This window comes from Chionomys nivalis, chromosome X, assembly GCF_950005125.1.
Source record: "Chionomys nivalis chromosome X, mChiNiv1.1, whole genome shotgun sequence".
NCBI classification, from domain to species: Eukaryota; Metazoa; Chordata; class Mammalia; order Rodentia; family Cricetidae; genus Chionomys; species Chionomys nivalis.
Window position 1 is genome coordinate 108043504 of NC_080112.1, and position 71807 is coordinate 108115310.

The window sequence follows — 71807 nt, forward strand, 5'->3', positions numbered from 1 at the left end:
CCTGGTCAGAAATGCTGCCTTATCTACCTAGCCATCTACACACCTGGCTTGGAAGGGACTCTTTTAGGGGTAAGTTCTTTCTATTGCCACAAAGTCTTGATGCTGGTCTTTGTACTTTGAGGGACTTTTAAATGTAAACACAGCGAGTGAGTGGCCACCATTGCTTGGTTGGTTAGAGTACCCATTCAGAGGCAGGACTAAGCTGCCTAGTTACAAATCTGTGTTATGTATGTTCTGGGCCTTGGTACCCTTCTTACAACCCAATATATGGCAGACATTGCAAACATTTATGCAAATAAGCACAGAGCCCTGCTGCTTTCAAAAATAAATGATGGAGCCCATATCAGCAGAGTGTCTTGGCAGGATTTGGAAGGGCCCTGCCTTCCCTTTGCTAGTTCTCTTGAACATTTCAGCAAGAAGCAGTGTCCTCTAACCCCCTTGTTTCCCCAACACCTCCAAAACTACAAGTAGCCACAAACCACATGGCCCACAAGCAACTGAGATTTGTGGCCTTTGGAACTTCCCAGGGCAGGGGTCAGTCAGAAGGTCAAAGGGGGTGTGGGCATCACACAGTCCAGAGTCATTACTCTAATGCCCTTTGGGAGAGTTTCCAATCAATGGGCCTATTTGTCCTCCCTTTGGGGAAGACTGGGGGTAGGGCAGTGGGGGTCTATTATCAAGCCCACCCCCACAACACTGCCTCCCAGAAGCTCACCCAGGGGCCTGGCATCCTGCAAACCTCACTACTACCCAGAAGACAGAAACCAGAAGTGGGATGATTTCTCTGAACCTTGGCAGGTAGAATGTCTTCTTTCCTTTCGAGGTTAGGTATGTAGGAGTCTGGACTTTCATTAGAGGATCTGTGACATTTAAAGAGATAGCCAGATCACTTTGCTCCCTGTGCCCTCCTCCATGGAATGCATTTTAAATGACCAGTTCCCAGAAAATGCCCCAACTTACAATGTTCCGTCTAGAAGAGTTTTAGAATCATTTCATGTAAGAAATAGATTGGATACTATAATGGTTAAACACCTGGAGCAGGGCATTGGCTGGACCTGGATTCCAAACTCAGCTTTGCCATTAGCCAACCATGCAACCTCTTTAAATTGCCTTCTCTGAGCCATGGTTTCTTTATCTGCCAAAGAGGGATAATAGTAGTACCTACCATATGAAACTGTTGTTTGATTTAATATAATATGTGCTATACACTTGGCACTTTGGAAGAGCTCAAAAAATAGTAGCCGTGGTGACCGTTTTTATTAGTTTTTGTTGCAAACAAGTACTATTCTATTTGGTACACATCTGGCCTGGGGCACTTCACAAGTCAAGTCATTTCCCCCAAGATTCTGGAGAGATGGAATTCCTTCTGACACTCCTCCCACACAGCATTTGGGTTATTCGATATGGGATTGGCCAGCGCTATGCCCCAATGCAGAGTAAGTGTGGCTGTGGCTACAGGCAATATCCCCTGAGGGGACTTAGCTTTATTGACTAAAATAGCATTAAGTGGCCAGCTGTGTGTGTCTCAGATAAATAGTCCCCACCATAGTATCTAAGATGCTCACTACTGGTATGTAGTGCCTGGTAAGCACCCTGGTAGTAGCCTCTAAGCTAAGAGCTTACATTTGCAGAGAAGCAGCTGTGGAAATGTTATTGCCTGACTCACTTGATCTTCAATAGCCTTTCTTTGAAATTTACCCATCTGCATAATGGGGACTCACTTTTGATTCCAAATTGCGGTAGTGGGTTCAAGTGATGTTGCTAGTGATAGCATGAAGAAGGCTACCTCAGAAAATGCTGGGCATAATGTCAGGGTGGCAGAACATCTTGGTTCTGCCAAGACATCACCAATACATAGATCCAGCTCTGTTTTTACAAGGCATTTCATCTCAGTTGTTTATTATTATTATTATTATTATTATTATTATTATTATTATTATATACAGGGTCTTGTTATGTAGCTCAGCATGGCCTGGAACTCTCTATCTGCCTGTCTTAGCCTCCAGAGATCTGGGATTACAGGAATGGGGTATTCAGTCACCTCACTTTTGAGTTCATCCTTACTCAGTTAGGACTGCCAAGTGGAGACAGTATGTATCTCCCATCAGACTCAGGGCTCCTGAGGCTGGAGATATTGTCGCATACCCCTCCCCAAGACTCCCCACCCAGGACTGAGAGCTTTCTGAAACTGGATCCCGAGTCTCCTCCCTCAAGCTGGATATTTTTCCAGCCTGAGGAACCAAGTGAGCTGCTCTCAGGAGCGTCTCCCGGACCAGTGCCCTATGCATTCTTTGGTATTCGAAGCACCCGGAGACTTGGCACCCAAAGCAGAGCAATTGGCGCGAACCGAGCCAGAAAGGTTGCCAGAGGGGCTGAACTTCTGTCCTCTGGCTGGAAAGGAGAATGAGAGGGCTGCCCGTTATGAGGAGGGAGGGCCCACGTGGTGGGTTGCTGTAAAGGGGTGCTCCGGAGTCGGTGCAGGCTCTTTCATCTGTCCCCTGCGCATAAGCCCTCTCCCCAAAGGGGGCTGGCTGCCTAGGGAGGGCCCGCGGGGGAGGGGAAAGGAGAGGGCGAGAGCACTATGGGGGCTGGTGGAGGCTGGAGAGGTGGAGGGCCGAAGATCAAGCAGCTAGGAGCCTCCGGGAGAACGCACGGAGGAAAAAAGCGGAGGAAGGAAACCCATCCTGCCTCCGACACCCGACTATCTCCTGTTACCAGCCGAAAGGTGCTGCCTCAGGAAGAGATGATAGGAACCTTGAGAGCAGGCGGTCACGTGAAGAGAGAGAGAGAGAGAGAGAGAGAGAGAGAGAGAGAGAGAGAGAGAGAGAGGAAGGAGGAGGAGGAGGAGGAGGAGGAGGAGGAGGAGGAGGAGGAGAAAAGCGGACAGACAGACCAACAAAGAGCCCAAGAGTGCAGAAGGAGGCCGGCATGGAGGCATGGACCAGAGGTGAAAGGAGGGGCTCCACGCCGCGGGCCTTCTCCCTCTTTTCCCTTCTTCCTCACCTCGACTCTCTGGTCTCACACTTAGGGGGCCCAGTGACCAAATGGGGACTGCAGGGTCTGTTCGCCCACCTAAGAAGCCCTTTCTTCCTCTCGATCACACTGTCTACTGGACTAGGTTTGACACGTCCCACTCCCAGAACAACAAAATGGTCTGTAATTGGGGCCGGTAAATACCACTCCGTTTTAGCTTGTAAAATTCGAGCAATTCTCTGTTATCTGTGCCGCGCGCGCCCGGGAAGGGGGCGGTCCTCCGGGTCCTTGGAGTCTGGAATCCCCCTGACCTTAGAGTACCCCTCAAGTCCACTGAGACGAGATCCAGGGTTCATTGAGCAACAACAAGCGAGGGTTTGGATAGGAGTCTAACGGTGCTAGGCAGAGTGCTAAGTGTAAGGGACTTGATGAAATGGACAAAACATGCAGCCTGTTTTTATTGTGAAAAGAGACAGGTCACAGCCAGGTAGAAAAAGCTGACTGTGAAAGAGGCTATACCAAGTGCCAGAGAGGACATGGAGAACAGAGAAGTAACAGAGAATGGGAAGGTTTTTAGTAGGCGGTAGCATGTGAACTTTTGGGCTTAAGTAGAGTTCTGGTGTCCAGAGGCTAGAAGGAAATGAAGAATTGTTCTGAGCAGAAGGACCAGAGCAAAGACCCACTACTTCTAGCTGAACCTTCGTTGTACCACAGTTATAAAGGGAAATCTGTCATTTCAAAACAAATTGAACTGTAAACATTGCTCGTTTTCTTTATCTAATTGCAGACCCCACTGCTGGCCCCTCATTGGTGCTGATTACTGGGAATTGGCTATAATTTTCCAAAGTGCTACCAATTCAATGAAAACGTTGCTCAGTCTGCTTTTTCCATTGAGGAAGTGAGGGCCAGGAGGAAATGAAGTCAATATCCTGTCTGTCCCCAGTACCCCTGCCCCACAAGGATAGGAGGTGACCACCCACTCAGTGAGTATGGCCCAAAGGCACTAAAATCTCTGCCCTGGCATTGCCCTCCTCTCACGTCACACACATGGCCTTAACATTTCTTGCTGGAATTGAACAACCAGACAAAGTCTCTAAATTTAGACTCTAGGTCCTTATGAACAGGCCAAGATATTCCTTGGGTGTCTTACTCCTCTCTTGTTGACATCCTAATCATATGAATTACTTTATCTGATGGCTCTCTTAGTTTGCAAAACTATGTTCTACTCTCTATTTATCCACAGGGGTTTTACTAAGGTCCCCGAGAATCCTTACAGCCTTTCTTCTAGCCAACCCCCAACTGCCCTAGAAGTTGGGGTCTTATAAACATTTGTATATTTCATTGCAGGGGAGGGCATGACAGCTATCAGCTTTAGGTCTTGACTTATAAAATATCATCCTCAAGGCCAGTCGGTGGTGGCGCATGCCTTTAATCCCAGCACTTGGGAGGCAGAGGCAGGCGGATCTCTGGGAGTTCGAGGCCAGCCTGGTCTACAAGAGCTAGTTCCAGGACAGGCTCCAAAACCACAGAGAAACCCTGTCTCGAAAAACCAAATATATATATATATATATATATATATATATATATATATATATATCATCCTCAAGACTAGAGATGTCGGTTTTTTTTTTTTTTTTGAGAAGTGGCTGGCTGGATTTCTCAGGGCAATGGAACCAAATTCCAAACTAAGCTGCAGTCCCAATGGCATCGTTTCCCACGTTCTAGTGGAGAGGCGGCCCCTCACCACAATCAAACATTTGTGGTTGTTACTCACTGTTTTTTATTCTTCACACTGTTCATCAGTGAGCATCCCTTTGTACTCAGGACTGGGCATAGATTCCTTTCCCACCAAGAATTTCTGCTACACTAAGAAAGACATTGAGGCAGGCAATGGTGGGGCATTCCTTTAATCCCAGCACTTGGTGGGGAAGAGGGTGGGGCAGGATGAACTTTGAGTTTGAGGCCATCCTGATCTACAGAGCAAGGTCCTGGACAGCCAGGGCTACACTGAGAAATCCCATCTTGGAAACCCCCCCCCCCCAAAAAAAAAATAGAAAGAGAGAGAGAGAAAGAGAAAAAAGAAAAGAAAGACAGACATTGAAACCTGGTATATGGCAGCACAGGCCTTTAAATCTCAAGAGGCAGAGGCAGGCAGATATCTGTGAGTCAAGGTCAGCCTAGTCTACAGAGCAAGTTATAGGCCAGCAGGACTACTCAGTGAGACCCTGTCTCAAAAGTAGTTTGTTGTTGTTGTTGTTTGAGGCAGGATTTCTCTGTATAGCTTTGGAGCTTGTCCTGGAACTAGAACTATAGACCAGGCTGGCCTCAAACTCATAGAGATCCACCTGCCTCCCAAGTGCTGGGGTTAAAGACATGCACCACCATGTTGACCTGGAACTCATACAGTCTAGGCTGGCCTCGAATTAATGGCAATAACCCTGCCTCAGCCTCCAAAAGGCTGAAATAGAGGCATAAGCCATCACATTCAGTGTGGATTTTAGTTAGGGAGCCTCAGTTTTCTTATATGTAAAGTAGAAATACTAAAGACACATGTAGGGTCCTTATGCACAGATGCATTGATAATTTATACCAAAAAAGCCAAACACAGAACCTAGTTCTCCTGCTTTTCTGTGAGTATGTTATTACATAGCCACTGTTCAGAGACAATCAACTGCTATTAACGTTTTAGTGAACTTTCTTCCAGTTTTTGTTTTGTTTCATTTTATTTTTGAGTCCTAATATGTAGCCCAGGCTATCCCCCAAACTCTCCATTTCTCTTGTGCTAGCCTCCCTAGTTCTGAGATTATTGGTGTGCACCACTACGTACAGTCTTTTTCCTTTTAAGAGAGGTGTGGGGGGGGGGCAGAGTCTCATATAGGACAGTGTGGTCTGGAATTCACTGATGGAGAAGGGTCATCTGTCTGTTGGTTAAGGTCATTTGTCTATCTGCTGCTTTCATTGGTTAATTAATAAAAAAACTGCCTAGGCCCATTTGATAGGCCAACCCTTAGGTGGGTGGAGTAGACAGAACAGAATGCTGGGAGAAAGAAGCCGAGTCAGTGAGTCACCATGATTCTCTCACTCCAGACAGACGCAGGTTAAGATCTTTCCTGGTAAGCCAGCTCGTGGTGCTACACAAAATATTAGAAATGGGTTAGATCAAAATGTAAGAGCTAGCCAATAAGAGGCTGGAACTAATGGGCCAGGCAGTGTTTAAAAGAATACAGTTTCTGTGTAATTATTTCGGGTAAAGCTAGCCGGGTGGCCAGACGCAGCCCGCAGCTCACTTCAACAGTTCACTATGTAGCCAAGGATGACCTTTAACTTCTGATCCTCCTGCCTCTATCTTCTCACTACTAGAATCACAGCTATCATTACATCACTCTCTTTTAAAATACAGTGCTGGGGATTGAACTCAGGGCTTCATGCATTCTGGGCAAACACTTTACCAACTGAGCTACATCCCTGGCCCCCCAGTGATTTTTTTTAAAAAATTGCCTATTTTCCTCAGTTACATAGTTTGTGATTAAACTTAATACATAATTTCGTGCCAGGAGGTGGTGAAGTAAGCCTTTAATCCCAGCACTAGGGAGGCAGAGGAACGTGGATCTCTGTGAGTTCGAGGCCAGCCTGGTCTACAAGAACTAGTTCCAGGACAGGCTCCAAAGCTACAGAGAAACCTTGTCTTGAACTCCCCCCACCCCCCAAAAAAACTTAATACATAATTTTATGCCTTACTTTTTAACATAAAATTGCAATAGTAACTTCCTTGGTATTTGAAAACATTATCTTGGTGAACACATAATTATTCATTGTATAGATTCCTGTTGCTTTTTCAAAGCTCCAAGGCCTACCGTTTCCTTTGTTCTTTACCCATGACCACCTCAGCAATGCCCTTAATGACAGAAGTCCTTGCCAAAGACAATTACAGAACCACCTGTTTCCCATCCTTCACATTCAAACCCAATTATTTCCCAAGACATTGATTGGGATCTCTCCTTTTACTTAGGCATTTCCACAGATGTCTGTCCTTACACTTTGAAAAGTTAATTTTTAACCTAGCATACAAAGTAATAAAAATACCAAATGCCTCACAAATTTGCTTGTTATTCTTGCACAGTGGTCACGCTAATTTCCATATTCCAATTTTTGGGACATGTGCTGCTGAACATTGTCCTTACACTTAATGAAAACTCAGGCACACTCAGATCTTTGGGTGCCTGATAACTTTAGCCTCAGAGGATCATCGCCTCTTTCAGTTCAAGCTTCCTGTTCCCAGGCTCTAACCTACCTTCGGAGCCCATGCTCAACTGGAAGCTTCCTTAAGAAGTCCTTGGGGGCCGGGCAATGGTGGCGCACGCCTTTAATCCCAGCACTTGGGAGGCAGAGGCAGGCGGATCTCTGTGAGTTCGAGACCAGCCTGGTCTATGGAGTTAGTTCCAGGACAGGCTCCAAAGCCACAGAGAAACCCTGTCTCGAAAAACCAAAAAAAAAAAAAAAAAAAAAAAAAGAAGTCCTTGGGGGCTAGTTATGTTTCTCCTCTACCAGTCAGAGATAACACCTCCATTGCTGGGGCAACACTTACGTGTTTGTTCTTGAGATAGCTCTCATGAATCTCACATTGGCCAGATCTCTCTATATGTAATCAGAGATCTCGCTGATAGTCTGATCTTCCTGCCTCTTCCTTTCTTCCAAGTTCTAGGGCTACAGGTGTGCACCACCGTGCCTTCTTTCAGATGATGCTAGAGATGGAACCCACGGCTCCATTCATGCCAGGCAAGTACCCTACCAGCTGGCCTGCAACTCCAGCCTGTAAACTCAGTTTTTGGTGTGTAGGTGAGGGAAGGTTCAGCATCTTTCCATTTACTCCAAGCTGTCCTGGAACTCGAGATCCTCCTGTCTCTATCTTCAGAATGACAGAGAGGTAACTGTGTGCCACTCGGTTTTTCTCTCGCCGAAACAGTAGGCCAGGAGGTAAGTAAGCACTATAGTTGCTGTCAGGGCTTCGGGGGCCAGGTCAGGAGGAAGGATACCAAATGCTGACAAGTGTAAGAAATAGGAGCCAGTGAGGGGATGGAGAAGAAAGCAAGGGCTTTCCTTGGGCCGTTTCTTTCTTCTTTAGGTAAACAAAAGTTTCTCCAATCTGAGACAAGAACCACCAAGTAGATGGTTTTCTCTAGGGGGCATGAAGCTCAGCAGGCCTGTTCTGGATGGCAGCCCTCTTGCTTCAGGATGAAGGAGACTGTAGCTAGTACTTAGCCAGAAGCTTTGGTCTGGAGCAGGCAGGTCTGGGCTCCAGTACAGGAGAGAAGAAGAACGATCCACTGGAGTTCTAGGAGGAACTGGGTCAAAGGGACAATCCTAGGAGTGAGAGTTAATTTTAAGGGGAAATTTCACCCATTTGAAATCAGTGGAGAAGAATGTATTATTTAATGAATGGTTTGGGGATATGTGAATATTTGAGAAAAACAAGTTAGCACCTCATGCCATCAACAAATAAAAGCAGAAAGTGGCATAATGATAGCCAGTTAGTGATTTGTTCCAGGGACTGAGCCTAAGGCAGAACACAGACTAATCGTGCGCTCTACCGCTGAGCTCGTCAAGCTCTTGGTTGCTACAGCAGCTAAGCCTCATGGAAGTATACAAGGTTTCTGCTGAAAGCTATCTGGGATCTCATTGGGACTGAAACTGTGAAGAATCAGGGCCGAGAAATACTCAGTTAGTAGAGTACTCCCCTAATATGTATCAAGTCCTGTGTTCTATCACCATCTCCAAAGAAAACTGGGCGTGGCGGCGCACACCTCTAATTCCAGCAAGAACTGGAGGCAGGACAATAGGAAGTTCAAGGTTGTCTTCCTCTACAAAGCAAGTTTGAGGTCAGTCTAAGTTGCCTGAGATCCTGTCTCAAAAACAAAACCAACTAACCAACCACCCAAACAAACAAAAGCCTTATAGATTCAACCTCAGCAAAAGGGATTAGGAAACAGTCAGGTCCATGTCACATGCCTACCTTGCTTAGGATGCCATGACATTAGTGTTCCCGCCAGAGACTTGCTGCTATTCTGTACACCTGGACACAGATACCTCCAGGATTCATTGCTCTTCTCCCCTGAAGCACGGTAATGCTAAAGTTCCAAAGTCCAGAGGGAGCTCTCCCATCGAGCTATGCAAGGTCTGGGTGAGATGTTCCTAACCTAGCTGTCAGTGGGTTTACTTTTGTTGTTGTTTTTTGTTTTTGTTTTTCAAGGCAGGGTTTCTCTGTAGCTTTAGAGGCTGTTCTGGAACTAGCTCTTGTAGACCAGGCTGGTCTCGAACTCACAGAGATCCACCTACCTCTACCTCCCAAGTGCTCGGATTAAAGGCGTGCACCACCACCTCCCGGCGTCAGTGGGTTTAATTTACCAGGCTGTTGGGATACTGAACAATCAAAACCAGGAATGTCAGTGCTGGAGATATGGCTCAGTGGTTAAGGGCACAAACAGCTCTTGCACATGACCTGAGTTTGGTTCCCAGCATCCACATTAGGTGGCTCACAACTAAATGTAACTCCTGTTCCAGTGAAATCTAAGGCCACTTATGAGGGCACTTCATGTACACATATCACCCCGCAACAACACCCCAATATACTTTCTTTTTTCCTTTTTTAAATTGATATTTATTGAGCTCTACATTTTTCTCTGCTCCCCTCCTTGCCTCTCCCCTCCCTCCTCAATCCTCCTCCAAGGTTCCCATGCTCCCAATTTACTCAGGAGATTTTGTCCTTTTCTACTTTCTACTTCCCATGTAGATTAGATCTATGTAAGTCTCTCTTAGGGTCCTCATTGTTGTCTAAGTTCTCTGGGCTTGCTTTCTTTGCTTTTTTTTAAAAAACCACCTATGAGTGACTACATGTGATAACTGTCTTTCTGTGTCTGGGTTACCTCACTCAAAATAATGTTTTCTAGCTCCATCCATTTTCCTGCAAAATTCAAGATGTCATCATTTTTTTCTGCTGTGTAGTACTCCATTGTGTAAATGTACCACATTTTCCTTATCCATTCTTTGGTCGAGGGGCATTTAGGTTGTTTCCAGGTTCTGGCTATGATACACAATGCTGCTATGAACATAGTTGAGCACATGTCCTTGTGGCACAATTGAGCATCCTTTGGATATATACCCAAAAGTAGTATTACTGGGTCTTGAGGAAGGTTGTTTCCTAATTTTCTGAGAAATCGCCACACTGACATCCAGAGGGGCTGTACCAGTTTGCATTCCCACCAGCAATGCAGAAGTGTTCCCTTTTCCTCACAACCTCTCCAGCATAAGTTGTCATCAGTGTTTTTGATCTTGGCTATTCTTACAGGTATAAGATGGAATCTCAGAGTTGTTTTGATTTGCATTTCTCTGATGACTAGGAATGTTGAGCATTTCCTTAAGTGTCTTTCAGCCATTTTAGATTCCTCTGTTTAGAGTTCTCTGTTTAGGTCTGTACTCCATTATTTTAACTGCATTATGTGATCTTTTGATGACCAATTTCTTGAGTTCTTTGTATATTTTGGAGATCAGACCTCTGTCTGATGTGGAGTTAGTGAATATCTTTTCCCATTCTGTAAGCTGTTGTTTTGTCTTGTTGACCGTGTCCTTTGCTTTACAGAAGCTTTTCAGTTTCAGGAGGTCCCATTTATTAATTGTTTCTCTCAGTGTCTGTGCTGCTGGGGTTATATTTAGGAAGTGGTTCCCTGTGCCAATGCATTCAAGTGTACTTCTCACTTTCTCTTCTATAAGGTTCAGTATGGCTGGCTTTATGTTGAGGTCTTTGATCCATTTGGACTTGAGTTTTGTGCATGGTGATAGATATGGGTCTATTTTCATTCTTCTACATGTTGATATCCAGGTATGCCAGCACCACTTGTTAAATATGCTTTCTTTTTTCCATTTGATATTTTTTGCTTCTTTATCAAAGATCAGGTGTTCGAATATGTGTGGATTGATATCCGGGTCTTCTATTTGGTTCCATTGGTCCTCCTGTCTGTTCTTATGCCAATGTTTTCTTTTGGAGACAGGGTTTCTCTGTGTAATCCTGGCTGTCGAACTCGATTTGTAGACCAGGCCAGCCTTGAACTCAGAGAGATCCACTTGCCTCTGCTTCTAGGCTGGGATTAAAGGTATGAATTACCAAACCTAGTTTACACATACACACAATTAATTAATTAATCAATCAAAAATAATACAAATAGGCTGGGCGGTGGTGGCTCACGCCTTTAATCCCAGCACTTGGGAGGCAGAGGCAGGTTAATCTCTGTGAGTTCGAGACCAGCCTGGTATACAAGAGCTAGTTCCAGGACAGGCTCCAAAGCCACAGAGAAACCCTGTCTCGAAAAACAAAAAAAAAAAAAAAAAATTTAAAAAACCCTCAAACTGTTAAATATGGCTGCTGACATTTTTGTTTTATTTTTTTGAAACAAAATTTCACTATGTAGCCCTGACTGTCCTGGAACTTACTATGTAGACCAGGCTGGCCTCAAACTTAAACTCACAGAGGTCTGCCTGCCTCTCAAGTGCTAAGATTAAAGGTGTGTGCCACCGTGCCAGAGCCACTTGCTGCCTTTTCATTTTTATTTTTAAAGACAAAGGAGCTGGCCTTGAACTAACTCTAGACTGTCTTGCCTCAGTCTTCTCAGTGGTCAGATCACAGACACAGCAACCCAACCAGGTCCAGCTTGTTGATGTTTCCTGAACACTAAGTACGTCTGAGGGATGTGGCTGGCTACTCTACTTCATCATTTAAATTTAGTAATTAAAACATTGCTGTAAGCTGGGCGGTGGTGGCGCACGCCTTTAATCCCAGCACTTGGGAGGCAGAGGCAGGTGGATCTCTGTGAGCTCGAGGCCAACTTGGGCTACAAGAGCTAGTTCCAGGACAGGCTCCAAAGCTACAGAGAAACCCTGTCTCGAAAAAGTTAATAAAAAACAAAACAAAACAAAAAAAGCCCAAATCTATAGGTTGGAAACTATTAGTATCTTTTTTTGTTGCTTTGTTTTTATTTATTTATTTTTTGAGACAAGGTTTCTTAATCGGGGGGTGTGAGTTTGAGACAAGGTCTCATGTATAGCTCAGGCTGCTGTGAAAACACTATGGGGCTGAGAATGTCTCGAGAAACTGATCCTTACTGGGCAGCGGGGTGGTGCGTGTCTTTAATTGTAGCATTAGAAGGGAAAGGCTGGTAAATTTCTGAGTGCAAGGCCATCCTGGTCTACAGAGTAAGTTCCAGGATGGCCAGGGCTGTTTGCGTGTAAAAATCCTGTCTTGAAAAATAAAACAAAATAAAATAACAAAAAAAAGAAGAAACGAGAAATAAAAAGTTGTCTTTTGACTCTGCCTCCCCAGTGTTGGAGTCAGGTCTGTACCACTGTGCTCAGCTCATATCTCCCCATTAAAATGACATTTATTTATTTATTTGCATATGGAGGTGTACCAGGGCACACATGTGGAGACCAAAGGACACCTTTTGTGAGTCAGTTTTCTCTTGCCACATGAGTCCCTAGAATTGAACTCAGATCAGGCTTGGTAGCAAGTACCTTTATACCTTCAGAGCTATCTCACAGGCCTTGATATCTCCATTTTCTAGACAAAGCTGAGGATTCCTTTGATCACACAGCTAGTAAATAAGTAAAGGATGAAGCTGAGACTTGGTTCCAGCTTCTTCTGATTTTAAAGGCTGTTCTTGGACTGGAGATGTAACTCAGTCTGGAGTGTTTGCTTATCATTGCCAAGTCTTAAGTTTGATCCCTAACACCCCATAAACCAGATACAGTGGGGGCATGCCTGTAATCCCCTCACTTAGGAGGTGGAGACAGGAAGATCAGATGTTCAAGGTCATCCTTATCTGCCTGCTGAATTCAAATACCACCTGAGCTATTTGTGACCCTGTCTCAAAAAAAAAAAAAAAAAAGCTTATGCTTGTTGTTGTCAACTATGTCCTAAAGTGATCAAGATCTCACGAGGTGGATCTCTGAGATCAAGGCCAGCCTGGTCTATAGACTGAGTTCTAGGACCGCCAAAGTTACCCAGAGAAACCCTGCATTGAAAACCAAAAAAAGGGGGGGCCTCAAATAAGGCCATAGACAAACTAGTACATAGATGAATAAGCTTCTTATCTGATCTCAGAAGTAGGGAAAGTTGTTTCAGGCCTAAAGGTAAAATGAAAGAACAATGAAGGCCAACATGGATTTGGCTATGTAAAAACATAAAACTTTCTTAATTTTTAAATCATGTGTATGATGCATGTGTGGGCATGTACACATGAATATGAGTCTGTGAAGGTCAGAGACATCATATCTGCCTGGAGCTGGAGTTCATACAGGTGGACGGTTGTGTGCCACCTGTTTTGGGTGGTGGGAACCAGACTCAGGACCTCTTCAAAGACTGTATGTACTCTCACTCACTGAACATCTTTCTTGCTCTAAAGCATCTTTTCTTAAAACGTATTTGTGTATGTTTGTATGTCCCCACAGGAGTCAAAAGGAGGGTATTGGATATTGGATAGAGCTGGAGTCATGCACAGTTATGAGTCACTTGACATGGGTGCTAGAAACTGAACTCAGATTCTCTTAGAAGAGCTCTTTATCCTTTGAACCATCTCTCTGGCCCAGAATGTCTTAATTTAAAAAAAAAAATAGAAAGTCTTACAAGTTCACAAGGAAAAGAAAACCAGTCAAAGGACACCAATTGGCCATTTTTTTAAAATATTTTTATGGTTTATTTAATTTTATGTGCATTGGTGTGAAGTGTCAGATCCCCTGGAACTGATCTTCAGACAGTTGTGAGCTGCCATATGGGTGCTGGGAATTGAACCCAGGTCCTCTGGAAGAGCAGTCAGTGCTCTTAACCACTGAGCTATCTCTCCAGCCCCACCAATTGGCCATTTATAATAAGATTTTTAAAAGTTTTTGGTTTTTCGAGATGGTTCAGTTCTGGCTGTCCTGGAACTCACTTGGTAGACCATGCTGGTTTCAGACTCACAGAGATCCATCTGCCTCTGCCTCCCGAGTGCTGAAAGTAAAGTTGCGTTGCATGCCACCATGCCTGACATATAATAAATTCTAATAGCCAATGGACTGGGAGTGGCGGCACATGTCTGTAATCCCGACATTAGAAATGCTGAAGCAGGAGGATTATCTTGAATTCAAGGACGACCTGGGCTACACAGAGAATTTGAAACCAGCGTTAGGTGTGTGGCAAGACCCTGTCTCCAAAAAAAAAAAAAAAAAAAAAAAATCAAAAGGAGTCCAGTGAGGTGACTCAGAAAGTAAGAACATTTCATTTGAAAGCCTAATGACCCAAGTTCAATCCTTGGAACCCATGTAAAGGTAGAAGAAGAAACCCTGACTCCACAAAGTTGTTCTTTGACCTCCATACACATATATACACATATATTCTAGTGCACACACACAATCACATGATAATGATAAAGTTGAAAAAATTAAACAAAAACAAATGGATAATAAACTAGAAAAAAAAAAAACCTCAACACGACTACAGAAATCTATCCTCTGTTCGTCCTTCCCTTCCTTTCTCTTTTGGCCTTTTGGGATAGGCTGTCCTGTAGTCCATACTGATCTTACATTTGCTGTGTACAAACGATGATCTTGAACTCTTGATCTGCCTGCCTCTGCCTCTCAAGTGCTGGGGTTGCAAGCATGGAATACCATCCCCAGTTTACAGTGTTAGGGACAGAATCCAGAGCTTCATCCATGCCAGGGCATGACTCTATCAACTGAGCTGCACTCCCAGCCCAAGAATTGCAATTTTAAATACTGAGCTATACATTTTAATATTTATTTGTTTCACTTATACTCAGTATCAGAGAGTTTAGGAAAACCTTTTTCCCTTCTCTCTCTCTCTCTCTCTCTCTCTCTCTCTCTCTCTCTCTCTCTCTCTCTCTCTCTTCTCTCTTTCTTCCTTTCTTTCTCTTTTTCTTTTCATTTTTCAGGAAAAAATGTCAGAATATCCTGGCAGTGGTGACACATGCCTTTAATCCTAGCACTCAGGAGACAGAGGCAGGCAGATCTCTGTGAATTCAAGGCCAGCCTGGTCTACAGAGTGAGTTCCAGGACAGGCTCCAAAGTTTCAGAGAAAGCCTGTTTCAAAAACCAAACAAGGGCTGGAGAGATGGCTCAGCGGTTAAGAGCATTGCCTGCTCTTCCAAAGGTCCTGAGTTCAATTCCCAGTAACCACATGGTGGCTCACAACCCTCTGTAATGAGGTCTGGTGCCCTCTTCTGGCCTTTAGGCAAGCACGCAGAAAGAATATTGTATACATAATAAATAAATAAATATTAAAAAAACCAAACAAAACACAAACACTAGAAAAAAGTAGTTATGTACATCATTATTTCATTTTTCATTAAAAATACAGTAAATTGGATGTGGTAGTTTACACCTAAAAGCCTAGTACTTGGGAGGGTGAGACAGGAGGATTGCGAAGTTGAGGCCAGCTTGAGATAAAGCATAGCAAGATTCTGTGTTAAGGAATAAAACATAGAGCCAGCAAGATGGCTGGGTGGGTAAAAGTACTTGCTACCAAGTCTAAGAACCTGAGTTCCATTCTGATCCCTGGAACCTACATGGTAGGAGGAAAACATCGACTCCAGCAACTTGCACCCTGACCTCTGCAAGTGTGCCATGGTGCACACACTCAAACATACACAATCACTCACTCACTAACTCACTCCTCAATCAATCAATCAATCAATCAATCAAATAAGAGTTGTTGGAAGTGGAGAGAGAGCTCAGGAGTTAAGGTTAAGAGCACTGGCTGCTCTTCCAGAGGACCTGAGTTCAATTCCCAGCACCCATATGGCAGCTCACAACTACAGTTACAAGGCCTCCAACACCCTCACACAGACATACACACAGGCAAGACACCAATGTACATAAAATGAATAAATTTTAAAAAAAAATAGTAAGAGCTGTCAATATGGCTCAGTGAATGAAGTCACTTGCCACCAAGGCTGTTGACCTAAGTTCAATACCCACAGTAGAATAAGGGAACCAGCTCCCACAAATTGTCCTCTGATCTACACATACATGCACACACACACACACACACACACCATGTATACATGTATATACACGTGCTCACACTTACACTTAATAAATGTAATAAAAACATTTAAAATTAAGAAAAATGTTGAAAGCAATGTGCTATCCTTAACATTCTATCAGTAATTTTTCATGTAGTCAATAAATAAGAAAAATAAATATGTAAAGATACAAATAAAATACTAAAATGTTAATAGTAGTTAGCTTTATGTTGGTAGGATTACAAAAGAGTTTTATGATTGTTATAGTTCCCTGCATTTTTTTTTTTTTGGTTTTTTCGAGACAGGGTTTCTCTGTGGTTTTGGAGCCTGTCCTGGAACTAGCTCTTGTAGACCAGGCTGGTCTCGAACTCACAGAGATCTGCCTGCCTCTGCCTCCTGAGTGCTGGGATTACAGGCGTGCGCCACCACCGCCCGGCTAGTTCCCTGCATTTTAAAAACTTCTACAATGAGCATGTGATGGTCATACCTATGTGTACATACACACACACACACACATATACATAAATATGTTCATTTTTTTTTGTTTTTTGTTTTTTCTTTTTCTAGACAGGGTTTCTCTGTAGCTTTGGAGCCTGTCCTGGAACTAGCTCTTGTAGACCAGGCTGGTCTCGAACTCACAGAGATCCACCTGCCTCTGCCTCCCAAGTCCTGGGATTACAGGCGTGCGCCACCACCGCCCGGCAATATGTTCATTTTTGAAAGAGGAACTCATGTAGCCCACATTGGCCTTAAATTTACTACATAGTTGCGGATGACTTTGAGTTTCTGATCCTCCTGCCTTCACCTCCATGCTGGCATTACAAGCATGCTTTACTATACCTGGATTATTCCGTGTTGAGGATTGAACTCAGGACTTCAGCATTCTACCAGCAGAGCCAAATCCCCAATCCTTTCTAGACCGTCTTTTAATGGAGGAAACTAGTATCTCATTTCATTTTGCTACTTTAGACTTTCCCAATTCTTTTCTTACATTTTATTATGGGCCCTAGAGATTAAGGCTTCTTTTTAGCACTGTTTCCATGAGGCCTCTGGATCGGAGAGGGGAAATGAGTTGCTTAGTGCCCCAGGAGAAAAGTAGTACCAGAGTCTGGAATCGAAGTTGGCCCCTGAGGCTGATTTCATGAACTTTACACTGCCTCACAGAACAACAGATTCCAAGTGAACATAGGTCCTGATATTTTGTCACTTTAGGGATGGAACCCAGGGCCTCTTCTGTGTTAAGCTGCACTCTACTGAGTCATATTCCTACCCTATAACTGCTACCTTGAGTAGTATGTCCCCAGGGACTTGACAGCCACCCTGACTTCTAATCCTGGTCTTAATAACATACTGAACTTTTAATTTACTCTAGGCCTCAAGTACATAGACAGACCCATCTCCAGAACCTGGCCCTGAGTAACCCCTCATCTGTGATGTGTAGTAAGTCTTTTTTTCATCTCCTTACTCCCATATTATAAATATTGAAGGTTGGAAGGAAACAGGGAGCTTGGTGTGATGGTACTCACCTGTAATCCCAAGAAGTTTGAGACAGAAGTATTTCAAGTTCAAGGACTACCTGAGCTATGTGGTGAATACTGGCTCAGCCAGTATAAAATAAGGTCCTGACTCAAAAGAAAGTGTGTGGAATAGTTAGGTAGGGAGCAGATTATGGGTTGATCAGTAATTTCCCCTCTTTAAGGATCAAAGTTGGTACTTTTGTGTGGTTTTTTTTTTTTTTTTGGTTTTTCGAGACAGGGTTTCTTTGTGACTTTGGAGCCTGTCCTGGAACTAGCTCTGTAGACCAGGCTGGTCTCGAACTCACAGAGATCCGCCTGCCTCTGCCTCCCGAGTGCTGGGATTAAAGGCGTGCGCCACCATCGCCCGGCTACTTTTGTTTGTTTTTTGAGACAGATCATATGCTTTAAACTGGTAGTGAACTTTGCTAATATAGATGAGGCTGGCCTTGAACTCCTGGTCTTGCTGCCTCCATTCCTCAAATCCTGGGATGAGAAGCATGTGGTACTATCTCCAGTTCAGGGTCCTATTTGCACATGGTGGTGGGGGGGTATCTCAATCTGTAGCTCAAACTGTGTTAGACCCATGCTGGTCTCAAAATTGAATCAATTATCCCGCTGCAGGCTTTAGAGTTCTGCAATTACAGGTACAAACTCCCACTCCTAGAAAAGGTATATTTTTCTTTTCTTTTCTTTCCTTTCCCTTTCTTTCTTCTTTCTTTCTTTCTTTCTTTCTTTCTTTCTTTCTTTCTTTCTTTCTTTCTTTTTTTGGTTTGGTTTTTTTTGAGACAGGGTTTATCTGTGTAACAGCCCTGGCTGACCTGGAACTTCCTCCTTTGACCAGGCTGGCCTCGAACTTACAGAGCCCTGACTGTGCATCCAGAGTGCTGGGATTAAAGGCATGTGCCACCACCACCAAGATCCTCTGTCTGACACTCTTTCAGTCCCTTTTTCTGCAGTGGGCTCTGAGCCTTTAGGAGTGTATTTAGGTGTCCCATTTTTTTCAAAGGGAGTATTTTCTTACAGGCAAGTGGAAGGGCATCTTTTAACTAGAGCTCCAACCTACTGGTTGGCCAGAGCTCCAACCTACCGATTACCCGCTTTCAATGCCTGGACAAAGGAATAAAACTCCCTTACTGCTCCCTAACTTCCTAGCTAGGGCTGAAACCAGAAACATTTCAACCATTTTCTCCTGTATGCATTCTCACTTTGCCTGTACTACAAGACACTAGAGCAAGGAGGCTACCACGGGGCCAGTGAAATGGTTCAGCACACAAGGTCTTAACATCTGGCTTTAATCCCCTGAACCTACATGGTAACATCTGAAGGTGGGTAATTGGTCTAGGCCTTTTTTGTTTGTTTGTTTGTTTGTTTGTTTGAGACATGATCTCCCTGTGTATCTCTGGCTGGCCTGGGAATCAGTCTGTAGACTAGTCTAGTCTCAAACTCATAGAGATCCTTCTGCCTCTGCCTCTGCCTCCTGAGGAATTAAAGGCGTGCACCACCACTGCTCAGCTTGGTCTACACCTTTTATTTTTAAAGAACCACATTTATTTACTTATCTGTACTCATTTGTATAGGCACTCATGCCACTGCTTATGCGTGGAGGTTAGAGGTAGCAAGAAGTTCAAGAAGTTCATAGACAAGAGAAAGGGACTTGATGAAGTCTTTCCTTTATTTCTCTCTACCTAGAACTTTAAACTCAAGGGACTAGGTGTGGTCAAGGATACAGCTCCCAAGAAGCAACTAGAGAAGAGGTGGGGGAGCGAGTGCAAGCAGAGAATCAAGATTTGGATTAAAAGAAACATCAGAGCTGGGTGTAGTCGTGACATACCTATAAGCTCAGCACTCTGGCGGTCCAGGCACAAAGGTCTATGGGGACACATAGCAAAATCAGACCATATCAAAAAGTTGGCAGGTGATCAGAGTATGGGAAGGCTTCTGGAAGGAAGAGAAACTGGAACATTGACTTGGAGAATTTAGGTATGGAGAGTGCTGGGGGAGGGCACAGCAGGCTATTAGAACATCAGGAATCCACATGTGTGTACGTGTGTGTGGGGGAATTTGGAGATTTGGAGATATTGGCACAAAAACAAACAGATACCCAGATAAGACAATGAGAGTTGCAAAGAACAAGACGACCAGCCAGAAGCCAGTTAGCCTCAAAGGGAGGATAAAAGTTCCAAGGTCACTGTAGAGTTATAAAACAGGCTCTACTGATAGGAGCATAGGAAAAGAAATTCTGTATCCCTTTTGAGAAGTAGATGGCTGTGCCTAACCATCTTCTATTCCTCACCAGGATGAGTTGATTTGGGAGTATTTTCATAGAGAAAAAAATCAGGAGATGGGGAGATGACTCAGTGGTTAAGAGTACTGATTGCTCTCAATTCTCAGTACCCACATGACAGCTCACAACTGTCTGTAATTCTAGTTCCAGGGGACCTCATACCCTCATATAGACATACACACAAGGCAAAACACCAGTGAACATAAAATAAAAATAAATAATTTTTTTAAAAAAATCAGTGTAAGTATTTGACAATCACGTTGCAAATATGCAGATCACTGTGTGTGTGTGTGTGTGTGTGTGTGTATGCATACCGAACTTCCAAGGGCATGCACAAAATGTATCTTATGCCGGGCGGTGGTGGCGCACGCCTTTAATCCCAGCACTTGGGAGGCAGAGGCAGGCGGATCTCTGTGAGTTCGAGACCAGCCTGGTCTACAGAGCTAGTTCCAGGACAGGCTCCAAAGCCACAGAGAAACCCTGTCTCGAAAAAAAAAACAAAACAAAAAAAACCAAAATGTATCTTATGCTGCAAAATGGAAGAAGAGAAGGTGGCAGGCTCATTTACATACCTTTGGAAGCTTCAGGATATAGGGAGAAAGTCATTGGACTTGGATTTGAATCCCAACTCTTCTATTGCCTTATCTGGACAACCCAAGGCAAATCCCTTCACTTCTCTGGACCTCCTTTCTCCTCTGAAAATGGGCACAATAACAGTGCCTATTTGCCAGGCAGCAGTGGCTCACACCTTTGATCCCAGTGATCAGGAGGCAGAGGCAGGCAAAGCTCTGAGTTTGAGACCAGCATGGTCTACAGAGCAAGTTCCAGGTCAGCCAGGGCTAAATGAAGAAATCCTGTTGAGAAAAAAACAAAACAAAGACTAACCACCTATTCTACATAGTTGTGGGGACTGTGACGTAAGGTGACCTGTGACTCACCCAAAGTATGGAAGCATGGAGAACTTCTTCTTTGTTTCTAGGTGATGAACCTGGAACTAGCTATGTAGATCAGGTTGACCCTGAACTCACAGAGATCTGCCTGCCACTGCCTCTTGAGTGCTGGGATTAAAGGTGTGTGCCACCATGCCTGGCACCACATGACCAACTTTCTGGTGCCATCATCCCATGTCACCCCTAGGAGCCTGTCTTGTAAACCTTGACACCCTCTGATTTCCATCAAGTTATGACTTCCTCTTTCTTTTGTTTTTGTTTTTTGAGACAGGGTTTCTCTGTGTAACAGCCCTGGCTGTCCCAACACTCACTACATAGACCAAGCTGGCCCAGAACTCACAGAGATCCATCTCCCTCTGCCTCCTGAGTGCTGGGATTAAAGACCTGTGGTACCATATCCTCTGAAATGTTTCTTGTCCTCAGGAAGATTACATGAAAAAAGTTATGCCAGATAGTTGGCAAGGAGGTCCTCGGTGTGTGTGGGGGGGGTACCGTGTTATAAATGACTAGGGAGTGAAAAGCTGAACTCACCTGGGGGCTTGTGGGCAGCTGTCTGCAGTGTAGGCAGCTTAGGTGGTCCTTTAAGGCAGGCAGAGAACAAGGTGGAGGGGCTAATTTGGGTGGTCCAAATAGGCAACGCAGTTGCCAACAGCTGAGACTCTGGAACAGAACTTGGGCTTGGAGAAGTGCAACTGAAGTGTTGAAGGAAGAGGGAGAACACATAAACCCCTTAATCCCCGTGGAGAGCTTACTCGGGTGAATTCACGGTCTTTGCTTGTTATTCGCGGAGCCAGGTCTCCAGCATGCACGCCTGTAATTTTAGCCCAGGGAAAACTGAGGTGGGAGGATCTTGGAGACTTTGAGAGCAGCCTCGGACTACAGAGGGAGACAATCTGAGAAAAAGCAAAAGCGAAAGTGAGCAGCCAGGAGGGAGCCTGACTCAAGGCTTAGGTGGAAGGGTTGCTGGAGAATGGAGTTTGAGAGCTAATCCCACTGCCAGTGTGGAGGCACTCCAGTTGTGGAGCCAGGGAGAAGAAGGTCTGTGAGTGTCAACGAGAGTCTGTCTAATCAGGACTCCGAATTCAAGGCGCAATTTACAAAGAAGCAACTGAAGATTCTGAAGCTGAGGATGTTTACTCAGTGGACAGGGTGCTTCCCTAACCTGTACCCAGCCCTTGGTTCTTAGCTCTGGCACCTCCTAAACCAGGTATGGTAGCATACAAACTTGTAGTCCTAGCACTGGGGAGGTGCAGGCAGAAGGACCAAATGACAAGGATTTCCTCAGCTACTTATTGAATTCAGAATGCAGGGCCATCCTGGGCTACTTGAGACCTTGTCACAAAACTGGGGGCTAGAGATAGCTTAGTGATTATGAGCACTTGCTGCCCTTTCAGAGGACCTGGGTTTCGTTCCCTAGGTACCCACATGGAGGCTCACAACCATCTGGTCCACACACATGCGGTGCACATATGGACATACAGTGACACATTTATACACGTGAAATAAAAGAAACAAATCTGCCGGGCGGTGGTGGCACATGCCTTTAATCCCAGCACTTGGGAAGCAGAGGCAGGAGTTCAAGGCAGGAGTTCTCTGTGAGTTCAAGGCCAGCCTGGTCTACAAGAGCTAGCTCCAAAGCTACAGAGAAACCCTGTTTTGAAAAACCAAGAAAGAAAGAAAGAAAGAAAGAAAGAAAGAAAGAAAGAAAGAAAGAAAGAAAGAAAGAAAGAAAGAAAGAAAGAAAGAAAGAAAGAAAGAAAAGAAACAAATCTTTAAATAGCCGGGCGGTGGTGGCGCACGCCTTTAATCCCAGCACTCCCAGGCAGAGGCAGGCGGATCTCTGTGAGTTCGAGGTCAGCCTCGAACTAGATCCAGGACAGGAACCAAAAAGCTATGGAGAAACTGTCTCGAAAATCAAAAAATAAATAAATAAAATAAAATAAAATAAAAAAAGAAATAAAGTTAAAACCAAAAAACAGGACTGGCCTGGCAAGAAGACTCGGCAAATAAAGGTGCTTGCTACCAAGCCTGACAACCTGAGTTTGATCCTCAGAACACACATGGTGGAAGGAGAGAACATACTCCTGCAAGTTGTTCTCTGCTCTCCAGGGCATGCTCCTCCAATAAATAAATAAAAACTACCAAACTCCCCAAACTGATACAATTTTAACAATGACAAAAAACAAACAACCACTAAATAAACTACTGAAAATTATGGGTCTCTTCTACAAATCCTCTCAATTTTTTTTTTTTTTTTGGTTTTTCGAGACAGGGTTTCTCTGTAGCTTTGGAGCCTGTCCTGGAACTCCCTTTGTAGACCAGGCTGGTCTCGAACTCACAGAGATCCGCCTGCCTCTGCCTCCCGAGTGCTGGGATTAAAGGTGTGCACCACCAACGCCCGGCAAATCCTCTCAAATTTATTGTAATTTCTTTCTGGGTACTTCCAGAGATTTTTGTTGCTATTGGTTTTTTTTAAAAAAATAATTCATTTACTTTTATTTCACTTGCATTCATTTGTGTTTTGCCTATATGAATGTTTGTGTGAAAGTGTTGGATTCCCTGAAACTGGAGTTACAGGCAGTTACAAGCTGCCATATGGGTGCTGGGAATTGAAGCCTGGGCCCCTAGAAGAATAGCCAGTGCTTTTATCTGCTGAGCCAGCTCTCCAGTCCTCCTCCCTCAGCCTCCCAAGACACTAGACAGGATTTTTTTTAAAGATTTATTTATTTATTGTGTACACAGTGTTCAGCCTCCTTGTATGCCCTCAGGCCAGAAGAAGGCACTAGATCTCATTACAGATGGTTGTGAGCCACCATGTGGTTGCTGGGAATCGAACTCAGGACCTCCGGAAGAGCAGTCAGTGCTCTTAACCTCTGAGCCATCTCTCCAGCCCCGACAGGATGTTTTTTCAAGCAAAAAGTAGTTGCTAACATAGAACTACAAGACACAGCAAGGGAAAAGGGAAAGGCAGGGCCCAACCAGCTTAACTTCCTTCCTTCTTTCTTCTTTTTTTTTTTGTTTTTTTTTTTTGTTTTTGTTTTTCAAGATGGAGTTTCTGTTTCTCCTTGTAATAGCTCTGGCTGTCCTGGAACTTGCTCTGTAGACCAGGAAGGCATCAAACTCACAAAGATCTGCCTGCCTCTGCTTCCTGAGTGCTGGGATTAAAGGTGTGCACCACGATGGCCCAGCCAATTTAACTTCTTAATCACACAGAAGAAATCCCCAGATCTCATAGAATAGAAAAAGAAGGGAAAAAGCAGTGTGAATGTCCATGCAAGAAGAACACAGGGCTGATAAGATAGATGGCTCAGTGGACAAACGTGCCATGCCTGATGACCCAAGTTCAATCCTCAGAACACTCAAGGTGTAAGGGAAGAATTGATCAAATTGTCTTCTGACCTCCACACACATGCTGAGACATGTGCACTCACAGACATGCATGCCGGGGGTTGTGGGTCACAACCTTAATCCCGGCTCTCAGGAGGCAAAGGCAGGTGGATCTCTGTGAGTTTGAGGCCAGCCTGGTCTACAGACCGGGTTCCAGGACAACCAAAGTTACACAGAGAAACCCTGTCTTGAAAACAAACAAAAAAACTCCAACAGGGTTGGCTAATTATGAAAGCAACTCTATGTGGCTGTTTTGGCAGGTGAGCAGGAAGAGAGTGAACTTCAAAGGAAAGGGGTACTGGTGAAACAGCTCTTTGGGTAAAAGGCCTTGCTTCCAAACCCTCTGACCCGACTTTAATCCCTAAGACCCACATAATGGAAAGAGAGAACTGACTGCTGCAAGTTGTCTTCTCCATGATACTTGTGTACCCTGCATACCTAAATAAATAAGTGCAGGGCCAGGCTTGGTGGCATTTGCCTTTTATTCCAGAACTTTGGAGGCAGAGGCGGAGGAGTCTTTTGTTTGTTGGTTGGTTTGTTTTTCGAGAAAGGGTTTCTTTGTAGCTTTGGAGCTTGTCCTGGCACTTGCTGTGTAGACCAGGCTGGCCTCGAACTCACAGAGATACACCTGCCTCTGCCTCCCAAATGCTGGAATTAAAGGCATGTGCCACCACCGCCCGGCGGCTGAGGAGTATTTTGAAACTAATCTGGTCAACACAGTGAGTCCCGGACCAGCCAGGGCTACATGGTGAGATGTCTTTCTTTTTTTTAAGTAGTATTTTTATAAAGGAAAACAGTCGGGACAGGACAGCAAGATCAGCAACTTCTTTGCTATATGTTCTGGGAGGTCTTGCACACCTACTTCTGCCCTTTCCTTCTATACTCTGGACCCTGTCAATACAGTGAGCACCATGTGTCTCCACATACCATAGAATAAGGTAACCAAGAACAGTCTACAACACTATGAGGATGGGCCTGCCTGCCTACAGAAGGAGCCCAAGGTTGCCTCTAAGATGGTCTTCATCCAGAGGGCCAGTTTACCCCAAGTTTCTTTGGCAGGTGCTGGAGAAAGGACCCCAGAATTCAACAACCTTTGGGTCCTCAAGAGCTAGAGTGAATTCCAGGTTAGAGGAATGATCTTCCTAAGAAGTTGCAACCAGGGCGTGATGGCGAATACCTTTAAGTTGCAACACTCGGGAGGCAGAGGCAGGTGGATCTCTGTGAGTTTGAGGCCAGCCTACTCAACATAGCAAGTTCCAGGCCAATTAGGGCTGTGTAATGAGACTCTGAAACAAAGAAAGGAAGTTAAAACCAGGTAGGCTGGGTGATACAGACCTAAAATATTAGCATTTGTTAGGTGGAAGAAGGAAGATCAGGAGTTCAAGGCCATCCTCAGCTATATAGTGAGCTTGAGGACACTCTGACTATACAAGATACTACTCAAAACTAAAAGCAAAACTCCCAAGCCAACAATGCAAACATGTTAGAACCAACCAAAAGCATGCCTGCCCTTGCCAGATATATGGTGAGGACTGGAGAACCTGGAGATGAGAGACGCATCCCTACAGACAAAAGAAAAAAATCAATTAATTCTTTCTCAATTTTACAACATGCTCACCGTCTGCAAGTTACTCACGTTATCAGGTGGAGCCAACAAGGCATGGAATGCCGATGATATGGCAGGCCCAGTATCAACAGCCTTATTGGTGTCATCTCAGTTCAGCCTCTAACAATCCTGTAAGATGGGCACCATTTTTATGCCCATTTTACAGATGGGGAACAGAGGCTCAGGAAATGAAGCAACTCACGGAAGACAGTGCTATGAACTGTTTGAGGTTGGGATTCAAACTCAGGTCTTCTTGGCTCTAAGCCCCCACATGCTAAGTGCTTGAGCTGTCCACTACACAGCCTCCAGCATCCTTTGCTGCCTTGTTCCTCACTACTCTATGGCTTCTCCCAATTAGTAGATTAGTCATGTGTTGACACTTCTAGTCTCAGTCTAATGGCTTGTTTATTTAACTGATGGATGCTGCTCCCCATTTGAGGCCATTAGCATTTAAACAAAACAAAACAAAACTGCTGAGCCTGGCAAAGTGACACCGTGTTTACTGTTTTTTCCCTAGTGTTAATTGTGAACATTTTCCAAATATGTATTTTGATGTGCTAACTGTCCCTAAAGAGAACTGCAGAGCAGCTCAGTAATCTCACACGGCTCCACTCCCACTCCCCTTAATCTCTGGTGAGGGGGAGAAAAATCTTGACTAGCATGGAGGAAAGGGGATGGTGACAGTCTCAAGCTGATGAATAATCAGGGGGCAGAGGAACTGGGCTGGGCCTTGGGGATAAGCCTTGCAATATCCCCTCTCCAGCTTGAAGAGGGAATTTGGTATTTCTTGCCTGGACAATGAGAACATCTGTGCCAAGGCAGAGGAGGAGGCTGGGCGATCCGAGGCATCTCTGCCGGAGTCTCTTGACACTGTCTGATTGTTACTGTTTCAGTTTCTGCTTGGATCACTGACCGTGTCCATTTAGAGCAGGCTGGTTTGGGTGAAGACAGTGTAGGGCTGAGGACGCACAGAGAACACAAACCCACTGGGGGTGGGGTGGGGTTATGAGGTGGGCAGAGAGTTTTACTAACCCAGAGTGACCAGGTTACAAATGAGCTGCTGCAAAGCACAGAGTGAATACATCCAGAAATGGGAGGGAGCAGTCTTTTCATTGCCCCCCCCCCAACCCCTTTCCACAGTAATTGGTGTTGAAGGCGTCCAGTCTGTTTGCAGCCGCCTTCTCCTGACAGGTTGGGGTTCAGCACGACCTTGGGACAAGCAGATGGAGAGCTACAGGTTTGTCCCTTATATGGGACAGTTTGTTTCACAGTGAGAAAACCCTGACTACCTACTTTTTTCCGTTTCAGTTGTAAACTTGGAACTGATGATTTTGTCTTCTTGCAAACCCACTCCCAGTAGTGGATGGTTCTAGCACCCATTGTGTTCAGTCGGTGACGGGAGCTATACCTGGCCCCACCGACTCTGCTTTGGATTGCAGATGAGCTAAAGCAGCTTCCTTAGTTGGCCATGACTCAGGTGCATTCACAGTTCTGGGGACTCAGAGGTAGGCATTTGCCTCCTGCATAATTATGTTCATCAGTTTCAAAAAACACTGGCTGCCCTTTCAAAAACCGTTCAGGCACCATGCTGTGCCTGGCACAAGCTAGTAATCCCGATCTGGTCCTGGCCCTGGCCAGTGTACAACCTTAAGTCACAAAAGGCGGGCAGTTAACAAACACATCCAGTTATCTGCCAATCACAAGAGATCTATTGAGCGAGCTAGGGTAAGGAACAGGGACCTCCTTCAAAGAGCTTCCAGTCTGGTGAGTAAATAAGGTCTTGGCTGCAGAGGATTGGGTGAGAGATACCGTCAACGTGGGCATTATGGAACAGACATGTTTTAAAGTAGTTATTGGCCTGTGGCTGGGTTTTCTACTTAGGACACATCCCTCACCTGAGATGAAAGAGTTTAGTTCCAAGCCCTCCACCTGCCGATAGTTGATACAAAGCTCAGAGGCACGGGTCTCTCTGAAGGGCCAGAACCCGAGGCAGGGAGGTACCCACTTCCTCAAGCACTAGGCTGGGATGTGAATTCTCCGTCTCCCTGGGTGGTCAGGGCGTATCACTGGCTCTCACTGACGGGGCCAAATTGTCCATAACTAATAACTAAGGCTCCTAATGCTGGAGGGGGGTGTTGGGGAACGTCGTCCCAACCTCGGCCGGCTGAGCGCGAGTACTCAGGTGGTAGCTGCATACTGAAGGCACAGGTTTGGGGCGGAAGGCGGGAGGAGGCTCTGGGTAAAGACATCCCTGGCATTCTGGTCGCAGTGTCACCCCTGGGCGCTCCGGGCAGGCCAGAGAAACAGCGCTCAGCCGATCCCTAAACACTTCCGACGGGCACCAGGTCCCGGGCGGGTTCCGAGGGCCGGGCTATGTAGAGGCGGCCGGACCCGCCCAGTTTGGGTTCCCGCTCTTGGGTTGTGGGTCCGCTCCTGAGGTGCCCGTGCAGGGCCGGGCTTCCCCGAGGGCGGGTTGCATGGTGCCCCGGGCAGAACGGTTTTGGGGCCTGGGCGAGGTAGCGAGGCAGGGCGGAGGGAGTAGTGCATGCGTGGGGAGAGCACGCGGGAGCTCGAGTCGCCGGCCCGGGAAGGGTGGGTCTGTGTTCCGCGGCGTCTGTGGCGGGAGGAGCGAACCAGGGAACTAGGGAGGTGGGCCCGGCTGGAGGGCCAGAGCCACCGGGGGCGGGGGTGGGGGGGCGGAGCGCTGAGGGCGGAGATGGGGCCGAGGGAGGGAGGGGGCTGGCGGGGCGCGGCCAAGGGGCGGGGCGCCGGGACCTGGGGAAGATAAGAGCGTGCTCGCGGGGAGCGAGGGCGGGGGACTTAGAGACCAAAGAGGAGACAAAAGGACCGGGTGTGTGGGAGGGGCATAGACGAGCGGGGCTAGGGGAGGGGTGTCGGGGGACGCCTAGCAGGGAGGGGTGTGTGTGTGTGTGGGGTGGCGTGGGAGGAGCTTAGAGTGGGACGTGAAGGGACAACATAAGAGAGTGCGGGGGTACAGAGAAGGGGGGGCAGGAGTGCTTCACCACGCTGGCCACGAAGGGGAGGGGACGCCGCGAAGTGGAGGCCGCTGGGAGGAATGGCCACACACAGGGAGGGAGGTCCTGGGGATGGATGGACAGTCCGCTAGAAAGAGAGACCGGGAGGCGAAGGGTGCACAGACTCTGGGAGAAAAGAACCTTTCGAGAACCCAAGGGTGGAGGCGGATGGGCGTGTATGGAGCGCAGAGGGCTGGGATTGAATGCTGCCCTTTGGGATGACCAAAAGACCAGTGGGGGCTGCAACAGACGGGACGGGGCTAAACAAGGCAGTGCGAAAACTGCTCAGGGGAAAGTGGAACCTAGGAGGACTCTATACGGTGGCGGGGGTGGCTTCGGGCTCGGCAGGAAGGCGCCACCACCGCCTTCTGCCCGTCCCCAGTGTGCCCCGCCCCGTCCGGGGGCCCTAAGGGCAGCGGCCTGGCCGTGGGGGAGCCGAGCCAGGGCGGTACCATTCGGAACGGAGAGGGAGTGTTGGGGGGAAGGGAGGAGCCAGGGGTCAGAACCCTGTTGGGGGCGGGAGGGGGGCGCCACACCCTGGGAAAAAGGCTTGGGCACATCCAGAACCGACCAATCAGTAAGCAAAGCCGGGGTGGCGTCAAGGGGCAGGTTCGACCAATGAAAAGGAAGAACACTTCGGAGGTTCGGAGGAAGAAAAGGAAAAAAAGCCCCACGAAACAACAATCGAATCCGTTTGGGGGCTTGGAAGACGGGGAGTGGGCGTCGTTTATGTCATGTTCCCGTTTCTGCCCGTTCCTTTGAAGGATGGGTGGCTTACATCACTCTACTGCTTTGCAGCGCAAACAGCGCTCAGGAGGGTCCCGAGAAAGTAGACCAGGAATTGGCCACTTTTTGGTGGCGCTTCGATTTGGGGAGTGGGTTGCACAGAGGTGGCAGCTTTGTGCGTAAGAGTGAAAGAATGTTGAGGTATCTTAAATGGAGGCAGGAGAAGGTGTAAGTTCCCCATTCTCCTGCACTGGCTACTAATTTAAGTGTCAACTAGCGGAGCCGATTATGGACAATCTCAAGCCAGTGCATAACTTAAAAAAATGCCCTTTGGGCAGAGAACACTACTCATTATATTAATTTCCCGTGACAGCTAGTCCCAGGTACTTCCTGAGGACTGCTGGTAAGAACCAACCCACACAGTTACCACTCAGAATTTCAGAAAAAAGCTGACTTTTATTAATTTACTGTGTAACATAGGACTTACCGCTCTACACTGAGATCTTTTGCCTGTAAAAACCAAGGTATTGGGGGGTCTAAAACGCCCAATGTTTGCGGTCTAAACATTTCAGAACTGCTTTGGAGTAGCACACTTGTCAAAGAGGTCCAGATGGAGAGGAGGGGTTGTAAAAACCAAAAAAACCACGGTAGCAATAGGTCCAGTGATTATAAATGTTCAAAGCTGAAACTATGTAAAATTGTGTACTTCTGTGTTTTTCTCAGAAAGGTTCCTAACTATCAGCACATTCTTAGTGTTTACGTCCTGTACTACAAACTTATTATAAGGTTATGAGGGATGAGCCTCCGTGGGAGTGTGGTCCAGAACCTTTGTCATGCTAAGCACTTGCTCTACCACTGAGTTACACCTCCAGCTTTCCAGGTACTGTGATACAAAATGAGGCAAAAGTCAATGTTAACTACCATATGGCTAAATACTGCTTGAATCAATGGTGAGGGACTGGCTGGGTGAGTTAGAAATGAAACATGTTTATTTCTGAAATTGTGTGTGTGCCTCTAACGTGAGGCTAAAGCTTCACTGTCTTGGTATGCAAGCATGCAAAAATGATTCTGATCTTCCACCTCTGGAGTGTCAGGGATTGCACTACAGCTCTAGAATGCCTCTGTGACCCCACTTTCAGGGGTTACTGGGAGAATCAAACCTGGGCCTTCTAGGTATGTAGGCTGGCACACTCCTGTTGTCTGACAAACTTTTCCTGGGGAGACTCAACACACATCTACTCACCCCAGATAGGGAGCCCACGACAGACCAAAGGGGATACCACCAAAGTCCAACTTGGTGAGAACCAGTAAGTTTTATTGGGGGTACTTACAGGATTATGGGTCGGGGGTCACTTGTAGGAGGGAAATGACTCAGCTGCATCGTCCAAGTCCACCCTGGTATGGAAACCTGAAGCACACTGCACAGCCTGCAGGCTAGAGAGTGTCCTTTCCGGGTGCCTCAGTTGCTCTAGACCTCTTCCAGATCTATTTTAAGAGTCTGGAGATGGCAGCTTGGCTCTTTCCATCTGAGAGGGACTCCTAACTTTTATTACTTAGGCTGGCAGGAAGGGGGCTTAGTGAAATCTGGTCAGTTGCAGGGAGTTCCAGAAGCTATTCTGAGTTGTTACCTTAATGTTTAAAGAGCTTCCTGCAGGATAGAATGTTTATTTCTTGGAAGAAACAAAACTCCCCGCCACATCTCCCAAAACTGATACTCTACACAGCAACCTGAATGAGCAGGGAAGCTCGAAGATGCAAAAAGATTAAGTTTCAACTCCTGGGGTTAGGCCCCACTTCGGCTTGACCAGCCAAGGGCAGGATTCAGCTGTGGCTTATACATGCTGCTTCTAGATCCAGAGGTTAAACCACACAGTGCTTTATCAGTCCCTCGTTATAAATTGGTATTTACAGTGGATCATGACTAATGGGTGATATGCATGAAACCAGCGATGTGGATAAGTGTCCTTCATTTTCATGATCAGCTACAAGTCTTGGTAAGGAAAGAAGATGAAATTCCCCTTAAAAGTAGAGAAGTACAAAGGTGGGGCATCCAAAGTGTCTAATTCAACAGGGAGATAATACAGACGAGTTGAGTTATAAAGGTAAAAATGCCTTTATTTCTAAGATATGGCTTAACTACACACAGTGTATTAATTAAGCCAGTTTTGGAATTCATTTTGCAGCATAGGACAAGTAGAGGAATAGTCAGGACACTCCTCTGACAATTCAATCTATTGAGCTCTTCTCTTCTTCAGCTGTTTCTGATGTTTGGAGCGTCGTTTTGGATTGCTCTGCATGACAGACAGGTCAGACCTTGGGGAAGATTGGTAACCCACATCCTCTGCTTTTATGGGCTTGATAATATGGCCTGCTTTGGTGACAACCTTGGGAGCAGTCAGCTTTTGGAAAGCTCTCTGTGTGTTCCACGTGGATCCTATAGGATTCTGGATGGTCCTTTCAAATTGCTGATGGTGGGTGAATGGATACGGGAGCACTCTCACCTGGAAGGGAAAGAAAAGGGATTTGGCGTGAGGCCTAAGGTGCAGTTGTTTAAAGGGAGCCTAGAAAAGGCATAATGGCTCATGCTTGTAATCTCAGCATTTGCAAGGCTGAGACAGGAGGATCACAGGTTCAAGGTCAGCCCGGTCCATAGTTCAGTTCTATGTGACAATCACAAGGGAGGTAAGCTTGAGAGGCCAAAGCACCCCAGTAGTCCCATATAATCTTAGGACTGCTAATCTGTTTGAAGTTATTTGGTACCCATACTCTCAGGCTTGGCCAATGGTTTTAGGACTGAAAACCCAGAAGACCACTCCTGCCTGGCTACAGTAATTCCAAGGCTGCTAACCAGTGCGTACTTATACAACACTGTCACTTCAAGAAGCCCGGGAGTATTTGTACATCCTCATGGATTCTGACCCTTCTATTTTTTTCCTGCTCTCCATTCTCTCCCCCCCCCCCCCGTTTTTGTTTTTTTTTCATAACAGAGTCTCACTAATGTAGCCCTGACTGGCTTGAAACTTGCTATGTAGACCAGGCTGTCCTGAACTTCACAGAGATCTACCTTCCTTTCCTCTTTATGATTGATGTTTTAAGGGAACCAAAGATATGCTTCTGAATCCTGAATGCCTCCAGGTTCTTGAGCTCAGCTTCATTTTCTTTTTTTGTTTTTTTGTTTTTTTTTTCTTTTTTTGGTTTTTTCGAAACAGGGTTTCTCTGTGGTTTTGGAGCCTGTCCTGGAACTAGCTCTTGTAGACCAGGCTGGTCTCAAACTCACAGAGATCCGCCTGCCTCTGCCTCCCGAGTGCTGGGATTAAAGGCATGCGCCACCACCGCCCGGCTAGCTTCATTTTCTTAAGGCAGAGGATGTAGAGCTGGTTGGCCCTACTTGATAGCACCAGCCATCTCCCTTGGCATCATCATATGCCTAGACAGGGGAAGTGATTTTCCCAAGTAAAATAAGCAAACGTGAGAACAGAACCCTTGGGTTCCTGGTCCTTGCCCTGTGCTCTTCTCCACTCCAGAGTGCTAGCATCAGTTTTATAATCACTTTCCCAGTGTCAGTACTGAAAGAAAAGGCTTCTTTCCCTTTCGGCTATGGAAATGTCTCGTTTGGGTTGATGTTCTTCTATCTGTGTATGAAAACATAAAGCCAGTTTCAGGAGTCCTCTCCTGTTTTGACACACTTCATTCTATTGCTCCTATGGTGTCTAGCTGATTCAGTGGTTTTCAACCTCTGGGACACAACCCCTTTCAGGGTCAAATGACCCTCTCGTAGGTTTTCTCATATCAGATATTTTCATAACAGTAGCAAAACAGTTATGAACTTGCCACGAAAATAATTTTATGGTTGGGGGCACCACAACATGAGGAACTATATTAAGGGGTCATAGCAGTAGGAAGAGTGAGAACCCCTGAACTAGTTAAAAAGAAGAGACAGTTGGTTGTGTTGGTACAGCACACACAAAGTCCTAGGTCCAATCCCCAGGGATCACATAAACTAGATGTGGTGGCATATATCTATAATTCAAGCACTTGGGAGGAGGTGGCAGAAGAACAGATGTTCAAGGCCACGCTCAGGAACATAGTGAATTCAAAGTCAGACTAAGTTATACATGAGATCCTGTCTAAAAAAAAAAAGGCAAAAAAAAAGTCAAGAAAGGTTCCTGGAAAATCATTTCATAATTTGCTGTGACAATAGTAAATAAACATGGGAAGGAAAGGCCATCCTTTCTGAGAAGCACGCTCTTAGCTGTCATCTGTAATTTTGGCCCATTGGAGCCTTCTCCTCCTACAATGTGGGCCCCTGTAAATTAAAATCAGGTTGTCAGGCTTGGCAACAAATGCTTTTACCCACTGAACCACCTCACTGGTCCTATCAGGGTGTTTCTTCCCTCTCCTTCTATATCCAGTTGTTTAGTTATTATAGTTTCAGCTGGAATTATATTGGCAACAGTTTCTGCAGTGATTGGCTTAGAAACTGAGATCACACAGAATGACTAAACTGTTATTGCCCGAGTTTTTGAGAGAGGGCCTCGCATCCCAGGTTGTTCACCAATTCACTGGGTAGCTAAGAACGACCTTGAACTTTTGATCTTCCTGTCTCCACCTCCAGAGTGCTAAGATTAGAGATTAAAGGTATGCTTTCTGTCTAGCTCCAATGTTACAATGCTAGTAACAGAACCCACAACCTTGTGCATGCTAGGCAAGCAGTCTAGCAACCGAGCCACATCCCCAGCCCTCCTCTCTGTGCTGTACACATTACATAGTTCTTTTCTCTTTTAGAAGGGCAAGCACAACTCATTTCAAATGAGAGGCAAACCACAGGACTGAAGGGAACATGCAGATTATGCAGTTCAATGACAGTTGTTTTTTTTTTTTGGGGGGGGGTCACATACTCACCTCGAGCGAAGCCCGATTTCTCTCTGGACCTTCTGTCCATTTTCTAACTTTTCTACTTTATGTGCAACAGCACTCAGTATCGCCTGTGATATTCTAGAGGACAATGGCTATGCTCTAGTTTCCTAGACTGGAAACACCCCTTGTTTATTATTACTATTATTAGTATTTTTTGAGACAGGGTCTCACTCTGTAGCTCCGACTACCCTAGAACTTGCTCTGTAGATCAGAGATACACCTGCCTTTGCTGGGGTTAAGGGCGGATACCACCTCATCCAGCTCATCCCTTGCTTATTAGCGTGTATGATTCAGCTGAAAATTTCTTCACTTTTGTGGACAGATAATGAATGGTTCATCGCCACTTTTCTTGACACATGACTCAAACATTCTGGTCTCCAAGTGTTACCTTGACTACAAATCCAAGCGTAGAGCGGAATGGTAAATTTTTAGTTTAGCAAGCCTCATTTAGAGCAGAATGATCCAGGGTATAAGTTTCACTGTGACTTGGTGGCTCTGTTACTGCTTGCAAAGAATCTCTTTTCAGCCTAAACCTTGCCAGTAGCCAGAACAGCACAGCCTGTCTGGCTTTGCTGCTCTCACAACCAGTCAGTGGAAAAGACAAATTTGATCTGTTGGTCACCATCACACCAGGTATGGTGGCACAGGCTTTAACAGGTGCTGAGGTTAGGGATTAGAGGTGTGGGTCATGTCCAGCATGGAGCAATTGGAGTTCAAGGCCAGTCTGGGGTAAAGTGTCTCAAAAAAAATGCAAAAGTCAAGAAACTCCAAATGAAAACATCATGATCCCTCTCCCCACCAGTTACTAAAAGAGTTCTCTTAAGCAAGAGAAGCAGGTAGTGGAGATCAGTCACCTAGAGAGTGCTCGGAACCTCACCTGGTGAGCCGCAGCGTGGATGTTGCGTTTCTCATTGATAATCACATTGGGCAAATTCCTGTCTTTTCTCGGTGGACCTTCAGGAGCTTTAATAAGAAACCTGGAAAGCCATAGTCAAAGGAGTATTCAGGATTTAGTCAAAAGTGCGGGGAACACACTTCAGGGTGGGCTGGGGAAACCGTGCTCTTTTGACAGGCTTTTCCCTCCGCTTACCGGCGTCTTTTTTTGGCGCTGGGCTTCAGGTCCATCCCGCCCCACTCTCCCCAGCCAGGCAAGGTCAGGTCCAAGTCCTTTGGCTTATTGGCCTGGATAGTTTCCCTCTTCTCTTTTAGAAACTCCTTGATGACATCATCTCCGGCAAAAGCTTCCTTTATCATTTGCTTTTGGTCTCTCTCCACTTCATCTTCCTGGGAAGAAATAAGAGCAAGAACTGAAACTTGTCTTGCCAGTGCTTCATGATGAGACCAAATCCTGGGTTGTGACATCTTAGCGCCCCCTAGGGGGAAGTGCTGAAAGAATGATCGATTCGCAATAGAAACCAAACAGGCAATCATGCTCCAATTTCTTTCTCTCTAGGGTGAATATCCCTTAGCTCATCATCGTGACACAATTTAAACACTTGAATAAGGAAGTTTTAGGGTGGGAGAAAAGATGGCCAGGGTCAAAACAGAATCTCCAAGTGTGGCCGGAATGTGAGCTCCAGCAGCTTTATATCCCAGGAAAAGCAGATAGGTCTTGCTAGTTTTAATTACTTAAATTTGGGGTTGGGGCTGAGGGCAAACCACTGGTGGTCGGAAGTATGGGGAACTTCGGCAGTAACTCAGAACTGAACTTTGAGTTCTGGTGCCTGAGATCTAGCCAGAGTTTTCAGTGACTACCTCCTCCATTGGGACCTGGTCGACAGTCACTGCAGAGAGCTTTAGTGGCCCAGAATTTAGACTGCTTGTGTGGCTCAGCTGTGTGCATATATCTGCATCTGTTAAACTGACACTTGGGGCCCACCTGGCACCATGGTAATCTGGACTTCTTAACTCCTGAAACGTCTTCCCCCAACTTTCATAGACTGTGCTGTGTGTAAGAAGGACTCGTTCTGTTCCAGCTCTGGCCCCTACAAGCCCAAGACCCTGTCTCTACTCACCTGCTCCTCTACTGTTGTGGGAACAGCCACTGACGTCACAGAAGGAGTTCTTGTAGTCAGGAGTTTCTGTAGACTGATCATTTTCTCCTTCTTCTTCCCCTTCAATTCTTCTTGTGGGTTCCTCCTCACCTGCTCCCCCCCTTCTACTGCAGCTCCAGGGAGCTCCTTATTTGGAAGACAGTCCTCTTTACCTAGCTCTTCTAGTTCCTCCAGAGTTTGTACTCTCTCTGGCCTCTGCAGCAATAGAGGCTCATCTTCCTCTGGGGCAGGTTCCTCTTCCTGGACCAGGAGAACTGTCTTTGCTGGACTCTCTTTTGGCTTCTTGGACAGACGATTGTCCTTACTGAGTTTCTGAGACAGTGCCTTCAGTTCAGATAATACCTCCTTGGTTGCAGAATCTGGAGGGAAAAAAAATAAAACTGTCAGAAGTTTGGAAGTTTCCCAGTTAAGGAGTATTTGCCAAGCAACTACTGAGTGCCAAGAAGCATGAAATACACTTTAATAAGGACAAACAGGGTCCTATTTCCCAGGTGACCACTAATGTCTGGGACTGGGGTTTAACTTCCCTGTACAGTCAACTCTACTTGGAAAGATCACTCAGAATTCTTTTTAGTTGTTTTTAAAGTGTGGTACTGGAGCTCAAACCCAAAGCCTGGCATTGCTTTTAAATACTTTCATAGGTTACGGGTGTGGCTCAGTTGGTAGAAAAATTGCCTAATAAGCATGAGACTCTAGGTTCAGTTTCTAGCACTGTATAAAACTAGTCACTGCGGCACACATTTGTAGTCCCAGCACTCCATAGGCAGAGGCAAGAGTGTCAGAAGTTCAAGGTCATCCTTGACATGTAGTAAGTTTAAGGCCAGCATGGGATATATGAAATGGTATTTAAGAAAAAAATTCAAGTAGCCTCTGGGGCAAGAATATTATTTATAGAAAATCTCATCATGGAATTGAGGAGAGCTGGGCAGTGGTGGCACATGCTTTTGATCCCAGCACTTAGGAGGTAGAGGCATGCAGATTTCTGAGTTCGAGGCCAGCCTGATCTACAAATTGAGTTCCAGGACAGCCAGGGCATCACAGAGAAGCATCTTGAAAAACAAACAAACAAAAAAATAAGAAACCCATTTCCAGCACTACAATAAATAAACAAATTTACCGTAGCCTGCAGAACTATTCATTCTGGGGAAGTATCACTCAAATACAGACACATAAAATCTAGCATTATGAAGTGCTAAAAATGCCATTTTCTCACGTTATGTAAGCAAGACAAAAAACCCAAAAATAAAAAATTAGACTCCAGATATTAGGAGCAGTTTAACAATTTCCCCAAGTCTACCTCTTGTCTAAAAGTATGTATGGATTCTGACACTTACCATCTTATTAGATTGCAAGTCTGTAGGTACCAGCAATGCTAAGCAACACCTTTCCAAGGCTAGCTTAGCACATAGCCTCTTGAAAGTCCCTAGATGTTAATCACCATAGAGCGTGTGCGGGTGGACATTCCTTTCTTCTCTCAGTCCAGACACAGCAACACGAAATTGTCCCTTCCACCCCATCACAGCTCACCTTTGGTTTCTTGGCCACCCACTGGCTTAGCATCCTGATTGAGCTTAGATCTTTTCCTAAGCGATCTCCGTTCCTCAAATTCTTTCAACAAAACATCTTCCTCTGCCTCTGGTTTTTCATTTCCTTCGTTTTCAGAAAACTCATGAGCCACAGGCTCAGGCAGTTCATTCGAGTTGGCCTGGACCTCATCCTCTTGTGCATCACGATTGCAAGTCCTGAGCATCCATGGATTGGGTCCGCCAGCATTCATCTGTGCTTCATTCACTACATCAGGAACTAGGGCTTCTTCCTCTTCAGCGCCTCCCTCTTCTTCACTCTCTGAAACAACTTGGAGCTTCTGCGTCAGTTCCTTATTCTTAGCCAACTGTTCTTGCATAGCTTGGCGGGCCTAGAGGAAGGAGTTCCCAGCATGGGAGCTTTGTCGTTAGTGACCATAGCAATACCTTTCCCCTCATTTCTTAAAGCGACCTCCACTCTTGCCTTTCTAGCACTGGGTTTGTTTTATGTATAACAACAATAAACTCATGCTGCTGCCTTTATTTTTTTTCTTCAGAATGCTGGGCTGGAACCCAAGCTTTCACCATGCTAGGTAAGTACTCTACTATTAAAGCCACAAACTCAGTTTTCCCATTTCACTTGGCATTTCTTTTCTCTCCTTCCTCCTTCCTTCCTTCCTTCCTTCCTTCCTTCCTTCCTTCCCTCCCTCCCTCCCTCCCTCCCTCCCTCCCTCCCTCCCTCCCTTCCTTCCTCTCTGGCTTCTCGAGACAGGGTTTCTCTGTAGCTTTGGAGCCTGTCCTGGAACTAGCTCTTGTAGACCAGGCTGGTCTCAAACTCCCAGAGATCCACCTGCCTCTACCTTCCTGTGAGTGCTAGGATTAAAGGTGTGGGCCACCACCGCCCTACCCACTTAACATTTCTTACTACCATTTACTGTTTAAACAGTACACATAAAATAAACAGTAGCCATAGAACAAAATAGAAAGACAAATTATCCTTAAGGAAGCAACAGGTGAAATACAATGATAAAAGTATAAAAAGTTTCTTCCTCTTTTGCTAGGTTTGCCTTGATGTTATTTCTTCTTTCATCTTTTTCCACCTTTGTCCTGGTCATTTTCTCTCTGCCTTAACCTTTTTTTCTGATGTCTTTCTATATTCCTGGTTTTTCATTAATCCTTGTAATTTTCCCCCCAATTCTATTTCTGCTGCCATTCTTGTGTACTGATTTCCTTTTTCCCTCCAATTCCATCTCCTTTTGTCTGGTCTGTCTCTTACCTCCAGGTCATACTTTGCCATAATTGCCTTTGACTTGGCCCATTTGCCACTGTTCTGATGCTTAAGGCTCATTCGCTCCTAGAAAGGAAGGACAAAATGAGATCTTTAATGCCTTTCACGGATAGTTGTTAGCAAAGGTGTCAAAAGCAAGAGGCAATCTCACCATCATTCTGGCTTTCTCAATTTTTTCCAGTTCTTCCAGTGCAGCATTTGGATCAACTTTCCTCAGCTGCTCAAAGTCTTTTATGGCTTTTTTGGCCTTTCCTTTCTTCACAATTTTGTGGTATCTACAGGGTAAGAGAGGAGGTATGGGAGCTGAGAGATGGCTGAAATGCCACATGCAAAAGTGCCCACAGGATCCAAGGGGTTTCCTTATGCAGGTGCTAGAATGGCTACCACAGTCAATACGGAACCTGAGACAATGGCCAGGACTCTCCAATCTTTCGAACTTCTGCAGAGCAGACTCTCATGTTCCTATAGCTCAAAGAAGGAACAGAACACGTTCCAGAGAGGCAGAAAGGCAAAAAAAAAAAAAGTCCTACTGGATTCCACGCTCTGGAAATTCAGAGCTCACTCTGCAGAACCACTCCATGGTCTTTTGGAAGGAGAGAGAGTAACCAAACAGTCCTCTTCTTGTCAATGTCAAGTATAAATGCTAAAGGCAGAGGAGAGGGCATTCCTGAAGTGACACAACCACATGAGGTTGCTCTAGGAAAAAGTGACGTCATTCCTACTTGGGAGTTCTTTTACATGACCTTAAACATCATGTTACAAGTTTTCTCCAAAGGGTTCACGATTAACGATACCACTTGCTGATATGAGGTCCACAGCTTCCTTACTTTTTACTTTTGATTTTCTTCATCCTTCGAGCCCTGGCTTCATAGTAGGACTGAAGAGCTCGGGCCCTCTGAAGCTCTGCTCGGCGAATCTTAGCCTACAATGAATGACATTTACAGTAACTCTCGGACTTGAAGTCAAATGCTGGGAGAACCATGGCTTGCCTGGTATGTGAAATGGTCTACAACACTTACCTCTTCCAGGCTCATGGCTCTGAGGGAGGCTTTTTCCACAGGAGTCAGTAAAGGGTCTGTCACTGGCTGTTTGTTCTTATGCAGGAGGTTAAAAACTTCCTGTTCCAGAGGGGTTCTTGCCTTAAGGAGGTAACGAAACATGCCAAACCTTAGGTTCTAATCTAGCTGTTCAGAGGAATAGACAAAGCTTTATTTTATTCTGAATTTTAAAAATTTGTTTTCTTTTCCCTCCCTCCCTCCCTTAGACAAGATCTTACTATCTAGATCTGGCTAGCTTGAAACTCACTATAGCCCAGGCTGCCCCAGAAGTGATGGTGTCATCCTCTTTTAGCTTCTCTAGTACTGTGATTACAGGAAGGTACTATTCCACTCAGCTTGATTTGTTTTCGAGACAGGGTCTCTCTGTGTAGCTCTGACTGTCCTGGAACTTGCTCTGTAGACCAGGCTGGCAGTGAACTCACAGACATCTGCCTACCTCTGCCTCCAGAGTGCTGAGATTAAAGGTGTGTGCCACCATTGCCTGGCTTCAGTTTGAATTTTCTAAAAAATGATAATTAAGACAACTTCTACAAGGGAACTCAGGGACTTTTTAATATTACTTGGGGGATCATTTTCTGTTATCAATTTTCTTAAGGATCTAAGCATGATAGTCTTATGTTAAATGCTAGAAAGAGAGCATTACTAAACTGTCATGTTAATTTTAAAAGTCCAAAACTGTCAAAGTGATGGTGGTGCATGCATGCCTATAATCCGTACACTTGGAAGACAAAGGCAGGCTGATAGCTGCAAGTTCAAGGCCAGGCTGGGTGACATAGCAAGCTTCTGACTCAAATAAAACAAAAAAAAGTAAAAAAAAAAAACCATGATATTATATATATTTGAAGCAAACACTAATTAATTACCTTATAGTTGGGAATCTCAGGGTCTTATCAAAGCTCTACAGGGAAGGAGAGGTTAGATCTTAAGCATTATTTGTCATTGATGATTTTAACCGGAAAAGTCAACCCAGAACTTTTTTTTTTAATTTTATTTATTTGTATTTTATGTATGAGTGCTGTGTATGAACACCTGAAGGCCAGAAGAGGGCATCAGATCCTATTATAGATGGTTGTGAGCCACCATGTGGATGCTGGGAATTGAACTCAGGACCTCTGGAAGAACAGCCAGTGCTCTTAACTGCTGAGCCATCTCTCCAGCCCCAACCCAGAACTTTTTTAAAAAAAGACTTATGCCTGCAGGCCAGAAAAGAACACCAGATGTTATTACAGATGGTTGTGAGCCACCATTTAGTTGCTGGGAATAGAACTCAGGACCTCTGGAAGGGTAGCCAGAGCTCTTAACCACTAAGCCATATGACCAGTCCCCCAGAACTTAACTTATTTATGTACTTATTTATTTGGGTAGTGCTGAGGATTGAATCTGGGGCCTGTGTATGTGAGGAAAGTACTCTATGATTGAGCTATAATTCTCAAGCCCTCATTTTTGATTTTATGATATAGGATCTTGCTATACATCATGGTCTGGCTAGCCTCAAACTTCAATCTTTCTGCCTTAGCCTTCCAAGTGCTGCCAGGTATGTGCTACTATGCCTGGCTCTCATCTTTTTATTCATTACCAAAAAGACAAGAACAGTCATTCTTAGATAGATTTTGCCTAGTAATTTATCTTATGGCAGGGTATGTGTTCCCTATCAAATATTTATCTAGCTTTCTTGTAATTCAAATTTAACTCTGCTCATTTTCTAACTTTGGCTCCAACTCCTTAGTTTCCAGAGACTTTTCAATGACAGGTGGTAACTATGAAATAAACTGTGCACCAGTTATTTCACATGTCAATCAAATATCCCATTTGCTACTTGACTGACATTGTGAGGATGACTAAAATCATCAGGCCAATCAGGCCACAGTCCATCCTGACACAGCCCAAAGATAGCCTTCAGCACCAGCCAGTTCCAAACCTCACATATTATGCGTGTTTTTCTTCAGTAGCCACATGCATCATGGTCAGTAGTAAACTTACAAATATCTGAGCAAACGCATAAATACACATCATCACATGTTACACAGTGCTATTGATTTAGCCATAAACCTATTCTACTGAATGGTAAAGGTGCATGTTCTTCCATTTTTAGTATCTGCAGAAGTGATCAATCACAGGCTACAAAGTGATTTATATTACAATGTTGTAATCGCCCTTCAAATTCAATTCAATTTGCCAACATTTATTGATTTCAGCTACATTCCAGGCACTTGTGAGGGGTGCTAGGACTACACAATTAATTAAGATAGATCCTGTCTTCATAGAGCTCAGAGCAAAGAGATACACATGCTACTAACAATGTCCCATTAATGGGTTAAATGTTATAACGGTAAGCACACAGAAAGGGTTTGTTAATCCTGATTTGGGAGGTGGGTGGGTTAGAGAGGGAAGGAAATAACTCGTAGATTTAGGTATGGAGGCTTAAGCACAATTCTTTCAAGAGTGGGAAAAGTTCAGACAGATGGGCATAAAAACACAGGTACCGGGAAGTAAGTGGTATGTAAGGGAACAATGCGCTGCTCAGCACAGCTAAAACATGAGGCATTTTTATTTTGCTTAAGTGGAGTGCCTTCGATTTGAATTCTTACAGTGACTGTGTGTGCGTGCACGTGTGTGGGGGTGTAGGCGCTCATGCCATGGGGCACAGGGCAATTTTTGGGAGTCAGTTAATTTTTTCCACCACGTGGGTCCTGGGGCTAGAACTCAAGTTGTCAGGCGTGGCACTTAGCATTCGTAAGGCTGAGCCCTCTCCCTGGCCCATGATGGATTTTTAAGTAGGAGAGTACCAAGTGATTTTGTGGTTCAGAATGGAAAGCGTGATGAGTGTGAGGATCCTGACCAGGGCAACAAAATCTAAAAATAAGAGAGAACAAGCACCTGAAGCCATAACAGATTTGATAAGATCAGCCTACCACGCGTGCTGGGGGGGGCAGCTAAGGGAATGGGTAGGGATCAGAGGAGCCAGGTTTTCAACCCAGGTGACTCAAATGGGGAGTTAGGCTGTGAACTGAATAAAGGAGGCGGTTAAGGCTTGGGAACCTAGAAGTGTGATGTCTGGTGGGACAGTTCACATGGAGATGTGGGCATGCCCCACCTACAGGCTGTGAGACTAGACTTTGGGAGAGATTGAGAGTGACAGCCAACTCACAGAGTTGACAGAGTAAGACCCAAAAGGCCCAGGAAAAGCTGGAGAAACCAAGCAGTCAAAGTACAGAGTGGAAGCCAAGGCTGGGAGAGCGTCTAAGAACGCAGTTGTCCATGCTGTTGCCAGACAGGCTGAAGCCGAGGAGGGCTTAGGACAAGGCAACTTGGAGGCTCGTTACTACTGCACTTTGAAACAGGCAGCAGTAAGACAGGAAGAGGAGACAGCAGCAACAGCAGCGGAGACCAGATCTTCCCAAAGCACGTTCCTTAGTAGGTTTGCTTCATTGTATAAAAGCTTAAAACACAATTGAACTTTGCCATTTTTTTCTATTTCCAACTTTAAAAAGTTTTCAGCTGGAGACAGAATGTTGCTAAAATGTCCTGGTTGACTGGACCTTTCAAACCTCTACCTCAGGCTCCCAAACAGCTAGGATTACAAGCCTGTGACATCATGCCCAGTCCTCCTTCCCTTGAATTTGCCTTGAACTGAAAATCCTTCAGTCTTAGGCTTCCAAGCGTGGGAATTGTAGGCGTGCACCACTTCACCTAGGCACATCCCTTTCTTGAGACGGGTGTCAAGGCCTCAGTCCTCTGCTAGGACTTACAGGCAAAAGCTATAATACGTGACCTGCCACTTCACTTTTCAGAAAATCTGCTTATGGTTCAGATTAGGTACAACAGGTGAACTTGCTCTTTGTTCATAGCCTTTAAAATTCGGGTGTAGGAACCAGGCATGGCGGTACATGCCCGCCATTCCAGGACTGAGAGGGTAGAGCAAGAGGAGTCAAGGCTAGCCTAAGCAAGATATAACAGCTAGGGTACATTGTATCTCAAAGTAAAACGTAACAGCTAGGATACATTGTGTCTCAAAGCAAAACGTAACAGCTAGGATACATTGTGAACACTTTGGAAAATGCCGGTGCTCATGGAAAGGAAAAAGAGATGGGGGTAAAGGTTACTTTATATCCTTTATAGAGAATGGTGCAGTTTACAAACAATTTCTTCCGCTTTGTCTCTCTTAACTCTTCAGCTAGAGTTAACTGCAATTTTAGGAAGGTGAAACCCAAACTACAGAGCAGGCATTTTTGATTGTCCACCTCCAGAAATGTAGTTCTGTTACTGTCTCTGGTACTTTGAACTCTTAAGTTGCAAGGAAAGAACTGGAAGCTGCTAGCCAAACTCTTTCCTTTCACTTTCTGTGCCATACTAGCATAGTTTCTCAGGAATAAACCTCAGAATAAATGGCATAGTATTCTCAAAGTATACCATCTGGGCCCCACTCACTGAGGAAGAGGCTGGGTCATTCTTAGTGTGGTCTCCTTCACCAACATGGTACTCTCCTGCTAACTCCCAAATTACACTATCATTTGGAAAAAGCAAGGCGTATAAATAGTGTGGAAACTATTTTCTCCAAAAAAAAAAAAAAGGTAAAATTCATGAATATAGAAATAAAACTCTAGCTGGGCAGTGGTGGCGCACGCCTTTAATCCCAGCATTCAGGAGGCAGAGGCAGGCGGATCTCTGTGAGTTTGAGGCCAGCCTAGTCTACAAGAGCTGGTTCCAGGACAGGCTCCAAAGCTACAGAGAAACCCTGAAACCCTGTCTCGAGAAAAAAAAAAAGAAAGAAAAAGAAAAGAAAGAAAACTCTAAATCAACAATAAAAATTTATAAAACTGGTTATTTTGGGGAAGGCATGGAAGGCAAGCGAAGCAGCATGAGACATCGCTATGTAGCTTTCATACTTTTTTTTTTGAAACCCTGCAAATTGTTATTACCTCTTCAATTTTTTTCTAAAGTCTCCCTTCATTCTGCAGCCACACTTTATACCTGATCTCTTTTTCATGTAGAAAAGGAAGAATCCTAGAAAGAGAATGGTAGTGACTTCAAAAATACTATCAGAAAACAGAGCTTTTTTTTGTTTAGTCATGGTGACAAGCAATGCAGTTTTAATTAGCTCAACTTCCTGACATAAGACACTATCATTTCTGGTTTTTTAGAAAGCAGACAAATGTAACACCTTTGTAGTCAGATCTATCTATCTATCTATCTATCTATCTATCTATCTATCTATCTATCTATCTATCTACCTACCTACCTACCTATCCATCCATCTATCTATGGTGTAGGTACTATTTTCTTTGACTATTTTTCTTTAAGACAGAACATTCTAGTAGAGACTTTATACCATTGGTATACTAGAAAAGTAGGCTGGCTGCTCTGAAGGGGTTGTTCATATAGTAAAAAAGAGACTCTAGGGACCAATTCGGCCAAGAGTGTAACTGCCATTCTACCAAAACCCTATCATTCGCTACAGGCTAAAACCCCTAAAACAGGAAGAATACCTAATAATGAAGAAGAGTTGGTACATTAAAACCCACCCAACTCACACCCTCATGATTATGCATAGTGGCAGGGGTCAGTGTTTGGGAAACACGGCTTTAAAGTATTCCCCCCTCCCTTCATGAGTTACTCACTGAAGTTCTTGTCATTAAATGGTAATATAAGTTTTGGGTGGTAGCATTACAACAAAATATAACTGGGGGATAAGAAAGAAAATATGAAAAAAAAAGAAAGAAAACATGGGTTGGAGAGATGCTCAGTGTTTAAGAGCACTGGCTGCTCTTCCAGAGGACCTGGGTTCAAATCCCAGCACCCACATGGCAGCTCCCACCTATCCAGTTCCAGGAGATCTGACACCATCACACAGACACACAGGCAGGCACAACACCAATGAACATAAAACAAAAATAAATTATATAAAAGAAAACATAGTATGTTCCTTTTATCTTGGCAGACACACACACTTTTTTAAATTAATTGTTTTTGAGACAGGGTCTCATGTAGCTAGCTCAAGTTGGCCTCAAACTCCTGATTCTTCTGCTCCCACCTCCCAAATGCTGGGATTACAAATATGCATCATCATGTCCCAATCTTTGTGATCAGATGTTTTAACACTAAAACTCATAAAGCCATGTTTTAAATACCATAAGCACAAACAGGATGACTACAGAGCTACTGTGTGGCTTGGCTATTTCCTGACTGACAGCTAAGATATACTCTTTTCTGACCACCGAACGAAAATGACAAAAGCTGACATTCAGGATTAAACTCCTTCAAACTGGTTGAAGGGTTTGTTTTCGTTTTGCTGCCCTCACCTTCCAGTCAAGAAACACTTGTTCAATGGGAGCAAAGGAAGCTGGCTCCTTCTCCAGGGGGAAAACCAGCTGCTCTGCTTCCCGGTTCTTCTGAACAACAGAATCCCATTTGGAGAGGATCTGTGAAGTCTTACTGAATGCCACTTCTCTGTGGATCTAAACCAGGCAAAGTACAGAAAAGGAAAGGGCCATGAGATCCCACATCAAGCTCAAAGGAATACCAAGAAACCAGAAGATAATGCTTTTTTCTTTGTCGTCCCCACTCCAACAACCAGAAGCCCTGAAATGACCTCTTGCTCACTTCTGAAGAGTTCAGCTTTTCCTCCCCTTCTCAGTTAAAGTTCTTCCCTTTATAAGGGGATGCTTTCCATGTAACTTACCCGTTCAACCTCTCCTTTGTTAAGGGGCAAGTCCAGAGTCTTCTTTGCCTTGACTCTACTCAGTTGCTTTTTAACAGCAGTCAATGAGGAAGAAGGCTTAACAGGCTCAAGCAGATCTGAAAGGGCCAGTTTTTCTCCAGAGCCTGTGAAAAGGCCAACTTTCTCATCAGTTTTGGAGGTGAGACAAAAAAAAAATCTCAATATAATATAGGAAGTGACCTGAATAGAATATGCTGATAGTCTCAAAAATGTATAAATATAAATTATCCTTATTTCAATCCTTTATCCTTTAGGCATAGTGACACCACTAATCTTGTACATTTCCAAATATGTTAGGGGGTGGAAGGAGAAAAAGTTATTTAAAAAGTCAGTTATTTACCCCACCCCCGGGTTTCTCTGTGTAACAGCCCCGGCTGCACTGGAACTTGCTCTGCAGACCAGGCTGGTCTCAAACTCACAGATCCTCCTGTCTCTGTCTCCTGAATGCTGGGATTAAAGATGTGTGCCACCACTGCGCAGTTTCTCCTTGTCTTTTTGCTTCTACTCTTGTCTCACTGCAATTAATTCGTCCCACAGCAGCCAGTCAGTTTTTAAAATTATGTATCTCAATATGTCATAATCCTGCTGAAAGTGATTCAAGGCTGCTTAATTATACCTAGAATCTCATAAACCCAAAGGACATGTCCTGATAGGATTCGGTCTTCATTTGCAGCTAACTCTAACTCACAACATTCTACTATACTCGAGTGATATTAGTCCTTTTTCCTGAGTTTCTCTTTAAGTGTTCCTCAGCTGTTCCTTTGACAAGAATGTTTTCTCCCACCTTTGTATGGTTGACTTTCCTTTCCCTTCAGCCTTGCCTCTTCAAGGACCTTTCATGACCAACCAATCTGAAGTATTCCCTTAAGTCATTATACCACTTAGACTTTGTCTTGTTTTTAAGATAGGATCTCTTGTAGACCAGGGTGGCCTTGAACTGTGTAGCCAAGCTTGGCCTTGAATTCCTGCTCTTTGCTCTTCTTGTGTCTTTCAAGTACTAAGATTAAAGACACAGGCCACTGCTGCATCATCCTGTTTTAGTTCTTCCCATCATTCCTAGACTGTAGAGCCCATCTGATCATCCCTTATTTTTCATTGTTGACTTAGTATCTAGACTAGTCACCTGCTATTGATTTAGCTGCTTTGGTGGATACACTGCAGAAGCTCAATAGAAACCTGTTGAATCAATTCAGCTAGCTTACTGTAGTACACTGCTAACCGCTCAGAGGTTCCAGTGGTGATTACTAAAAGCACAAACTCATTGAATCTGCCAAAGTTCAGAAAAGGGTAAAAAGAAATGATATCTAGACACAGTAACTATGCCACTTACTAGACCTATTTTTTTTTTTTGGTGGGGGTAAACAGGGCCTCAGAATATAACCCTAGCTGGCCTGCAACTTGCTATATAGACCAGGTTGGCCTTGAACTCACATAGATACACCTGCTTCTGCCTCCTGAGTGCTGAGAATAAAAGGTATATGCCACCATACCTGGTAGATCATGTATTTCTAACAGTCATGATATTGTCTTTTCCTCTCTTCCCCCAACTCAGGGGATAAGAAGGGACTCTTGAGGGGGCGAGGTATAGTATATCTTAGATACTACTAAGCTTCCAAGACTCAACATTTAGTTATTGATTAGGAAATCAATAATGGGAAAGCAATGGGATTGAAAACTGTCTGCCACCTCTACCTAGGTCAGTCAGGTAAGGGTCTGCCACCACATTTCCTTTTTGCTAAGGAGGCCTAGGAGTCTGTCTTGATCCCTTTGCCATGTGACGTGCTGCTTTGGAGGGAACCACAGCAAAGATGCTGATGTTCAGGAAGTCAGAAATAAAAAAATAAAAATCAACTAATAGTAGACTAAAGACTACAACATGAAACCCAAAAGTCTGAAGTGCTAAGAGATCATGGCCACTGTCAGCCTTAACTGTTCACGGAAGGAAACTTCCTGTTACAGTGGCTGACCAGAGACTCAATCACCCCAGCGACTTGCTGTGGCACAACGCTTAGTCCGAAATGGCTATCTGTACCCCACTTCAAGTCTAAGGGAACACCATGAAAGAGAGAGTAAGGGGTGGCTTGTTATACGGCAGTTGCTTCCAAATTGAAACTATCCCGTGAGGGAGGGGGAAGGCTCATGAGGAAAACAAGTGTCACATGTCTGGGGACACTGAAACTTGCAGATTATCCAAGTCCACCCCCAAGACACAGCTTTATAGAAGTAGCTAACAACTGTTGGGGGGGGGAAGAGATATAAGCAGCCAGCTACAGAGATCTTCTTGGTCAATTCCTTAAAGAAGTCAAGGGGTACAGCATTCTTGAGTCCTCACCAGTACTGCAGTGGGCTTTCGGTAATACACCTGCTTTGGGGTCATGCTAGCTCCTATAAATAACCCCTCACCCATATTCCTGTTAGTCACGACAATAGAAACTCTTTGGTTTACCAACATCAAACAACTCTAATAAGGCTCCAATAAAGCTGAATATCTGTCTGTCCTAACTCAAAGCATCATGCGAGAACTGAAATACAAAGGCAATTGTGAGCTGGGTGGTGATGGTGCATGCCTTTAATCCCAGTACTTGGGAGGCAGGGACAGATGGATCTCTGAGTTCAAGGTCAACCTGGTCTACACAGAGAATTCTAGCACAGCCAGGGTTACACAAAGAAACCCTTTCTTGAAAAACCAAAAAGGACAGATAAGAAAAAAGGCAATTGTGAACATTAAAAAGCTATACAAACACTGCCCATCAAAATCCCAGCAAAATTCTTCAAAGACCTCGAAAGAACGGTACTCAACTCCATATGGGAAAGCAAAAAACAATCCAATACAACAAAAGAACTTCTGGAAGCATCACAATCCCTGACTTCAAACTCTACAACAGAGCTACAGTACTGAAAATAGCCTGGTATTGGCATAAGAACAGACAGGAGGACCAATGGAACTGAATAGAAGATCTGCGTATCAATCCATACATCTTCTAACACCTGATCTTTGATAAAGAAGCAAAAAATATCAAATGGAAAAAAGAAAGCATATTTAACAAGTGGTGCTGGCATACCTGGATATCAACATGTAGAAGAATGAAAATAGACCCATATCTATCACCATGCACAAAACTCAAGTCCAAATGCATCAAAGACTTCAACATAAAGCCAGCCATACTGAACCTTATAGAAGAGAAAGTGGGAAGTACATTTGAATGCACTGGCACAGGGACCCACTTCCTAAATATAACCCCAGCAGCACAGACACTGAGAGAAACAATTAATAAATGGGACCTCCTGAAACTGAAAAGCTTCTGTAAAGCAAAAGACATAGTCAACAAGACAAAACGACAGCCTACAAAATGGGAAAAGATATTCACTAACCCCACATCAGACAGAGGTCTGATCTCCAAAATATACAAAGAACTCAAGAAATTGGACAGCAACAACCCACATAATCCAATAAAAAAAAATGGAGTACAGACCTAAACAGAGGAATCTAAAATGGCTGAAAGACACTTAAGGAAATGTTCAACATCCTTAGTCATCAGAGAAACACAATTCAAAACAACTCTGAGATTCCATCTTACACCTGAAAGAATGGCCAAGATCAAAAACACTGATGACAACTTATGCTGGAGAAGTTGTGGTGTAAAGGGAACACTTCTGCATTGCTGGTGGGAATGCAAGCTGGTATAACCCCTTTGGATGTCAGTGTGGCGATTTCTCAGAAAATTAGGAAACAACCTTCCTCAAGACCCAGTAATACTACTTTTGGGTATATATCCAAAGGATGCTCAATTGTGCCACAAGGACATGTGCTCAACTATGTTCATAGCAGCATTGTTTGTCATAGCCAGAACCTGGAAACAACCTAAATGCCCCTTGACCGAAGAATGGATAAGGAAAATGTGGTAAATTTACACAATGGAGTACTACACAGCAGAAAAAAATAACATCTTGAATTTTTCAGGAAAATGGATGGAGCTAGAAAACATTATTTTGAGTGAGGTAACACACACAGAAAGACAGTTATCACATGTACTCACTCATAGGTGGTTTTTAAACATAAAGCAAAGAAAGCCAGCCTACAAATCATAATCCCAGAGAACTTAGACAACAATGTGGTCCTTAAGAGAGACTTACATAGATATAACCTACATGGGAAGTAGAAAGTAGAAAAAGACAAGATCTCCTGAGTAAATTGGGATAATGGGGACCTTGGGGGAGGATTGACGGGGGAGGGGAGAGAGGCAGGGAGGGAAGCAGAGAAAAATGTAGAGCTTAATAAATATCAATAACAGCCAAGGCTGTTACACAAAGAAACCTTGTCTCAAAAAGAAAGAAAGAAAGAAAGAAAGAAAGAAAGAAAGAAAGAAAGAAAGAAAGAAGAAACAAAAAATGAACAAAATAACAAACCCTTACCTTCAGAACTAACATTAAACTCAGACACTTTCAGACTAGCCTCAGATCTCTCAGCCGATTTCCACCTGAAATTAGGAAAAAAGATACACTAGAAATGGAAACATTTGCATGGGGAGTGCAAAACACTTCCCTTTATTGTTTTGTTTCTAAGATGCTGAAGTCTAGGGTTTCATACAGGTCTACCACTGAGTTACATCTTTAAGCACAATGTTTCTTTCTTCAAAGGCAGTTGTGGTTTTATGGTCCACACCCCATGGTCCACTTTTGTCAGAACAACCAAACTGTTTCTAACTTTAGACTTAGTCTAATCCGCATCTCATATTCTTTATATAGCCCCAACCCTTAAAAAATACAGTGTAGTACAATGAAAAAGATTTAAGCACACATAAATTTGAATCCAGGTCCTGCCCTTATAAATGGTTCACCATGGAGTTAAAAATTTAATTTTAACTTTAATGTAGTTAATATGTATTCAATGCTTCAAAAGACTATTGGTGCGAATTAAATAAAACTTCAAATGTACGAGTTCTAATACATTGACAGCAATAAGAAAAATAGCTAATAATCATACAGTTTTTTACTATATGCTACACACAGGCACTAGCATCATTACATGAGATACTCAATAATATTAGTAGGGCCAGCAAGATGGCTCAAGAGATAAAGGCGATTGCTGCCAAACCAAACTGAGTCCCCCATATGGAAGGAAAGAACCAACTTTTACAAGCTGTCCTATGACCTCCACTTGTGCTAAGTGGCATATGTATATCCCCACACAAAGGAAGGAAGGAAAGATGGAAGACAGGCAGACAGACGGACCTAATTATAAGCTGTCCAAACTGACAGAGATGTTACCTATTTTTTCCACTAAGGGAACCGATCGCTTCCAGAAGTTTTTGATGTTTTCTTTCTCCATCACCGTCCCCCTAGACTCAGAAGAAGAAACTCCATTAGGACAACGCGAGGAGGGGAAAGACAACTTGGAAATAAGTGCACACGCAAATCTGGGTTCTAGTTGGCAGAGAACAGGGGATTCAGATGAGATATTATATGACCACTCCAATCCAAGCTGGATTTGGAATTAGGGAACTATTTCAAAATCCAAGCACTATATAAGGAATGTAGATCCTTCAATCCATCCCTGACCAAAAAAAAAAAAAAAAAAAAGGACTGTAGATCCTTAGTAACTTGGAATGTCCTAACTGATTTGAAGATAACATCTTAAACCAGGCGGTGGTGACTCATGCCTTTAAACCCAGCACTGGAGGATCCATGTGAGTTTTAGGCCAGTCTGGGTGGTTATAGAGAAACCTTGTCTGGAGACTACCCCCCCACCCTGTGTTTTTTTGGTCAGCTTAGTGACTGCAAATGAATCTAATGATAATTTAATTATTGTCTGCAGAGAAACCCTGTCTCGAACCCTCCTCCAAAAGAAAAGAAATCAGCTTAAAATACTGTTTCTGCATATAAGTGTTTTTTTTTTTCCATACAGAAACACCGACCCAACAGTTCAAGCCATAACCACAGTTCTCAAAGTGGCTTTTTATCAGGAGAAACTACCCCACCCCCTTCTGAGACAGGGTCTCATTACGTAGCCTTGTCCGGATTGGAACTTACTATGTACCCCAGGCTGGCCGCGAAATAATATAGATTCACTGCCTCTGCCTCCCAAGTGCTGGGTTAAAGGTGTGTGCCACTGAGCTTCATAGAATCCCTTACAAAGAAATGAAGACAAGCTCTCGGTTAGCAGCAGAGCCGGGTCTCAAATTTCAGATCCTCCTGCCTCAGGCTCCTGAGTTCTAGGATGACTACCATGACCCCTGACCTTTTCTTATCATTAATATCGGTACTGTTTTACACAGAAGGAGGGGAAATGACTGAAGGATTTTGTCAAGGAATTAGGCGTATGATTCAGTCGGCAGATGCTGGAGGTCTATGTACCCCCTCCCCCCAATATATATATCTCCAATCCTTTCCACTCCAGGAATGCGTTGTTGGCCCTGATTTTGAATCAGTTCAACGCTGGTCACCCACCTCATCTTCACTGGCGCTCAAGGGGTAGTTGGTTGGCAAATCCACTAGTTCTTCCTGCTGGCTCAAAGCCAGAAGGCTGTTTTAAAAAGGCAACATAGAAATATTAGCACGCGAAATAACCCTTCTTTTAAAAATAACGTCTCCACCGGCAGTTTCTCAACCTGTGAGTCGCGATCCACCGGAGGTTGTCGCACAATCCTTTTAAAGGAGTTGCTAAAGACCATCGGGAAACACAAATTATGATTCATAACTGTGGGAAAGTTACAGTTATGAAGTAGCAACGAAAATAATGCTATGGTTGGGGGTCAGCACAACATGAGGAATTGAATTAAACAGTCACGGCGTTAGGAAGGTTGAGAACCGCTGTTCTAAACCAATTCATTCCGTTTTTTTTCAGTTCTGAGTAGCCCGAGAAGAGGTGCAAAAGCGCAACAGTAAGAGCACCTTTGGCAATTTATCAAGACTTTACATTTAGACCGAAGTAAGGCAACACCTCCAAGGTAACAGTAACTGACACCATTCAAATTCGCAAGAAAAAGAATGAACAAAAATCATTAGTGATTGACGCTGCATTTCCCACCGATGCTACTGCTGGTCTTTGAGGTAAAGGCAGTTTCCTAATTAACCTTTTAAAGACTCTATTAGCGATTCTATGCATCTTCTACCAGTCCGATGCCTTAATAAGTACATTCAAAATGTAATCTTGATCTTTTGTACCCAGAACTGGGGAGATAGGCGAATAATTGAAACCAACCGAGTACGGGTGTTTAACTAAGGAGATTGGTATTTAGAAAGAGTCTACTATTACTTAACAGAATATCTCGGTATTTACTAGGCAAACATTACCAAATGGACTACATTTGGATTTTATAACGCTGAGGGGGAACACGTAAAATACCACAGGGGAGGAAATATTGTGGACGACTCTCCCACAATTTGGCACTGCCTGCGCAGATCGCGCGTGGCACAGACAGAAAATGGGCACGTGACAAATAAAGGGAAACCAGCAATATTAACTTTGTCAAGAGACAGACCTGATCGACCATTGGGTCTAACAGCGTCGCACTTAAAGAGCCGAAAAACAGAGGCGCAAAATCAACTTAAATTAAGGGGCTTTAAAGGACTAATAGCAGATACATTAACTACTGGCAGGGTCTTGAGAGACGGATAACTACTGAGTGTTAGAAGGTGGCGTCTCTCCCCCTAAATCCAGGAAACCCAGCCCTCAGACCCGGGATCTCCCTTTTACTTCTTACCCCTTCGCAGCTTTGGTCGCGTGCATCGCCGTTGCCTGTCTCTCACATGGAACAAGGGCGGAAGCCAAAAAGAGAGCAAGTTACTAGCCTGCCGCAAAGCAATTATTGCTTCCGCCAATCAGGCACGACTAGACGCGTCATTTCCGCCCAGGGAGAGGCTGGTGAAGAATTTGAGTCCCTTTAGGATTGGCTGGCATAACGCCCGGTTGCCTGGCTGCAGGCGGCAAGGACGGCGGGCGGGACTTTGCAGTCTCCGTTCTTTTCGGAGCTCTCCAAATTAGCGGGGGCGATTCTCAGACCCTTGATTTTCTTGTTGTCCCAAATGAGTGAGGTGAGGTCGAGGGTGTCTGAGCCCCGCTGAAAGCTGAAAAAACCCCAAATCCTCTAGGTCCGTGCCCAGCTGAACTGTGTCTCACAAAACTCATCGCTGGCCAGCCTCAGACTCTGTTGAACTCCCGCATAGAGGTCCACATTGAGCCAGAAGGATGGAGGGCACACGAATATAGCAAGTTTCCTCCCATTTTAAGGGAAATCACTTTTGAGTCTATGTACCTGTGATTGCAGCCCACTGTTCCTTCTTCCTATGCAACAAAATGTCATTCAAGAAAGTTATTGAATTATTCCTAGTCCTGGAAAGGCAGAGGCAGGAAGATATCTTACATTTCATCCGGGGCTACATGGTGAGAGCCCTTCACACATACACAATGTTATTTCATCCCGGTTGTAGCTCACTGGCAGAGGGCTTGACGCACAGGTACTAGGCACAATCTTTCACCTCTTGACGAACTTTTTTTTTCTTGTTTGAGACAGGCTGTATAAAAATTCAGGCTAGCTATAAAAATTGGTGATCCTGCCTTAGCGTCCCAAATGTTGGAATCATATGCTTGTGGCATCGCATCTGGCACAAGAATTCTTTTTTATAAACTTATCTATTTATGTATGTGAGGGCATTTGTGTGCGTGTGTGCTCATGACACTGTACACATATGGAAACCAGAGGACAATTTGTTGTCCTTCCACCATTTGACTTCAGGGATTAAATTTAGGTTGTCAGGCTTGAGGTCATCACTTTTGTTCACTGAGCTCCATTGCTACCAGTCTGAGACTTCTTGCCTGAAAACATTCTTGCCATTTCTTTTAGGTCATTTCCATTTTGTTTTCCTCAACTGTTCCACCCAAGTGTCTTATGATCAGTGGCACTCTAAAATTCTTAAGTAAAATAATACTTCTTGGTCTTTGTCTTCCCAGAATTTGATACGGGATTTGGTAGTTCTTTTTGTTTTTCATTATTCATTCACATTTTCTAAAAAAAAATAATTGACTCTGTGCCAGACTCTTAGGAGCTGTTGATATATTGGTGAATAAAACAGATATATTCTATGGTGTCATAGATCCTATTTCCCAGTGGGCTTTATTAGCACAATTATAATGTTGTTAAAACTCCATCCCAGAGTTCCCTGCCTATTCTCTCCCGGTATCTTAGCTCCATGACCAGCTTCAATTTTCTCTTCTGGATACATCTAATATACTTTTCCCTAAATGATGATACTCCCTAAAACTCTACTCTCAGACTTCTTTGTTTGTTCCATATGTCCTTCCTGGGGTATATTGTTTTTAAAACTAATATGTAAACTTCAAAGTCTACACTTCTAAGAAAGATGTCTTTCTTAATCTATAGACCAGTATCTGGTTGCCTTCTTTGTTCCCACAACCACAATAGAAATGACCGGTGACTTCTGCCTTTCCCACAGAATTCTCTTATATTCTTCATTTCTATAACTGGTCAATAAGCTATCCAACCAAGTCAGACCTGTGAGAGTCACCTTAGACTCACCTTTCCGTGGTTATACCCCCAACACCGTCACCTTTAATTCCTGATTCTCTCAATTGTCTCCCCACTTTTCTGTCATTATTATCTTTATATTAATTCAGATTATCTCAATTTCAGGTCTGTGGTATTGCAGTAATCTTATAGAATAGGGGAATACTGAAGTTAGATTATCTGTGTTTGAAATTTAGTTCTGTCACTTATTAATTTGATAATTAGTTTTTAACATATTTAAACATTTATTTCTTGTTTGTTAGGGGTATGTGGAAGTCAGAGGGCAATTTGTGGGAGTCGGATCGCCTTCCACCATGTGTGTTCCAGGAGTTGAATCCAGGTTGTCAGGTTTGGGGGAAAGCACTTTTACCTGTTGATTTTCGTCCAAGATTGGTACTTCTTAAGCCATTTAGGTCCTTGGTGTCTTTGTTTTCTTATTTTTAAAATGGGAATAATAAAGTCAGGCAGGCATTGGTGGAACATGCCTTTAATTGTAGCACTTGGAAAGGAAAGGTGTGAAGACCAGGAGTTGAAGCTCATCCTTGCTGACATAGTGAGTTTTGTGGCTAACCTGAGTAACACGAGATGTTTCTCAAAAAGTGGGGATAATACTACATTAGGTAGTTGTGAAATTAAATGAATTATCATGTACATGAAACAGTAAAATAAGCGAAAAACTATTAGAGTAGCCGGTTACACATCAAAGGTTCAATAATTGTTAACTATAATAATGATAATTGTTTCAACCAGTTTTTCAGTTGCTAGTCTTCTATCCAATTATGTTCTTAAAAGATGTGAAGAGACTATTATTAAGGAGATAAAAATAAAATACAAGTTTAGTCTGTCCTCTCTGAATTACTTGTCACTTCTCAAGACACTTCAAATTATGTTTTTATAGATAGATGCTATTTTATATATAATATGAATAAGAACATTTTTGAAAACATTGACTTGTTTTGAGAAAGGGTTTCTCTATGCAGCTCTGGTTGTCCTGAAACTCACTCTTTAGATCTCAAACTCAGAGATCCTCCTGCCTCTGCCTCCCAAATGCTGAGATTAAAGGCGTCCTCCACCATGCCTGGCCCTTCAAGTCCCCTCTAATATGGAGTTATAAGAATGGCAAGGCCATGTTGTGTCTAAAACCTAAAGGATGAGAAGGAACCAGTTTTGCAAAGAATGGGGGAAATTATTCCGGGCAGAATGAACAATGTACACACAGTCAGTCACTCAGGGTTAGGAAGACCTTACAGTATTTTAGAAACAGAAAGGACAGTGTGGTTGCATCATTGTGAATAACAGAGTTCAGGCCATTTAGGACCTCATAGATGATCAAAGAATTTAAATTTTATGCCAAGTAAAATGGGTCACAAATATTAAGTTATGCAGGAGAGTGACATTTGAAGTTTTATAAATTGAGAAGATGCAGGAGTAGGGGCGTCTCATACAGTTTTCATTAAAGACTGCTTTAGTAAAAAAATAAATAAATAAATATCATTTTCCTGCTGTGTGTAGAATGAATTAGAGATGGGCAGGAGCAGAAGCAGAGACAGAGTTGGGCATGGTGGCCTTTAATCCCAGCATTCAGGAGACAGAGGCAGACAGATCTCTGTGAGTTCAAGTTCTAGAACAGCCAGGGCTCTGTTTTACAGAGAAACTTTGTCTTGAAAAACCAAACGACCTCCCCGCCCCAGAAAAGAAAAAAGATTCAGAGATCAGTCAGGAAGCTATTGTCCAGACAGCAAGAGAAGGTGGCAGCTATGGGGACAGAGTCACTGATGGACCTACCAGAAGAATGTGGGAGGAAAGAGAAAGATTAAGCCGAAATTACTGACTTCATCAAGTGACTGGGTAGTAGGCTACTTACTGTGAACTCCAGAAGACTAGCGAGGGCATGCGTAGAGACAATAGTGGAGTGAAACTAAAATTTCTGTCTTGTAATTTTGTAGTTTGAGAGTTAGTCGCCTTTCTGTTGCTATGATAAAATGCCCTGGTCAGAGGCAACTTATGGAAGAAAGTGTTTATTTTAGTTTATGGGTCGAGAGGGATAAGAGTCCATCCTAGCAGGGAAACATGGCACAAAAGGAAGAAATGGAAACAGGAACAGGAAGCTGAAAGATCGATCGCCTCTTGCTCTCAAGATGGGGTCTTGCTATATAGCTCTGGATAGCCTGAAATTCACTGTGTAGGCTAGGATGGCCTCATACAGTGATCTGGCTGCCTCTGCCTCTTGAGTGTTGGTATTAAAGGCAAGAACCATCATACCCAGCTGGAGCTCACATCTTTTAATGCAAACAGAAGCCAAGTGAATTGGAAGTAGGGCAAGGCTGTAGACTCTCAAACCCCATTCCAGTGATATGCTTCCTTCAGCAAGGCTGCACCTCCTAAAACTCTTCAAATAGTACCTTCCATTGGAGACCCAAGAGTTCAGATATCTGAACCTATGGGAGACATCTCACTCAAACTACCACAAGAGTTAAGTACTTAATTGTAGAGGCAAAATGTATAATAGGGTATAGGAGTTGTGGAAGTGATTGTCAGTGAATAAAACTATAAGCAAATTCACAACCAAGTGAAAATAACAAAAATTATTGTGTGTGAATATGCATGTATACCTCCACCCCACAAATAGATTTATAATTTCATTTGACTTATGTTTCACAAAGAAGACCTAGGCAGAGGCAAGAATTGTAGTGTAGCATAATTGTGTGGATTTTGTTTGTTTGTTTGTTTTTTGAGACAGGGTTTCTCTGTATAGCCCTGGCTATCCTGGAACTCACTCCATAGACCAGGCTGACCTTAAAATCACAGAGATCCACCTGCCTCTGATGGGATAGAAGGCGTGCCCACTACACCTGGCTTTGCAATTGAGGTATTTTAATTTGCTATGAATTCAGCTTATTGTGATTTTCAGTTCATTCTGTTTTTTTTTTTTCTGTTGTTGTTTGGTTTTTTTGCGTTTTTTTCTTGATTTTTTTGAGACAGAATTTCTTTGTGTAGCCTTGGCTATTCTGGAACTCATTCTGCAGACCAGGCTGGCCTTGAACTCACAGAGATTTGCCTGACTCTGCCTCCAGAGTGCTGAGATTAAAGGCATGCGCCACCACCTCCTGGTGGCTCATTCTGTTTAAGTGTACATCTCAATGCTTTAAACATTTTTTTAGATTGACTCCTGCCAGGGAAGCAAGGAGGCTGGGTGCAGATGTCACCTCTCCTGTTTCTCCAGACTCAATCCCCCAGTCGCATTCTCAACTCTGTAGCAGAACACCTGCTGTGGTCTCCCTTTCCTTTATGACCTCATCCTCAGTGGGTCACTCCTCCAACCTTCCTTACTCCAAAACATCCCATTTCCCTAGCCTCTAATACCAGCAGGAATTTCCCAGGAAAACACAACAGCTGAGCAGGCGAGGGGAGGGGAGTGGGGTGGGCGGATCCCAACTACAAAAGGCCCTCCCTGCTAATCCTCAGGGAAGCAGGTAGGCTGACTGTAGATCTTCCCCTCTCTTTTGTTCCTCCAGATACAATAATCCCCCAGTCTCATCCTCTTCACTCTCTACACCCTTTCCAAGGAGACTAAATAAGCCAACCCTGGTGGAATACTCTGCTTTCCCTCCTGTGAAAGTTTTCACATCCCTGGTCTATCTCCATCCCCAAGTGTCAGCTCCCAATACCCAGAAATACATTTTACCTGGAACCGCCAGTGGCCACACCTATCAAGTCCACAGAAAGTTTCCTACCTAGAAACACACAACCATCATATTCTCAAGGAACAAACCACCTACCCAACAAAGACAAAAGCAGATATTAACATCTATATCTATAATTGTCCTAATCCTAGATGCCAGAATAAAAATACAATAACAGCTAAGACAATATATCTCCATTAGAGCCTAACAATTCTACCACAGCAGGCAGCCTTTATGAGCTGGGCAGTGGTGGTGCATGCCTTTAATCCCAGCACTTGGAAGGCAGAGGCAGGCGGATCTCTGTGAGTTCGAGGCCAGCCTGGTCTACAAGAGCTAGTTCCAGGACAGGCTTCAAAGCTACAGAGAAACCCTGTCTCGATAAACAAACAAACAAAAACCCAGCCTTTATGAATATGAAAGAAGTCATTAAAGAAGAAATGAATAAATCCCTTAAAGAAATCCAGGAAAACACAAACAGTGGAAGAAAATGAATAAAACTGTTTAAGACCTGAAAATGGGAATACAATCAATAACAAAAATCCAAACTGAGGGAATTCTGGAAATGAAAAAATAAGGAATTTGAACAGGAACTACAGAGGCAAACTTCACCGACAGAATAGAAGAGAGAGAAGAGAGAATCTCAGGTGTTGAAGATATGGAGAAGAAATGGTCGCCTTGGTCAAAGAAAATGTTAATCTTAAAAGCTACAGACACAAAACATCCAGGAAATCTGGGACACTCTGTAAAGATCAAACCCAAGATTAATAGGGCTAGAAAAAAGAGAAGATTCCCAGCTCAAAGGCCCAGAAAGTATTCTCAACAAAAAACATAGAATGAAAGTTTCCTAACATAAAGACGGAGATGCTTATGAAGATATAAGAAGCATACAGAACATCAAATAGACTGGGCTAGAAAAGAAAGTCCCCTAGACACATAATAATCAAAACACCAGACATACAGAACAAAGAAAGAATTTTAAAGTTCTAAGGGGAAAAGACCAAGTGACATATAAAAGCAGACCTATTAGAATGACACTTGACTTCTCAATGGAGACTCTAAAAGCCAGAAGGGCCTTGAAGGGGGAGGACAGCTGGGGTTGAGGGAGGGAATGTGTGGAGAGACAGCTTGAATTGAGGGACATTTGAGGGGTGGAAGGGAAACCCAGTGCAGTGTAAACTTCCTTTATATTTCATATATCTTTTTTTTTTACCACTATACTAACGAGGATTTCATATATCTTTTAATGATTTTTAAATTTTTATTTTTTTGTTCATTAGAGTTTGAATGCGTGTAAGTATGTGTGAGGGTATCAGATCCCCTGGAACTGGAGTTACAGACAGTTGTGAGCTGCCATATGGTTCCTGGGAATTGAACTCAGGTCCTCTGGAAGAACAGCCAGGCCTCTTATCCACTGAGCCACTTCTTCAACCCTGAAGCTTCCTAAAATAAACAAAGGTGATCCTAATGAAGTTTCCAAGTAGTGAGGGAGACAGAACCCCAATTGGCCATCTTCTGTCACCAAAAGAAAGTTTCAGTACTGGGACTGGGTTACATCCAATTGAGTTGATGGCCAAAGGAGTCCTATGAAAATCTCCAAACAACTCAGTCTGTTGCTAGGTTGCTTTACACAAAAAGACAAGTTCCCGTTGCTGAAGACAGCGGCTACACAACTCATTGAAGATGGACTTATTGAGCTGGTGCCTACATAGAGCCCTTACCCCTATGTTCCAATGTCTTTGGTAGAGGAAGGTACTCTGCAGGTTTCCAAAAGAGAAACGTAAACTCCTACCCAGCCACAAAACTTTTGATCTACAGTCTGTCCTGCCTGAAAAATATGCTAGGGCAATGGAGGTATAAAACTTGTTGGAGTAACCAACCAGTGTCTGATTTGACTTAAGGCCCACTTTGTGAAATGGAAATCATCCCCAACACTGCTTGGATGACTAAGAACCAGAAAGCATAGCTCAGAGATGTAGAGTAAAACCAAATACTACTGTATTTCAAACAAGTAGTGATAAAATGACTCCTAATGATATTCTGCTATACTCATGGATCAGTTCCTTATTCAGCCATTATCAGGGAAGATTCCTCCTGCAGTAGATGAGAACAAATGCAGAGACCCACGGCCAGACATTAAGCAAAGACTGAGAGAGACCTTAAAACACACATCTCTAAATGGGATGTCTCCATCAAATACTTCCCTTAAGATCTCAGGGGGTTGCAGATGAGGAGGTGGAAAGAGTGTGAGAGCCAGAAGGGATAGAGGACACCAGGACAACAAGGTCCTCTATATCAACTGAGCAAAACTCATATGAACTCCCAGAGACGGAAGCAAGAAGCACAGGCCCTCCATGGCTCTTCACCAGGTCCTCTGCAATCTATTATAGCTTTCAATTTAGTGCTTTTATAAGATTCCTGAATTTGTCAACAAGTGGGTCTCTGCTTCTTGTGTCTTCTCTTGGGTTCTTTTCCTTCTGTTGGGTTACCTTGTCCATCTTCGATGTGATAATTTTTGTTTTATTTTATATTTTTTTATGTTTTGTTATCTCTTAGAGGCCTGTTCTTTTCTAATGAGAGACAGACATGGGGTGGATCCAGATTGCAGGGGACCTGGGGAGGAAGTGGGAGTAGAGGGACGTGAGACTATAATTAGGATATATTATATGAGAAAAGAATTTATTTACAATTAAAGGGAAAAATTCTTTTAGGTTTATTTTTATATGTTTTTAAATGTGTGTAAGTGCTTTGCCTGTGTCTTAGGGTTCCTATTGCTGTGAAGAAACACCATGATCACCCCAACTCTTTTTAAAGGAAAACATTTAATTGGAATTGGCTTACAGTTTCAAAGGTTAAGTTCATTATCATCCTGTCTGGACACGGTGGCATGCAGGCAGACATAGTACTGGAGAAGGAGCTGAGAGTTCTACATCTGGATCCATGGGCAGCAGAAGGAGACTGTGTTTCACATATGTGTTCCACACTGGGCATAGATTGAGCATAGGAGACCTCACTTATTCCACCAAGGCTACACCTCCTAATAGTGCCGCTCCCTATGGGCCAAACATTCAAACACATGAGTCTATGGTGGCCATACTTATTCAAACCACCACATTTTGCATATATGTATATATACCACATGCGTGCCTGGTGCCTGTGCAGGTCAGAAGAGGTTGTCAGCTCCCTTGCAACTAGAATTATAAATGGTTGTGAGCTACCGTGTAGGTGCAGGGATCTGAACATGGTCTTCTGTGAGAGCAGCAAGAGCTCTTAATCCCGAGTCATCTCTCCAGCTTCAATTCAGTATTTTGTTTTTCACTTTGTATGGTCACAGAATTGTACAACCTCTACCGTTGTAAGTTACAGGAGATATTTTTTAAATCATCTGTAGAACAGAACCTTGTACCCTATATTCATCACCTTACATTGTTCTTCCCGACTTTGGGCAACTACGAATCTATTTATAGATTTGTCTTCTGAACATTTCATATAAATGTAATCATATAGCTTCTTTGACTTGATGGTTTTCAAGGATAATGTATTTTATAAGCATCTATCAGCACCTCATTTCTTTTTTCTTCTCTTTGTACTATTTTTTATTTTTTAAACATAATTTCTGTATTTATTCTTTGGAAATTTTACATCATGCACTACAATTCTGCTCACCTCCTGCACCTCCCGACCGTCACCCTCATCCTCCCCTCACCCCTGCAGGGTTCCCCCAAAAGAAAATTTAAAAAGTCAAGCCAAAGGTGGATCTCTGTGAGTTCGAGGCCAGCCTGGTCTACAAGAGCTAGTTCCAGGACAGGAACCAAAAGCTACAGAGAAAACCTGTCTTGAAAATCAAAAAAAAAAAAAAAAGTCAAGCCAAAACAAAAACCAAGCAAGCAAACAAACAAACAAAAATAAGAACAAAACAAAAACTCTCTGCTTCTTCCTTCCCACCTCTCTAACATCTCTCCACTAAACCTGGTGGCATTGGGAGCAGTGTGTCACATGGTGTACCCTTTGTCCAATCAGCATTACTAGCAAATGTTCATTGCCCTGAATCACTGGTCTGGTTCAAGGCCTCTGCTTCCTGGAACACTGTCATCACTGAGTCCTCGCCGGAAATCCTCTGGGATAGCCCACGGCTGCCCTGGGCCATGGAGATCCTGCAGGTGTTGTTCCTCAGGAGCAGTTCCTTCACAGACTCCAGCAGATCATAGATGTTAGGCTGGGCCAACCCAAGGCTTGACTGTAGGCCTCGGTGACAGCTGAGCTGGTCAGTTCGGGCCACTCAGGTCACCTGTCTCAGGCGAGGAGGCAGAGCCAGCCTCCTTAGGCCCATGTCATCCGGGTTGGTTCCCCCTTGCCTGTTGGTGCAGGGTACAGCTCTCTGTGAGGGTTAGGGCCATTCATGCTGCAGTGTCCAGCGAGAGGTAGAGCCAGCTTTCCCTTGGTCAGTGAAGGGTGGGGCTGGTTCGGCATGGCCCCCTGGTTTTATGATGCATGGTTCCCACAGTCCCCAGAGGTGACATACGTCACAGACATTAACTCAGACCCCAGCTGCAGTTGGACCACAGACCCAGGCATGGCCCTTGGCAGTAGCTCAGGCCTGGAAGACATCTTGGCTCTGAGTACCTCGTTTCTTATTAGTGAACACTCTCCCACTGTATAGTTATGCCACATTTTGTTTATCCAGCCGCTGGTCCTCACACAAATTAAGAATTAAATCTCACATATGAGAGAAGCATGCTATATTTAGTTTTTTGGTTTATTTCACTTAACATAATGATCTCCCGTTGCATCCATTTTTGCAAACGCTGTGATTTTATTCTTTTATATACCTGAATAAAATTCCATTGTGCTTAGAATACATTTTTTTAATCTACTGATGTACACCCATGCTTGTTCTATAGCTTCACTACTGTGAATATTGCATCAGTAAACAAGGCTGTGTAACTAGTTCTGTGGGATGTTGACTTAGAGTCTTTCAGGTACATATCCCGGAGTGGAATATCTGGGTCATTTGGTAGCTCTGCTTTTAATCTTTTGAGGAATCTCCTTATTGATTTCCATAGTGGCTGTACCACTTTGCATTCTTACCAACAGTAAGTAAAGGTTATCCTCTCCCCACATTCTCACTAGCATTTGTTTTTCTTTTTAAAAATTAATTTATTAGTTGATTTTGTGTGTTTATGTGTGCGCATGTGTGCATATAAATGTATGTGAAAGCCTTACAGAACAGCTTGTCAACGTTGTTCTTCTACAGACTAACACATCAAGAATAAAAACAAGAACAAAAACAGAAATGAAATTTTACTATTTTTCTTTTTATTTATTCTTTTTTCATACAATACATCCTGACCACAGCCTTCCCTCCCTCCACTCCTCCAACTTCCCTTTCCCCCCTTCTCTCTCCCCTAGATCCACTGCTCCTCTGTTTCCCTTCAGAAAAGGTCCTGCTTCACAGGGATATCAACCAAACATGGCACAGACTCATTCAGGTTTCATGATTGCTGCTTCAGTCTCTCTGAGCCCCTACGAGCCCCACTTAGCTGATTCTGTGGACTGTGTTCTTCTGATGTTATCAACCCCTCTGGCTCCTACAATCCTTCCTCCCTCTCTTCTGCAGGGTTCCTGAGTTCTGCCCCTTTGGCTGTGGGTCTCTGCATCTGCTCCCATCAGCTTCTGGAGGAAGCCTCTCTGATGATGATTGGTTTAGACACTGCTCTATAGCAGAATATTGTTAGGAATCACAAAAATGACATTTTAGTCAAGGATGGGGTGCATGGCTTTAATTCCAGCACTTGGGAGACATAGGCAGGCAGATTTCTGTGAGTTTGAGGCTAGTGCTGCCAACAGAGAAAGTTTCAGAGATAAATAGAAAAACCTTGTCTCAAAAAACTAAGAAAAAAAAGAAATGCTATTAACTATCATTTAAAATAGACTAATATCATTAAATCCTTGAGGATGGATTGTATACAGTGGGAATTTTGTCTACATATAATCCTACAAAACAATATATGGAGAAATTAAAAAAGAATTTAAAGAAGAGTAAATAATTAGAGAAGTGTTGTAATAAGAGCGGCAGGGCTGTTTTTTATTGCCATCCGGCTAGCTTTACCCGAAATAATTACATGGAAACTGTATTTTTTTAAACATTGTTTGGCCCATTAGCTCCAGCCTCTTATTGGCTAGCTCTCATATTTAGATTAACCCATTTTTAATATTTTGTGTAGCACCACGATCTGGTGGCTTACCAGGGAGATCTTAACCTGTGTCTGTGTCTGGTGGGCGAATCATGGCGACTTATTGACTCAGTTTTTTTTTTTTTAGCATTTTTTTTTGTTTACTCCACCCACCTAAGGGTTGGTCTATCAAGTGGGCCTAGGCAGTTTTTTTATTAATTAACCAATGAAAGCAACAGATTAATACAAGACCCACCTCCATCAGAGAAGTATTAAAAAGTGTCAATTCTCCTGAAATTTACTTATTCTAGATAGTGTCTCACATAGCCCAAGCTAGCCTCAAACTCAGGATGTTGTCAAATCTGACTTTGAAATTCTAATCTTCCTGCCTCCATCTCCTAAATGCTGGCATTACAGATATGCCATCTACCAGTGGGATGCCTTTGGAGTGGTGAGAATGTGGGTGTGCACCACTACCATGCCCAGTTGAACTGTCTATGTTAAATAAATAAAGTATATGATATGTGGATCCCATATCAAGCTATTTTGAAAAGAATAAGATAAGCTGAGCCCCCAGCACACTGAGAATGAGGTACAAAGACTGACTCAAGGTCAGAGCATTTCGGACCAGATCATGCTACACAGAGTCAGATCAACCAGAGCTGCATACTAAAACCTTGTCTCAAAAGAATGAGAGTGGGACTGGAAATATGGCTTGGTGATTAAAAGCACTTGCTGTCCTTCAGGGGAACTAGGGCTCAGTTGCCAGCACTCAGTCAGGCAGCTGATAGTGGTCTGTAATTCCAGCTACAGAGGATCAGATGCCTCTGGCTTCCACAGGCACCTATTCTCTCTCTCTCTCTCTCTCTCTCTCTCTCTCTCTCTCTCTCTCTCTCTCTCTCTCTCTCTCTCCCCTCTTTCTCTCCCCCCTCTCTCCCCTCTCTTTCTCCTCTCTCTCTCTCTCTCTCTCTCTCTCTCTCTCTCTCTCTCTCTCTCTCTCTCTCTCTCTCTCTCTCTTCCCCTCTCCTATTTCTCTCCTCTCTGTCTCTCTAAAGTTCGAGGCCAGCTTGGCTAATTTAGTGAGACCCTGTCTCAAAATAAAAAACATCTTTTTCTGCTGGGCATAGAGGTACACTTTAGGAGGCAGGCAGATCTCTTATCAGTTCAAGGTCAGTCTGGTCTATATAATGAGTTCCAGACCAGGCACTGATACATAGTGAGACCTTGTCTCAAAAACAAGCAAACAAAATACTTTCCCCATTTCCCTCTTTCAGTGAGTACACATGCATGTGTTCCAATGTTTGCATGGGTGTGTGGGTATGTGTGCACATATGCTTGAGTATGTGTGAAGGTCCAAGATTGATGCTAGGGACCATTCTCTTTATTCATTCATCTTATTCATTGAGTCCGGGTCTCTCCATCAAGCCTATTGCCCTCCCTTTGATATGACTAGTCTCACTAGCCAGCTTGCTCTGGGGAATCAATGGCCTGTCTCCAACTTCCAAAGCTGGAATTACAGGCGCCATATCAACCCAGTATTTATGTGGGTTTTGGGGATCTGAATAATAATAATAAGCACTTGAACCACTGAGCAATCCCCCCCAGCCCATAAAATACATTTTAAAATGGGCTGGGGATACAGCTCAGAAGAAGTGTGTTTGCCCAGCATGTACAAGGTTCTGGATTCTATCCCCAGCAATACACATCCGTACATGTCATTTCTTCTTTTCCAAAATGAGTGGCTTTCGCTTCTTTTCTTTGTCTTGTTGCACTGGTTAGGATATCCAGGACAAACTTGAAATGGAATAAAGCAAATATCTTTTCTTGTCTTTTCTATCCTTTTTTTTCTGTTCCGGATTCTTTTTCTTTTTCTTTTTCTTTTTTTTTTTTTTTTGGTTTTTCGAGACAGGGTTTCTCTGTGGTTTTGGAGCCTGTCCTGGAACTAGCTCTTTTTTTTTTTTTTTTTTTTTTTTTTGGTTTTTTTTTCAAGACAGGGTTTCTCTGTGGCTTTGGAGCCTGTCCTGGAACTAGCTCTGTAGATCAGGCTGGTCTCGAACTCACAGAGATCCGCCTGCCTCTGCCTCCCAAGTGCTGGGATTAAAGGCGTGCGCCACCACCGCCCGGCTGGAACTAGCTCTTGTAGACCAGGCTGGTCTCAAACTCACAGAGATCCGCCTGCCTCTGCCTCCTGAGTGCTGGGATTAAAGGTGTGCGCCACCACTGCCCGGCAAATGTGAGGTTTTGTACCCTATCTTGTTACTCAATTGTTTTTCTGATAATTTTTTATTACATTATAAATAATACCAATCAAAATTTCCACTTCCTCGCCTCCTCCTACTTCCCTTTCGCTCCCCCACTCATTCTCCCCTCCAGTTCTAAAAGTGGGAAATTCAAGGCCCTCCCTCCCCCCTCCATCCAGCCTTAGGAAGGTATGCATCCACTGTTACTCAATTATTAATTTATAGCACTTTGGACTCATAAATATCTATTTTCTGTCTTGGATTATCATCTAACACTGCACTATTTTGTTGCTGAAACTATTTTGCCTTTGATCGCTAGGAATGCTTTCCGCTGGTTCTCTGTGTCCCTTTGAGACAGGAACTCTCATCAAAGTGGTCTTTCTTGGCTTGTTTGGACACTTCCTTATTTTCTGGCCCCACAAGTTGTCATAAGAGCTTGTGCATTTCCTGTCCCTGCTCTAAAATGAGCCATTTTTGTTCAGCTGTCTGGCTCTTTCCTTTGTGTAACAGAATGCCATTAGAAGCCAGTAGCTGGGATTTTGTTGTGCTTTTCCATTGTTTTGCTGTTCATGCTTTTGCACTTAAGTACAGGTTTTGAAAGAAAGCTTTTTGGCGTTTTCATCAGGATTCTATTGAATTTCTAGATCAATTTGGACACAATTTCTTTCTTTGTTTTTTACATAGGGCTTCACTGTGTAGCCCTATCTAACCAAGACACAATTTCTATTAAACATTATCAAGTTATCTGAACCATGAGTTGACCTATATTTCTTTAATTGCACTACTCTTTCAGAGTATTGGTCTTGTAGATTTGTTTGTATTTTCATTATTTTTACACTGTTTAAAATTATATTGCTTTTAAAATTTACATTTCCAGTTGTTGGCCAGGCGGAGGTGGTGGCACACACCTTTAATCCCAGCACTCGGGAGGCAGAGGCAGGCGGATCTCTGTGAGTTCGAGGCCAGCCTGGTCTACAGAGCTAGTTCCAGGACAGGCTCCAAAGCCACAGAGAAACCCTGTCTTGAAAAACAACAACAAAAAGTTACATTTCCAGTTGTCTGCTGTATCCATGGAAGCAAACTTTTCATTTGCATATCAATCTTTTATCCTGAAATCCCACCCTCTCTCTAAGACAGGCTCTTATATAGCCCTGGTTGATCTGGAATTCATTATATAGGCTAGCTTGTCTTAAACTCAGAGGAATGTACTTGCCTTTGCCTCCTGAGTGCTGTAATTAAAGGTGTGTGGCTCTATGCTTGGCTTATCCTGAAATAACTTAAGGTTGCTTATTAGGTCTTCTAGTATTTTTTGTCTGTTTGACTGGTTTTTGTTATTTTTCTTATGAAACAGGGTCTCACTGTGTAGCCTTGGCTGGTAGTCCAGAACTCAATTAGTAGATCAGGCTGGCCTTAAACTCAAAGAGGTCCATCTGTCTCTGCCTCCCAAATGCTGGGATTAAAGACCTGTGACTCCATACCCAGTCATGATCTACTATCTTCTTTTAGATACTCTAGCCAGGATTCTATTATGAAATATCATGTCATCTAAAAAGAAAAAAACAACCAATAGATTTATTCTTCTCCTCCCCTCTCCTCCCCTTTCCCTTCTCCCTCCTTCCCTCTTTTACCCTCCCATCCCCTCTTCCTCCCTCCCCTTCCCGTCTCTCTTCTCTTGTCTGCTCCTCTTTTTCTTTTCTGTTTGAAAAGCTGGGGCAGAAAGCCAGGACTGCACACAGTAAACATTCCATCTCTTAGCTAACCCCTAACACTCTTTCTTCCTTTAAATCTTCATGCTATTTATTTCTTGGTCCTTAATGTAGTGCTAGAAACTGCATGCAGTACAGTGTTGAATGGGGGGGTGTAGAAGTGGATATCCATGTCTTGTTCTTATTCTTAGGGAACCCACTTGGTGTTTTAACATTAATTAGTATTTAATTGTAGGGAGTTTTTTTTTTAAATTCGGTTTATCAGTGTAATGGTTAATCTTTATTGCCATTTTGGATGAACTTAGAGTCACATAGGGCTCACATCTCTGGATGGGTGTGTTAAGGTGTTTCTAGGGAGGTTTAACTGAGGAGTGGAGCCTCACCTTGGATCTATTCAGCACAATCTCATGGAACTGAATAAAAAAGCGAGTGCAGATACCAGTATTCGTATCTCTTTGCCTTCCGACTGTGGATGTAACATGGCTGGCTTGTCTGGTTGCTCCTGCTAGCACAGCTAGAGTTGCCCTTGCCACCATATCTTTCCTTAAGAATGAACTTGACTTGTCAAATGCTTTTTCTGTACCTATAGAGATTTTTATATGATTTTTTTACTAATTAAATTTTTTCATTTATTTTACCTCCTGCCTGCAGCATCCTCTCCTCCCTCCTCCCATTCTCTTCCCCCACATCTCCTCTGCCTTTGTTCAGAAAGGGGTAGGCCTCCCATGGGTGCCAGCAAAGCAGATGCAGAGACTCCCCAGCCAAGCACTGGGCTGAGCCTGGTGAATCTTGTTGGTGGAGAGAGGGGAAAGATTATACAAGCCAGGGGAGTCAGGGTCATCACAAGGGAACCCACAGAAGCAACTGGCCTGCTCATGGGAACTTACAGAATATGAACCGATGGCTAGAGAACCTGCATGGAACCAATCTGGATCCTCTGCATATGTGTGATGGTTGTGGCTTGGTCTACTTGTGGGACTCCTGGTAGTGGAAGCAGGGCTGTTCCTAATGCTTTGGCTGACTTTTGGAACCTGTTCCTAATGCTGGGTTGCCTAGCCCAGTCTTAATATAAGGAGAAGTGCTTAGTCCTACCTCAACCTGATATCAACTTGATATGCCATCTTTTATTATATGGCGTGTGTGTGTGTGTGTGTACAAGGCCAGGCAGTGGTGGAGCATGCCTTCAATCCCATCACTTGGGAGGCAGAGGTAGGTGGATCTTTGTGAGTTTGAGGCCAGCCTGCTCTACAAAGCTAGTTCCAGCACTGCCAAGGTTACACAGAGAAACCCTGTCTCGAAAAATCAAATATATGTGTGTGGCTGTGTATGTGTTTGTGCACATGTGAGTGCAGATGCCTGCAGAGACCGAAAGAGGGTGCTACAT

The 71807-nt window shown here is 43.9% G+C and overlaps 1 protein-coding gene across 1 annotated transcript; it reads right to left on the reverse strand.

The window, feature by feature from the left end:
* Positions 1 to 31644: 31644 nt before the first annotated feature.
* On the reverse strand, positions 31645 to 54860 carry Utp14a (UTP14A small subunit processome component). The gene is made up of 15 exons (XM_057759748.1): positions 54804 to 54860; positions 53548 to 53623; positions 52369 to 52439; positions 51514 to 51578; positions 47062 to 47204; positions 46682 to 46837; positions 40344 to 40463; positions 40152 to 40246; positions 39476 to 39599; positions 39313 to 39390; positions 38041 to 38428; positions 36475 to 36872; positions 35550 to 35743; positions 35332 to 35436; positions 31645 to 32038 (listed from the first exon to the last, which is right to left on the reverse strand). Exons 1-15 carry the CDS (start codon positions 54827 to 54829, stop codon positions 31774 to 31776), a joined length of 2304 nt encoding a protein of 767 aa, XP_057615731.1. The 5' UTR covers positions 54830 to 54860; the 3' UTR covers positions 31645 to 31773.
* Positions 54861 to 71807: the final 16947 nt, after the last annotated feature.

What these genes read in the sequence shown, in the direction of transcription:
- Utp14a (XM_057759748.1), bottom strand. Translation starts at nt 54,829, where the DNA reads ATGCACGCGACCAAAGCTGCGAAGGG. An exon ending in TGAGCGCCAGTGAAGATGAG is followed by an intron (nt 52,440 to 53,547) that starts GTGGGTGACCAG and finishes TTCTGAGTCTAG; the next exon opens with GGGGACGGTGATGGAGAAAG. An exon ending in AAGTGTTTCTTGACTGGAAG is followed by an intron (nt 40,464 to 46,681) that starts GTGAGGGCAGCA and finishes TACCTCCTTAAG; the next exon opens with GCAAGAACCCCTCTGGAACA.